This window comes from Lepidochelys olivacea, assembly GCF_965140295.1.
Source record: "Lepidochelys olivacea isolate rLepOli2 genome assembly, chromosome: 2".
Taxonomy (NCBI): Eukaryota; Metazoa; Chordata; order Testudines; family Cheloniidae; genus Lepidochelys; species Lepidochelys olivacea.
Genome location: NC_140412.1, coordinates 229,861,560 through 229,933,648, shown reverse-complemented (window position 1 = coordinate 229,933,648; position 72,089 = coordinate 229,861,560). Strand labels below are relative to the sequence as shown.

At 42.5% G+C, this 72,089-nt stretch overlaps 2 protein-coding genes across 4 annotated transcripts; one reads left to right on the top strand and one right to left on the bottom strand.

Annotated features, from left to right (window-relative positions):
• Nucleotides 1-11,951: 11,951 nt before the first annotated feature.
• On the top strand, nt 11,952-21,153 carry C1QL3 (complement C1q like 3). The gene is made up of 2 exons (XM_084621245.1): nt 11,952-13,371; nt 18,920-21,153. Exons 1-2 carry the CDS (start codon nt 12,784-12,786, stop codon nt 19,097-19,099), a joined length of 768 nt encoding a protein of 255 aa, XP_084477371.1. The 5' UTR covers nt 11,952-12,783; the 3' UTR covers nt 19,100-21,153.
• A 115-nt stretch (nt 21,154-21,268) lies between these two features.
• Nucleotides 21,269-56,549, bottom strand: PTER (phosphotriesterase related). 3 transcript variants are annotated; one of them, XM_084621242.1, is made up of 5 exons: nt 56,461-56,549; nt 39,829-40,310; nt 36,279-36,544; nt 32,253-32,393; nt 21,269-22,767 (listed from the first exon to the last, which is right to left on the bottom strand). In XM_084621242.1, the coding sequence occupies exons 1-5, from the start codon at nt 56,480-56,482 to the stop codon at nt 22,557-22,559; spliced, it is 1,122 nt and encodes a 373-aa protein (XP_084477368.1). In that variant the 5' UTR covers nt 56,483-56,549; the 3' UTR covers nt 21,269-22,556. The 3 variants fall into 3 exon arrangements, with proteins under 3 accessions (XP_084477368.1, XP_084477369.1, XP_084477367.1); XM_084621243.1 differs by having other exon boundaries at nt 56,436-56,543; XM_084621241.1 differs by lacking the exon at nt 56,461-56,549 and adding an exon at nt 55,898-56,106.
• Between the last annotated feature and the right edge of the window lie 15,540 nt (nt 56,550-72,089).

Below are 72,089 nucleotides of genomic sequence, written 5' to 3'. Positions count from 1 at the left end.
TCTTGGGCCTTTACCTGTCTGACTCTGGCAGATTGTCTCTTACACTTACTCTTTTCTGTAACTTCTCTGGGACTTATTTGGCCTGACATGTGTGTCTTCTAGCTTTACAAGGGGAAATGTATCTCTCTGGTATATTATCTAGTCTATTAATTATTATTATTATTTATTATTGTATTATATTATCCAGTGTAATATTTTTGAAAGAGCCCTACACTCTGCATGCCCTCTTAAATCCTGCAGTTAGTGGGAAGTTGTGTTGCCTAAACACAGAAGTTGCACGGAATTAACCAATTAGAAACCAGTTTAGTAAATTGGTGCATCCCCCTTGTGTAGACACTTAAATCAGAGAGGGCCTCAGCTCAATTTAGCTGAAGTTAGGAAGGAATCTAGACTGATTTAGTTAGATCAGTGCAATGTTTGTATGCAAGGTGAAGCCTTGGTGTTAAACATTTTGCTTGACATAACTGTCTCCTAGTTTTATAAAGGGAGTTTTAGCGGAGTTTCTTTGTGTCTCTAGACTAATGCACCTATAATTTCTGATCAGGGGCTATAGCCAGAAGCTGTAGGGAACAGCATGTTTTACCAGCTACAGGGTCCATTACTACACCTGTTGCACTCTCTCATGCTTTATATTTGTATTTAGGTGAACAACAGACATATCTGGCTGTTCCTTTATACATAACAATCACCTTTGCATTGACCAGTGTCCCCATATTCCATGCTAGTTTCTATTAAATTCCATTTACACATTTGCTGTTGCTGAAGCTTCTATGGTCTCTTGCTTTGGAGAAAGGCAATTTTGCTTCTGCAGTCCTGCCTATTGTTTTTTTTAAATCTTGATTTGCTCGTCTATGGTCCTGAGGTTGTTTATGTGGCATGTTCTGGTCACTTTCAGAAATGCTCTGGCTACATGTTATCTACCTCCTACCTATTTGCCTACCTACCAAGATGGTCCCATCACCATAGAATCTGAGTGTCTCACAAACAATAATGCATTTATCTTCAGAGCAAGTCTGAAAGGTAGGAGGGTATTCCAGTGGAATCCAACAAATTCACACACATTTAGAAGCAATATCTCTGAGGTTTGTAATAAACCATGATGACAAGCATGGGATTTTGTGCTCTCACTGATTGATATGTGTGTGACTCTGCATTGGCACCATTCCTGAATGTAGAGCCAGATGCTCAGCTGGTACAAATTTGGCTATCCCAGTTTGTGAATCTATGTCAGTTTATACCCAGTGAGGATCTGGCCTGTGCAATTTGCAAATCATGTGTGAACTGGACTGATGGGAAAGTTTGCACAATGCTTTACCAACTGGAAGGGTCTATTTAAAATTTGATAGGGAACGCTTTGGGTTTTCATGGCATCGCCAGAGTGTGAATACTGTTACAGATGCAGCTGGCATTTCCCCCCTTAAACCAAGCATAGCATTTCTTTAATGTGCCCAGTCTGCAAGAGCACAAGGTATGCCGCAGACCCTTCGCTGTGGGTGGTACGTTAGAGCAGTGCGGCTTCCTTGCACCCGTGGGGAGGCCCATCCTACACATGACTGTACGCTTTGAGAGCCTCCAAAAAAGCACTAGCTCTAAAGCATAGCAGTAGAGAAGAGCTATACTAATTACCGTGGGTAAAGAAGCTCTAGGTCTTTGCCAGTTTTTATCAAAGTATAAAAAAGCAATTATTAAAATTAATTCAATTTACCATGTGTTATACTTCTAGCGACGCTATTTTTGGCTAGGTTTGCCATCTGTCCCATTCAAAGAGCTCAGCCCCAGACTTTTGCTCTCTGTTCCACCTCCTACAGTGCCCATGTGTACTTCAGAAACTATATTCCTGTTTAAAAGAACACTCAAGTAATTTGGGCACAAAAGCTAACTTACCTGAAAATTGCTATAATCTGGTGAGGAATGGCTTCTGCATTCCAAATATCTATTAGAAAAAAATCCAGGACTGCCCCAAGAGACTTATAAAAACCTCAACACGAAAACACCTAACCAGAGCCTCAGTGAATTAAACTTTGCAATCCTTTTGCATTGTGCAGAGGAAGCCATCCAGCCAATGGAGGGAGCACAAGTTAACTAATACATCGTATTCAGAGAAATGTGATGACACCTTCAGGTAGGCCTGACAAAACTGCAAAGTTGAGATTTTGTGCCATGCCTCAAAGAGGAGGTGACTTTAAGGTGGCTTCCTGATCCTAGGATGCTCCCATGGGCTGGAGTGGCCCTGGTGTAACTTAAACAGCCCTGGGGGCCCAGGCTGAGTTACGGAGCCTTATAGGCCCTAAACAGCCCTATAGGCCCCAGTACTGCCCAGCATCTCACCAGTGCTGCACTGTAGGCCAAGCCCTGATACCCCCCCTTCTGCCCTTAGCCCTACTTGCTGGTGTGTGAGGAGGTCCCTGAAAGACAGCCTTACCTTGTTTTCCTCAATTTCTGTGCCAGGGAAAGCATCTCCCAGCCAGATCCAGGGCTTTTAGAAGCCCTTTATGCCACTCTGGCTCTTTTGTGCAGCGTAAAGGGGCCAGAGCCTGGATAAGAAACTCACCTGAGGTGTTTTTAAACTATCAGTCTAGAACTCCAGGTAGATCCTACACATTTTTGTGTATGAAAGAATTCAAGCAAATCTGTATTTTACACTCTCTTCCAAATCGCCTGCCTCAGAGCAGGTGGACCAAACTATTTATTTACCTTGTTGACGTGACTGGGGTCATGCCAATGGGAAAGAGCAGAATTTTCTTGCAGCATTTAGGGCCTGACACATTCAAGATAGGGTAGTGTTTGTAGACCCCTTGCAAAAAGTAAGTCTTTAGGAGGCATTCTAATGAGGAGAGGGTGGAAAGCCGGGGTGGAAGGAGATAAACAAGGTATTGATGTTGACACTGGGGGTGGGTACCCCATGTTTCTCCTCGTCCTAGTCCCATCTCAGTACTTCTCTCTATACTGAATCCTTTCCTCCGTGCTTCCATTTTAATAAGAAACTTACAGTGAGAGAGAAAAAGCCCACTAAGTTCATCCCTGATGTACCTCAGCTGAAGTCAATGGAGTTATCTGAAGGAAGAATTTGGACCAAGCTATCTTGGAAGCACCAACAATCCACCTTTGCCTGCAGTACTGCCCCATGTCCCAAAATACTAATGATCCCAGTGGCAGGCTGAATCTCTGCATGGTATTGTTCCTTGCTTGGCAACACCTCCAATAAATAAATTGCAATCATCACTGCAAGATCATCCCTAGAAAAGCTGCTTTCCAGAAGCAGCACACCTGGCAGTGACCTAAGCTCAAGACATCCCTATCACAACTAGGGAAAGTTCATGGAAATCATCATAACCTCCCTACCTGATGGTAAATGTTTAGAGGTGATACGTTTCCTTTCCCAAGTTTCACTTGTTTCTGGGCTGAGACTTACAGTTGACAAAGAAAACTGGCATTTATCAGCACTTGCATGATCAATGAAAATTCTGCCTGGTTCATGCTTCCTCTAGCACACATTAAACTTGTCAAACAATTCTTGTCTGCTAAAGTTAGTTTAAGAATCACATTAGTGATTTAAAGCTAATGAAATTGCAGCGTTCAGGCCATACTTTGTTCTTAGTTACACCAGTGTAAAGCTGTTGCACTAATTGATGGTGATAAGACAAGAGCTGGTGGGTTTCTATTAGAGCAGTAGAGTTGCTCTTCTGTAAGTGGAAACAGAAACTGGCCCACTATCTAGTAATGCAGTGAAGTGACTTCACATTCACACCAGTGTAAGCAAAGGCAATCACAATCGTGTAGTTACTATATTGTACAGCATGTTTTTGGTTATAAATAATGCTACAAGAGAAGAACAGGAGGACTTGTGGCACCTTAGAGACGAACAAATTTATTAGAGCATAAGCTCATGAAAGCTTATGCTCTAATAAATTAAGCTTTCATGAGCTTATGCTCTAATGAATTTCTTAGTCGCCAAGGTGCCACAAGTACTCCCATTCTTTTTGCTGATACAAACTAACACGGCTGCTACTCTGAAACCTGTCACTACAAGAGAAGGTGAGTAGCTATTTAAGATGACCACAAGCTACAGCCTTCTGTTATGATTCAGGCAAAAACACTATGACTTAAAGCCATTGTATGAAGGGAAAATTCCGGTTGAGTATTTCCTGCATGAAGAGTATAATATAGAACCCTCATTGGCCGATCAGATGCCTCTTTTCATCCAGCTCATTTTAACAGAGTAGGTTAGATGTACAGTATGTGCTGTAGTTTAATGGCGTATCTGCCAATCTTAGGTTCCATCAAAGCACTTATTTTGGGCTGTGTGAGATGGATTGTTTCATGTGATGTGTTCAATGTACTTTGTTATATATTTGTGTATTGGGATAAAAAGTCACAATGCCAGCCACATGGTTAGTCAACATCATTTACCATCTTATGAGGAGAACACATGTGCCATTTTTGCTAATGTAGAACTTGAAATTTCCACAGGGCACCACAGGAAAGTCCCTTTAACAATCAGAATACCGTATGTCTTGACCTTTGAATGAAATAGGACTGTTTCGAGAATAAGATGATCCAAAGCATCTTCATATATTACTTTTGCCAACTAGAAAAAAATTATGCAACTGAACAGTTGTAAATGTACAGGTAGGTTAAGAATGTATACTGATTATCATAAAATCACGATGATGTTATCCCATAGTCTAACTCCTTTTGCCCTTTTTTTCTTTTTTGCTGCTTGTCTGAATATAAATCAAAATACAGTTTAAAAAACAAAGAAAGAAGCAGAAGAAACCACCCACTCTCTGGTAGACTGTTAATGTGATTCCAGAAAAATATAATGATGAGAAACTGACACAATGATATTGTTGTGTGACTCGGTGCTCGTTGGTGAAAATTGAGGTCCTGAAAACATCTTAGTGAAATGAATATGGGATCAGTCCCTTTCAAGGGCAGAAGGAGTTTCTCAGCTGTGTTTATGTGGGTTTTGTCTGTGCATACAATATTGAATCCCCCTCCATACTTCACATTTGTCAAAATTCCATGTAAGGATTTCTGGTCCTGATTCTAATCTCATTTGCACTGATGTAACTGCACTGAGTTCAGCAGAGTTACTCCTGATTTACTATCAGTTAGTCCCTTTGAATCCATATGTAATGCACAAAGACAGGGCCTGATCCTGCAGAGCGTTGATCATGCTCGACTCTCATTGGACTCAGATGCTGAGCACCTTGAAGACTCGGGCCAAACGGCCATTGTACGGATGAGCTGCACGTCTTTATTTTCAAGGGGCTGTTTAGTTCAAATACTGCCTGCTTGAATTTTTAAAAATATTAGACAGACAAGTAGTTAGAAATAATTGCAATTTACGGAATAAATTATACCATTAGTGACTCTGAAATTAATAATCAAGGAACAAAGGGAAGAATATATTGATTAGGTGACAGAAAAATAATAAACCTCTTGGGCAACTTTCCACTCTTAGGATTTTAATTTTGAGCTTCCACTCCCAGCTATCCATTCTTATTGCCCATCCATCAAACTCCTGATGAATATAAAGGATCATAGTGTGCAGTATATCATTCCACAAGATTGCTGGGCTGGGATAACAATGGAAAGAGAGTCTTGTAGGGCTTTGAGGAGGTAGAAGGAAACAGCAGATGACAGTACAGAGACACTTCTCTCTCTTTTTGCTTTTCCTTTTCCTCTGTTTAATTGTGCTGGCCTTCTCATCACCATTTCAAAGCTACCCAAATTCTTACTCGTGATCAAATCATCTGAAAATCTCCCCCCAACTGGCTTTAACAACTGATGTAACTTTTAATAGAAGTACAGTCTGATTTATACTTCTGCTTATTCGCACGATTTTAGGGTTTTGGTTTAATTTTAGCACCACAGAAGCATTTATCTTCTACTTACTATTTACAGTGTTATAAAAAATATTGCAATTGTTACTTTCACTGCTAGCAATATGGTACCACTTGAATTAATGCTGGCTGGGGAGAACTGGGAAATATTGGTATTGTTTTTGTATGAATATTGTGCCTGTCTCTGTGTGTTTGTTTATTGGGTTATTGATATGGCGTTTGATCAAAAGGGGGCTGTTAGGGAAGGTTACACAATAGTCCAGATAAGGGGTCTCTGAAACACAATAGTCAGGTTAATAGCTGTGAAGAGGTCACCTTCTCCACCCCAAACCTGGGGACACAGCTGTATTGCCAAGGCTGAGAACCTGGAGAGCAAAAGACACTGATCAGTTAAAAGATCTGCCCTGCAGAAAGGGAGGAGGGAAGATGTCAGCAGCTGCAGGCAGACACAGACTGCTTGAGCGTCAGAGGTTGCAGCAAGAAGGCTGTACCTTGGTCACCAAGAGAATGGGGGACGGCACCAAAGCTAAGTCATGTCTATCTAGGGTCCCACCCCAAAGAGAAGTGGGGGCACAGGTCTGTCACTTGAAGGGGTGCACGTGGAGGACTAGAAAAGGGTCTCAGCAGGGGCAGCCAACCCACGAACTGTGACACTGGCCTTCAGCAAAGAATACAACCATTGCAGTTACAACGGTCTGAGTGTTGCAGGATCAATCATGCTATACAGAAAATGATTTAATAATTGGATGCATATTTGGAAGTGCGTGTTACTGTTTTTAAAAAGTATTTAATATGTGCACTGGTTTTAAAAATATTCCAGTAGCTCACTGTAATTTTCATGTGCATCACGTCAACATTTTATTGTACACATTAGAGAGTTATGGGTGGGAATTAAGAGGAGAATATAGCTTGTTGACTTCCATTTTAGAGTAAAAGCAGAGATTAAAGCAAGTAGGAAAATTATAAGTACAAATTTAAGTGGGGAGGGGAGATCTACAAAAACTGACCTTTATGTTTGCAATTAGCAATTTAATTTTTGCAGTACATGAGCACAGATGTGGTAATGAATGTTTGTATATGGTTAGTTACTGATCTTTATGTGTGCCATTATCGAGTTATATGTGATCATTTAATATCTTTAAACTTGACCAGTGAAATGTTTACTCTTTAACTTCTTATTTGATTGACTGATTTTATATCTGCAATAAGTCATCAGTCAAAATACTATATACATGACTTGAATATACATCTTTCAGTTTAAAAATTCTTCCCCTTCCTGAGCAACTAGTCATATTCTACTGATCTTTTCAGATTAAAAGCTAAAAAGGAAGAGATATGTTGAATTTATTTGCAATTTCCCCTCACTGAGTCCTGTCACTTGAGTGACAGCCCTCTTTGAACTCCCCCTGATTTTGATTTGAAAACTGGTTGTAATCCTTTCAAGATTAAACTTAATTTTTTGCAGATTATTCTGAAATATACATTCTTCTGGTACCAGGCCCACCCCGGGCAATGTGTCAAAAGACATTTTTCATTGTGGTAAGATTTAATCTGAAGGATTCTTCACCATAAAAAAGTGGCTCAAATTTTAGAAAATATCCTTCCAACACAAATGCTAAATTAAAAAGTTTGGGGAAAATGATGAGCAGAGCAGTAGGATTCCTAAACGCAGAAGCTGAGTATCTTTGGTACACAGGGAATCTACTAAGGTTAAAAAATCCAGTCCATGACTTGCATCACTACAAATACATTCTCCACTCAGATGGGCTGATTACTGAGTTTCCACCAACATTCAGCTAAACAGTTCTTTATCCACCAGATGATGCTATTGAGTGGCACTGGGCCTTCCACACTCAGCATACCACAAATCTGCCAGTGCTGAGATTTTACAGAAATGGGTGAAGCGTAAGAATGTAGCGAGAATAGAATAGCCCAGGAAGCAGAACCCAGGTGCCACATGTGATCGTTTGCAGTGGTACCTCTAGGCCAGCCATTCAGATGTTCTCCTTTCCCCTGTTCATATTGTATTTCAAAGTACATATTTTGAACCTGATTCATTGTTAGTGTAAGTGGGTATAACTCTTTAGGATACCCCAGCACTGACTTTGGCTCCTAACTTTAAGATTGAAATGTATCCCATTAAACCAGCAATTGAAAGATACAAACCAGCACAACTTTATTTTCTATATGTTTCTTTCTTACCAGCTGTAACCTAAAATGCTTTTTTATGGTTTTTGAAGCAGTAAGAGTTAAAAATAATATCTGAACAAAAGAGAAGCAGCTGTGGACAAGGAAGAAAAGCTGTGGTTTCACGGGCGATTTCAGATATAACCATGGTGCTCCGTACAACATCAAAGCAACCCCTTGTTTGGCATATGCCTCATTCTTACTATACAGTGTGCCGGGCTGCCTTATTATCAGACCTTTTTCCTAGCATGTTCTTCTGGGGCCTAAGCCTGTACATTTAGCAACAGTGAGGCACTTGTAGTCCTAAAGGAGCCATTTTGTTGCTAGCCAGATTTCTCTGTCTTCTATGTAGTGAGTACCTCATCTGTTTTTGCTGATTTTCCCTTTCTTATTACCATGGTATTGGGATATCCTCACAAAGAGATGAAGTGAGCTGTAGCTCACAAAAGCTCACGCTCAAATAAATTGGTTAGTCTCTAAGGTGCCACAAGTCCTCCTTTTCTTTCTGCGAATACAGACTAACACGGCTGCTACTCTGAAACCTGTCACAAAGAGATGTAACACGCATATTATGCTTTACACCTTTGAGACTCTACATCAACGTTAACCAACTAGTCAGTAAGGAAAAGAGCTGTAGGCAGCTTATTGCAAATGGCAGGAGCTGAGGGGGAGTCCAAGTTCAGGCACCAGCAACAGTATCCTTGTGTGAACAGTAGGCATCTTATACCGAAACAGAGAGATAGGGGGAAGTCATTAAAAACATACACAAACGGTCAGAACAAGGTCACAGGAGGTTTTAAAAAAAACCTGGACAAAGAAATGTCAGGCCAATCACTGTTGCAAGACTAGCAACATCTACTGTGGTGTGAGGGGATACATTAAAAATGGGCTGTCAACCCAGACTTTACGTCTAAACCTTGGAAGAGGGGCTAATGAAGTAAGTGCTACTCAAGCCGTAACTACAGCATATCAAGGCTCAAAAGTGCCATAACAGGAAAACAAACACCCAGTTCTTTTAGCCAAAGGATAAGTGAGCAAAACACATCTGTCTTTTCACAGGGCCTTGACTTTGTTCTCGTCTCAGATTGTTGGATCCTTCGGTGTAATGTTTGGCCCCTCTGGCTCAGTCTTACCTTCCTTACATGTGGGCATATTTCTATTAGCAAAGAAGGCTGGTCTTGTGGTTAAGGTACTGGGCGAGGGCTTGGGATCTAGAAATCTGAGTTGAATGCCCAGCTCTGCACAGTTTCTTTGTGCTCTTGGACAAGATTTCTCTGTGTTGCAGCTGAAAAATCGAGGTTAATAACACTTCTGGCTCACAGACGTTCTCAGCACAAACTCCCTTATAATAGTTTGGAAGTAGTTAGATACAGTGATGAGGTGGGCTATATGAACACATTATTTGCCATGCTCAGTGTTTTGTCTTGTTTGGGTTTTATTCATTTCCCCTCCTAATATGAAAAACTGCCATTTGTCAACAGTTGTAGTTTGAAATAGGCTTGTTGCCTGACTCTTCAGTGCCTCTTCCCACCAAGCCCAAACTCTTCTCTCTATGACTTTGATATCCCTTCTTTGGGTGAACTGTTGCTGTGCAAAGTGGACCAGGAAGAGGGCTTCAAAAACACTAGGAAAGACTACAGGAATGTGAGAGCTGAATCAGTATCAGAAAAAGAAAAGGAGTACTTATGGCACCTTAGAGACTAACCAATTTATTTGAGCATAAGCTTTCGTGAGCTACAGCTCACTTCATCGGATGAAAGTCTTGATTAGCAGGAAGGATGGGTAAACCTTTTCCATTTGTATAATCTTTCATCCCAACGGCTGGGGAGAAGCACTGATGGATGTGTGGACAATATTAAATGGGGGTGGTCAGGACAGACAAGGACAAGGAGGAGCAGCGAGGCACTAGAAGAGAAAGGGCGGCTAGTGACAAAAGAGCATCATTAAGAGCTCTGACTTTAGAACCAAAGTGGCATTCAGTACGAATTACTATTAGCTTAATTACTGCATCTGAGTGGGGCTGTGTAACCTAATAATAATAATGAAGAGATTTGAAACATTTCATTACTTGATAAACAGAGGGCTAAATTCTGTCCTCAGCTACAACTGTACAACTGTGCCTCCAGAGGCAAGTAACATATCAAACACACACAACCCTTAAACCTGTTGTGGAAGCGCTGAGCTATGAATAACTTTTCAGGATGGAACGATTGGGGCCTCTATATATCCAGGGCTGTTCTAATCCAGAGGAAGGTGATCATTGTTAGGGGCAATACTTTTTTTTACATATACCTGCCAAGATCACTGAATGGTCCCTGATGAACCACACATAGGCAGGAGGAGCATTTAAGATGAGCATTTTATTTTATCTATTTATTTTGCAGCCTGATGCACTTGAAGTGGGGCTTTACAAGCAGCCCTGATCATGATGCTACTGGGGCTGGGGACGAATGACACTGAGGATGCAGGGCCTGGAATAGTTTTGCACTGACCTATAGCCCCTGCCAGAACTTTTCCTTGCAAAGAAGAAAAAGCAGACGTGTATAGCTTGTCCTTTGGGAGGAGGAGAATGATGTGGTCTAAACAAGTGGGTTCAAGCCATCTTCCAAAGGGCTGGGGTGGAAGCTCATAGCTAAGGGGACTGACTAGCTTGTGTCTTTGCCAGATAAAGATTTTTTTTTTAAAAAAGGTAGAACAGTAACAGAAAAACAGAAAAGGGGGAAATATTTACAAGGGTGGGAAGTGAAAGCTTTATCAGCAGCCTGCTGGGGAGATAAGCAGCAGGGCTGGCCCGTCTCTGCACCGCTTGGACTCACTCCTTGCCTTCCAGTCTCCCAGGAAAGAGCAAAAGGAGCTGCTGACATTTCTGCTTAAAAGGAAGAATCGATGAATCTTTGTTTCCCACCGCCTGCCTGTTTGACCTTATTGTGTTGCGGAGTAGAAAAGAAAGAAAAGGGAAGGGGCAGGGGCAGGGGGAGGCGATTCGTGCTAACAAAATCCCAGACAAGATCGCAGCCCCTCTGATCGTGGCTGGAGATGTTATTTGGTTGTTGTCTTATTTGCTGCTGGGGCTCATTTCGGATTCTCGCCCCGCTGCAATAAGTCACACGCTTTCCAGCTATCATCCCCGTATTGACAGGCAAATGTCACCCGCCTTTGATTGACGTCCATTGCTCCTGCATGCAGAAGTATGATTTAGGAATCAATTCTGCTTATTTATTTAAAGAGCGCTTTGTGCAGCTGGTAGCTTTGGTAGCTGGGTAACTCGCTTAACATCCTCTGTGGGGAGTTGGTCCCAATGTGACATTCAGGCTGGTCTTTCACCTACCCACTCAGCCGCAGAGGTGCCCCGGTTGGGAAGAGGAGGGGAGGAAGAGACCCTGCCATCAAAGCTTACTTCCTCTGTCCCTATCTTTACCTGGGACAGCCCCTTGCCTTGAGTCCTGGGCTAGGTTGATTTGCATGAGCGGGAGCCCTTTTCATTGGCTTGGTTTCTTAAACCTGATCACAACGCCATATTCTGAACAAAACGGGAGCAGACGAAGCAGCCTTGGACAAGTCACCAGCAGATCGTTTCATTTTAATTCCAAGAGCGAGCCATTTGCCACGAGCTATTTCTAGGGGTGTCCCAAGGATCACGCCTGTGCGCTAAAATCCGGGGGAGCTGCTAATCTCCTGAGCGGAGGGAGGTGTGGTTCCAACTAACTTGCACTGGGACAAGGAGGTGAAGTGGGGAGCCTGGTCCTTAGGCGAAAAGTGCGATTTCCAGTCCCGTGCTAATGCGGCGGGGGAGAGCTCGGGGACCCATTAACCAGGAGGTGGGGGTGACCTTTCCGTCTAGCTCGGTGACCTGCCAGGTATCCAAACCCCGCTCGTCCCCTTGGGCTGCTCAGCGCCAGGGCGTGCTCACGATTTCACTCTTCATCCGTTGGCAGGGAGGGAACAATCCCCACACGGGCAGGGTGATGCCAAACTCGGGGTGAGTGGGAAGAGCGGAGCAGCTGCTGGAATGAGATGCCAACGCAGCTCCCCTTTCCCCTGCGCTTTTGGGTGCCTATAAATTGCTCCGGCGCCTTTGCCAGCCTCCTCTTCTCCTGGCAGGCGGGCAGGCTGCCGCGCTCACTCTGTCGGCGGCTCCGCGCCCGGCCGGCAGCCCCGCAGAGCGCTCGCGGGTGCGCCTGGCAGGGAAGAAGCAGGGCCCGGCGAGGAGGGGACGGGGCCGCCGCCGCCGCGAGGGGGGGATTTTTCGTGCGCTCTTGCAAGTTTCACCAGCCGGCGCTGCCTTGCGGGACTTGTTGTCGCTGCAGGAAAGAAAGGAGGGGGCAGGAAAGCGGGGCGCTCGCGAGGGGCGCGAAGAGGCCGGCGCGAGGGAAAGTTGATTCGAAGTGGCACCGTATGCAAAAAAAAAAAAAAAAAAAAAAAAAAAAGTCGATCGCCAGCAGGAGCATAAAAGTGTGAGCGGCTCCGGCGCGGGGCGGCAGCTCCCTGCGCGCCAGAGCAGCGGCAGCCACAGGTGCCCGGGGCTCCGCCTTTGCCTTGTGGACCGGCCGCGGGCACTTTCCTCGCCGCCGGAGCGGAGCCGGGGGGCTCGGGCTCGCCAGGGGCTTCGGGGTGTTTTCGGCTCTGAGGAGGTCCCCGCCCAACCAGCAAGATTTTGTCCAAAAGCAGGCAGGAGGATCGCCCTGCGCTGAGCCGGCTGGTGGGCAGCAGGCGGCGGCTGATCGCGGCCGGCGCCCTGGGGGTGGTCATGGTGTTGCTGCTGGTCGTCCTCATCCCGGTGCTGGTGAGCTCGGCCGGCACCTCGGCCCACTACGAGATGCTGGGTACCTGCCGCATGGTCTGCGACCCCTACGGCGGCACCAAGGCGCCCAGCACGGCGGCCACGCCCGACCGCGGCCTCATGCAGTCCCTGCCCACCTTCATCCAGGGGCCCAAGGGCGAGGCCGGCCGGCCGGGCAAGGCGGGGCCCCGCGGGCCGCCCGGGGAGCCGGGGCCGCCCGGGCCGGTGGGGCCCCCGGGGGAGAAGGGCGAGCCCGGGCGCCAGGGCCTGCCGGGCCCCCCCGGGGCGCCGGGGCTGAACGCGGCCGGGGCCATCAGCGCCGCCACCTACAGCACCGTGCCCAAGATCGCCTTCTACGCCGGCCTCAAGCGCCAGCACGAGGGCTACGAGGTGCTCAGGTTCGACGACGTGGTCACCAACCTGGGCAACCACTACGACCCCACCACGGGCAAGTTCACGTGCTCCATCCCCGGCATCTACTTCTTCACCTACCACGTGCTGATGCGGGGCGGCGACGGCACCAGCATGTGGGCAGATCTCTGCAAGAACAACCAGGTGAGGGGCCGGGGGGGGCACCTGGGGGGCATCAGGGGCCCGGGGTGGGACATGGAGGGGGGCGAAGGCAGAGGAGCCTGATGTGGGGGATCCCGGAGAGGGGAGCCGCGGGGAAGCACCTGCGGGAGAGGAGGAAGGAGCGGGAGCCCTGGGGAGAGGTGGGGCGCGGGAGGGGGGAGAGGGGCACACCGGGGGCCTGCAGGGGGTAGGCAAGGGCAGGTCCCCGGGGGAGGGGTGGTGTCCGGCAGCCAGGGGGGCAGGAGGGGAAGGGCCCCGAGAGGAGGCCTGGCGGGGAGGGGACAGACACGGGACTGGGGGCGTTAGGAGCCAGGCGGCCCCGGGCTGGGCCTATCCCACCCCTTTAAGGCCGATGGGGAAACTCCCCCTTGGCTTCCGGGGAGGAGGCTCCGGCCCTGCGGTGACCTCGGGGGAAGGGGACCATGTCCCTTCTCTCCCGGCGAGTCAATCCGGTTTTACGCGGGGGAGCTGGGTCCCGGGCGGGCAGGTCAGAGCGGTGGCTCCAGGGGCCCTGCAGCCTGGGCACGTTTGCACAGGAAGGGGGGAGGCTGCAGCCCGCCCAGCGATGCTCAATAACACCCCTTAGGGTGCCGAAGTGACAGCGCTTGCGGGGGGAGGGAGGCTGGAAAGCCTCGCGGCCTCACAGTCGCCGTGGGGCACCAGGAGACAGCGCCGTGCACGGCTGAGAGACTGACAAGCACATGGGGGAAAGCGATTCCCCTCTGCGCTCCCCCCGGGGCGGCTGTAGCGGGAATTGCTCCTCTCCCTGAGCAACACGGCCTCAAAATGGGGCTGGGGGGATCGAGGCGGGGAAGCGGATCTGAACTGCACTCTGGAGGGCTGCGGTCAGCCCCCACTGCCTACCCGGGATGCTCCTCTCTCAAGCGCCCAGCCACGGGAGGCACAGAAAGACGGGGCCCAATGGGGTGGCCGGGAAGCCAGACGCCCTGAGACTTTCTCTAAGAATACACAGGGCAAGGGATTGAGGGGGACGCGAAATACACAGGAATCCAACGCGCAGTAAGAGTGCAATGGGAACAGGGCCCAGCTGGGGGCTAGCGGGGCCAGAACTCCCATCAGCAGGAAGCATGGCCACTTACGCATTCTAATAAAAGCTAAGTAATCAAGAGGCAACCCGAAGCTCCGGTGTGAAACATGCAATAAATAGAAACTACAGGCCAGAATATCGGGGTGATAGGCTGGCAGCTGGGGGCTTTTAAGGCACTGTTGACAGAGCAGGAAATTTATTATTCTGGCATAATTCCCCAGTTAAAGAACTTTTATAACCAAGAACATTAATATTGCCTGCAGACCTTTCCTATTAGCAGGCTACTTAGGTACAGATAGAGCAAGAATTGTGGATTTCTTCCAAAATGTAACAGCCAAACCAAACATCAAAGAGCCCTCGTTTTTAGGGCTCAGAGTCTGAGATTCGGCATCTTTCCCCCAGGAACACCGAAATAATGAAAGATCTTGAGATGCTACAGTTTGCAAGACAGCGGCATAATCTATTTTAATTAGTCTAACTGTTGCTACTGCTGAGTTTGTGGAAATGTTCTCTGTAACTTTGTACCTCTTTCCTATACACCCCCCCTCTCTCTCTCACCCACCCACCATTTCGGTCTGCTGGTTAACGGACAATGGGTAGAAAAAAACCAGGAGTACTTGTCATGCTTTCCAAAAGGACCAGAGACGTTTGGAATGTGGCCAGAAGGACGGGTGGCTGCAGAAGCTTTCAACTGGTCACAAACGAAGATTACACTATAGTTTCTAAATACTATTTATATGAACTAACGCGCGGGGAAACTTACAAGCGTTACTAATGGTCTGCAAGTAATTCAATATAACTGCGAACGGTTTGCTACGCCGGGACTATTCTGGGACGAGAAATCCAGCCGACACGGTCCCTGAAACATTGTAAAGAATTTCCCTCTAGTAAATGTAAAATGTTGCAGGGTCGATGCTTTCAGCAAACAGGGAGGGCACACGGCAGCTTTGCTGCGCTCTGGCTAACGCATGTATGTGCTGGGCAGGTTTTCTTGGCCTGACAGGGATCGGGCTCATAAAGCTGAAATTCGGGATTCCCGGTCCCGATTCCGTGTCGCTTTTCGGATTAAAGCCCCCCGCCCCCGTGAAAGGCACAAAAATGAAGCTTAAAAATGCTTACCACTGCTGGGCAGCGCAGTGCCACCGTACGAAACCAGACGCGAGCCATTTCACTTAGGCACTGTGTTGAATGCAGGCTCACAGATGGAAGCATCAAAGGCCTGTAAATTAATCTGATATGCCACTTAACCTTTTGTTTATGGGTGCTCAGAAGTACTGGGGAAGGGAGCTCTGAGGACGTCAGCGGCAATTAATTACATGAGCAAATGTCGACCACGAATACCGCGTCTGCAGCTGAGCCCGCACTATTAAAACTCTTACATTGTAGTACAACCGCGTTGACTTCTTCCTGTCAAAGCAAGGCTGTGTATAGTAGAGAGTGAGTCTACCGCGTCTGCGATTAAATCATGAGCCTGTCTTTGGGTATTGAAACGTCGGAAGTATTTCTCCCCCTACATGCTAGAAGTCAAATAAAATACCACAGCAAAGCAAGGCACGCAGTGAAAACCCTTATTATAAATATTAAATTGAGCCAGAGCAGATCCCAACTATTAATAAACCGCTTCAACCCCCTAGCAGGACTACACAGACACATCGCCCGCTGACTGAGAGTCTTGTGTACAAGGGATGTTACTTTTTTTCCTTCTCTTTATATGTAGGAGGAGAAGTCATGGTTAAGCTTAAATATCAGGACTCAGTTTATTTGAAATTAGTTAGTAGTTTTAGTGCACGGGTGTGCACACTTAGTGCACACTTTTAAAAGTGTGATTTGTTCGTGAAACACTGGCGGGTGATGCAATGTGATAGTAGTTAACTTTCCAGAGTATTTGTGAAAAAGCCTGGATATTATAAAATGAAATCGTTAAAAAGGGGTTTGAGTCTGCCCCAGATGGTGTTATGTATTCAATAGTGTTCCCTAGTGGGGGACATTACTACGGGGAGAGGGCATGATTTATAGGAAAAAATCATCCCAAAGCAATGTATAAGGGATTAGGAAGCTTACGGTCTCCAGCGTAACACATTGCCCTCCTTAATAGTTACAGAGCTTAAACACAAGAAGTGCTGAGATCACATTGCTTAGCTGGTATGTGTCTGCAATTTCAGTGTCCCAATGTACCTTTATAAAATGATGAGGTGGGCAGTCATGCAACTTATAAAATGGGTACTACATTAATGGTTTAATTTTGAAATACATTTACAGGCTTAGGGCAGTACTTAGGAGTCTTCTGAGACTATTTTCATAGGCTTTAAAAAGAAATTACATTGGCTTTCCCAAACAAAGGAAGAAAACCCCTTAAGGGTAACACACTGGACTGTGGGACCAAGTTAATGCATTTACAGGGCTTTGTGGCTATACACAAATAATACGATCTGCGAGATTATTTTTAGGTTCTCAGTGTCTAAATCATTTTCTCAGTACAGCCAAGTACTACTACCTAGAGTCTTAGCAATGAAATGTCCATTGCTGTAGCGAATGTTCGGCACCCACATTCTTCATAATGAGTGCCTCTAATGGTAAAGCCAGTAGCACAAATAGTTTGTTACTGTACAGCAGATATACTTATTCATAACAATACAGGTATAAATGTTAGATATATCCAAGAAGTAGAATTTAATTGTGGCATGAATGGAATTTGTTTGGGTGTGTGTGGGGGTGGTAATTTAAACAATTCAATTTGCCAATGTGCAGGGCATTAATTCCCTAGGAAAATCATTTTGTTTCACATATATTAAAATACAAACTAACCGTGGCCACATATTTATTCCCTCTTCCTCCATTTATAGTAGCAATAACCACCTCTATTTTCTATGGAAGAGTGTTCATTGCCCAAAGCCATCAATTCTGCCCTGATGGTCATTAATCCCTAAGAAATGCCCCATGCCTTGATAGTTATTGCTGAAATAATGGTCAAAACAGATCATCTCAATAAACAATTACACATGTGAACCAGTGACTCATATTAATATATTTGTTTAAATTTGCACATTGTTATGCAATTATAAACCTTGTAAGCTGGTCTCACCCTTGCTAGGTGATGCACAGAGAATTTTTGCTGCTTAAGCTTCATAATGAAATACCTTGAGATCTAGAGTGCTAAAGAGCCTTCCTTTTTAACATTTCAGTATTAACGTGGGATCATGCCACATGAAAATTTAATTTGAAAACCTATCATTTAAACTTTAAAAGAAATGCATGGAAATTCTAGACTTATAGCTCATTTTTTTCAATTCTGAAAATAAAAATCCCACATATTGTAAGTCAAGTCATGCATTATTACTTACTTCTCATTTGCAAAACCACTAAATCACTTACAGCTCTGTATAACTATTCTAGAATAGGGCCAAGCAAGAAAGATGATGATAAAATAAATCACATACAAATAAGTTTAAATATTTTACAAAGCAGAACTAAATTATAGTTAAATGATTTGGAAGATTACCTTTACTTGAGGATGCGACAGAATATTCGTTGCACAAGACTGACTTACGATTTGATACTGATTATAAATTCCTTTCAGTTTGCTAATAAATTCCTTTTTCTTTGCTAATAATGTCAGACTCAGTTAGTAGCCAAACAGTAAGAAGGGGAAAATGTTTGCGTTAAAGTAGTATATTCAGTTTTTTTTAAAAAAATCAAATAGCTGAAACCTCCATAATTCATCTTAAAATACACGCTGATGTAATTTTAAAATTTATATCTTTTAGACTGTACAGAAGTTAAATGATTATGTGAAATTTGTGCCAATAACAGAATTTCCTACTTTGGCTTCGATTGTTTATCCACTAGTATTTTTTTGTTCTTCAGCATTTCATTTACATTTTGATGACTTATTTGGAGACAAATCAACTACAAGGGTTTAAAGTTCATTGGCAGCAAGAGACTATTTTATTTCTGTGTTTTTGCAACACAATCTGGTAACTATTATGATCAGAACATGTCTGAAAAACTCCACCTTAATACCTGGGGCTGATAGAGATCTCATGCCAGTGTAAATCAGTAGTTCCACTGGAGTTAGAGTTACACCAGTCTAAACCTGGAGTGAGTCCATAATCAGCTCCCTGGAGTCTAGCTATTTTTTGTATTAAAAAAAACCTAAAACAAATAGGGGCAAAATAGCTGGAGATGTGAGAGTGAGCAGTCCTGTATTACTCAGTGGCAAACAAGCCATGTGATAATGATTTGAGTTAAAATATTTAGGCTACTTCTGGGAGAACTTGCTGCTACATTGTAAACCATTTCTAGCAATGGCAGAAATAGCGATGGTATTGTTAGGGGAAAACTACAGCTGAGAGGTGTCTAGGCATATTTAAAGTGGCACTGAAAGTGTGCAATGCCTTCTCAGGACATGTTTTAATTACACCATGCAGGAAGAATGTCCAAGTTTCTTAACCAAACATTTATGTTTGTTTTTGTTTTACATAGGTTCGAGCTAGTGCAATTGCTCAGGATGCTGATCAGAACTACGACTATGCCAGTAACAGCGTGGTTCTTCATTTGGAGCCAGGAGATGAAGTTTACATAAAATTAGATGGAGGAAAAGCACATGGAGGAAACAACAACAAATACAGCACATTTTCTGGATTTATTATTTATGCTGACTAATTATGAGTCAAAAACTAAGCTTGTTCTTCTAAGAGATGGATTCATGTGGCAGAAGTCAATGAATCAAGAATCCAGCGGATACTGACCGTGGGACACCTCAGTAGTGGGGGAAAATCAAATGCTACCTGACTCACATCTGTATGACACAAAGAAACCTTACATTTAAAAAAAAAATAAAAAAAAAAAATATATATAAAAGCAAGTTAAACAGATGTGTGATCCACTACCGCCAAAGCAAATACTTCTTATTGTTAGTGTCGATGTGAATGAAGTCCTATATAGATCACAAATTTTTCTAGGAAAATCTAAAGACACTGAATTATTTCTTCGGTATATATGATACTTTGATGTATTATGATCTTGCTGCTTTATCCATATGTCAGCTTTGGTTCGTGTGACTTACCCGCTAACTATGATGCCTGGAGTCCACTCATAGTGAGGAATGAGTTTACAATAAAAGGAAGAGGTAATTGAAATGCTTCTTCTCTCCAAAGGAATTGTTTGCCTTGTACTTTTGTTATCCTTCTATCTAGAACTAGAAACTAATAAGTTTCAAGCCTTAACTCTTAATTTCCCTGCTTTGTGAGTGTAGGTCAGGCCTTTTAAATGATTTCCACCCATTCGTTTAGTTTAAATTTCCTTTCCCGCCCCTTAATTTTATTCTAAGAGAGAAAGACAGAAGAAACAATTCAATGAAAATATAAGAGATGATATAACAAACTGCCTATATTTGGACCAAATCCTGGGTCCACTGAAGCCAACTGCAAAACTCCCATTTGGCTTTTAATATGTAAACAGATTTGGCTCTTAATATGTAAACATTTGTAAATACATATGTTTAGACAATTTAACAAACCGGTTCTTGATGGTTTGTTGTGTAAATACTGTTTTAGCAAATCTAACATCCACGCTCCCAGGCCAGGCCAGAATAATTTCTTTGCTGCAATTAGTCTTCAGTGTAAATCTGTAGTTACTACTTTTGTTTAGCAAAAGATTATTTATGACTTGACATACTACAAAGAGTCAACTGGAGTCCTTACATAGAACATTGTGAGAAAACCACTGGCCAAAATCCTGCTCAGCTTATTTATGCAACCAGTCTTGCTGAAGTCAGTGTGGATACTTGCATGAGAGTGGGATTTGGGCCCTATGTGATGATCCCATCACACAGTACCTGTTACAAGGTATTGCATTCGTTTGTAGTATGGTGTGACGGAAATTAACAGATAAGCATATTACCAAATATGAAAACCAGTTATGCAAAGAGAGAAACAGATTTTTAAATGCAAAAAACTGTGTATTAAAACCTATTTTTCTTGTATCTATATATCTATAACTCAAAAAGGCTTACTCAGTATAATAGACTAATGGCCTGGAGAATTACATTGTAAAAACATGCTTTTCAGTTATAGTTCTACAAAAATCTTTTACAATCAGTAATAGCAGCAATATCAGTAATACCTCTATAAAAAGGATTTTTATTTAGAAATTATGTTTTTATTTTTTAATTGCTCCCATGTTGATACTTGCAAGTTTAAGTCTAAAGCAAAATTATAGCAGGAATACATAACAGAACCTTTACAGTAAGGTCAAAATAATTACGTAACTACCTGCTGTAATGTTTATGCAGTATAGATCTTAGATTACAGTCATGGCAGAATAAAAATACTATTTGTATAAATTGCTATGCAGTAGTGAGAGGCCAGACCTAGTTTTTCTGTTTTACATAATCTGCCCCATGCAACTTACTCTAATCTACCAAGGGAAGGGGACAAACTGAGATTTGTCATATACTAAAGTGTCAAATATTCGCCATAATTAAAGAAAAATATCTTCCCCTTTGATTTTTTGATAACTTTAAGATAGAGATTTTAAAGATAGAAAAATCCTCCTAGAAAGCATTTATTTACATGATTAAGGCATTTCTTACACAGACCATATCATTCTTCTGGTCTGTTCCTCCTTTGGACAGCTGTTCAATTCAAAAGACATGATGTGCCATCAGTTAGTCTATGCTCAATACGAGAATCTCATATGTAACGTATCTTGGCTCTCAAAAGGGAGAGTTGTGCTACATAACAGCCTTTTTTTTTTTTCTGTTTCCTCATTATATCACATCAGTTTGGTTAAACATTTCTACTCTCCTAGTAAAAAAGACACCAACCCATATTTATGGACTGTACTGATTATATGCAATATATTTTATAATGGACACATAGTTGACTTCACATCTGCTCATATCACAATAGCTTTTATTGCAGAGGACCACCGCTACAGAGTGGTTAGCAGCAAAGCTTTGGAGATTTCTTATGTAGGTATCAAACAACAAGGTTTCAAGCAAAACATCATTTATAACTAGCAATGCACATTCACCAAGAAGTGAACAGGAATACTTCATTACCACTGGACATCAAAAGCTGGACTCGTGAAAGAATAAGCTATTGAAATGAGATTGCCATTGCTAACACACAATCTTTTCTTTGGATAAATAAATATTTACCCCTGCTTGGTCTAGAGGAAAGAACAAATATTTAAATGAAAAACATATATAAGGCAAACATTTCTTTTTTGAATCATATCTTGACAAACTGATTTGTAAACTGATTAAATCATGGCCTTTGTTATAACTGTAACAACTCATTAAATTGTATTATGTAATATATTTGGACTTGTGGATTTTCATCTTTTCAACATCAAGCTGATTTGCATGACACTTCACATTTTCACTTGCAAGTTTCCAAAAGTTCAACTCAAAATGTTAACATAATTAAAAAAAAAAGACTTCTAAAACATAAAGTTGTTAGTCGTCTACAAATTGCTTTATTAAAAATAGCTTTTCCATGTATTCTTTTACATTTTCATTTAAAAATAATCTCTACAAGTTGCTAATCATGAGAGATACAGTACCTTTTTTGAAATCACGTTGTCTTCCTTCTGTTATTCTGTTTTCTGCAGTAGCTATTTAAAAGTGCCATATTCTTTTTTAAGCATTAATTAAAGAACAGCAGGATAATTAACAGGATCATCAATATTACAAGGAACATCATATCGCTCCAGAGGAGGGCCATTTAACTGGAAACATTTTAAATTTCCTCAAGTAGCTAAGCTGATGCATCTTTAAAAAAATAATAATCCTGAATAATAATTAACTATAGTATTAAATCTGCTCTTTGGAAACAGTTATTTCAATATTTACTTGGGAAAATTCTGTAGTTGTGCTCAAAACAAATAACTCATTCAGGACCAGATTATTAGAGGTAATCAGATGGAGAGATAATACACAAAATTTTTTGTTCTAATTATAAAGGGAAGTGATTATCTGCTCTTTAGGGGTCTTATGAACATCACACAAGTTTTCCTCAAAAGAACCTAGCTTTAAAATGACCACTCTATTGAAACAAATCTGACTTTTCTCAGCAAGCTTTACATACAAGACGTGAATAGCTAATCATGAGCTCTATTTAAAAGTCAGCCACTGTTTTGGGTTCTCAATCAATATCTTATCAATTATATTTTGGGATATGCCTCTTATTAGCATTTTAGGAACAATGTTTTTGAGGATATGTGAATACCCATGACCTCCATATTTCATCAATCGATTCTTAGTGTGCACATCATGAGCAATTACAATTCTGTCTTCATAGCCTTCGTCAATCAACATCCGAATCCTGCATAAAAGTAAATACAAAGTATGTCTGTCAGTTAAGAGTTCATACAATTCTGGAAGTAATACAGAAATAATTAGTATTTAAATACTTTACAGGGACATACCTCTAGTATGTATTATAAATTAAATGAACTATTTTAGGATCTTAAAAAGAAACAAGCAGGCATGTTTCTTAAATATACACAAAAGATTAAACGATCCTAGATCCGTTTTAGAGAGAAGAAATCCCTTTGGAAGCAAGACAATGTCACACATCTGGAGTGATGGGTGGGAAAATCCACTTTTCCAGGATTTATTACACTGTTTTGCAGTCCTGCTCCTTCAGTGTCAATGGTAAAATTCATGGATTTCAATATGAGTAGGCCTGGCCCACAAGACTAAACAATCGCTTCCTACATACACTGTTCTTCAAATGATCATTTAACAGGGTTAATTCTTGCCTTTAACCTAATACAAACCATTTCCACACCTGTACTGCTAAGTAGTTCAGCTGCATTTACACACTTTTTTTGAGGGATTTCCACAAACAAAGAACATGGTAATGCACAGGGATTAGATAACTTCCAACTGTGGCTCTTTCTGCTGAAGAATCAAATCTCCTGGAGGATTTTTGCTCACTGTAAACAGTCTTTCTTAACAATACTGGTTTCTTATTCTGCAATCACACAGGGAAAAGCAAAACCATAGGTGTAAATGGCTGTAGCCCTGCGGAAGCAAATCAAGCTTAAATCAGCGGAGTCTCCGACCCAGACTGTTGAAGTTTATTCACAGAATAAAGTATGAGTGGACTATGCAAATAGTAACATTTCTTTAGTGAATTTCCATCTGGAATAACTGGGCTATAGACATTTCAAGTCTTTGAGAGTCACCAATTTCCACAAAGACAAAATCACACAGATAATATCCCACCCTCAGCAGCATATCTATGGAAAAAGTCAATTAAATGGCTAGTCTAGCAGCAGCTGTCTTTGCTAGTTCTGTACAAATAAAAATGTCGGCAATATAATAGGTGTAAAGGGCTAATAAACAGATTTTGCACAAGCAGAGAGTGGGCCAAGTTGGGACAGATGATAAGATGGTGGCTAATGTCTTTCCCTCTGAGGCCTGGTCTACACTATGAGTTTATGTTGGATTTAGCAGCATTAAATCCAAATTAACCCTGCACCCAGCATGGAGTGAATGGGAGGTACTGGATCTGATCGCTGTATGGGGAGAGGACTCTGTGCTATCAGAACTACGTTCTAAAAGATGAAATGCCAAAACATTTCAAAAAATCTCAGAGGCCATGAGGGACAGAGGCTACAGGAGGGACACAACACAGTGCCGCGTTAAACTTAAGGAGCTCAGACAAGCGTACCAGAAAACCAAAGAAGCAAACAGACGTTCCGGGACAGAGCCCCAGACATGCAGCTTCTACGCTGAGCTGAATGCAATTCTAGGGGGGTCCGCCACCACTACCTCACCGCTGTCCGTGGACTCCGATGATTGGGTACTCTCTGCCATGCCTGAGGATTTTGCGGACGGGGAAGATGAGGAGGAGGAGGAGCAGCTTGGGGAGAGCAAACAGTACACCATTCTCCCTGACAGCGAGGATCTTTTTATCACCCTGACTGAAATACCTTCCCAACCCAATGAAGCCGGAGAAGGGACCTCTGGTGAGTGTACCTTTTAAAATATAATACATGTTATAAAAGCAAGCATTTTTTAATGATTAAGTAGCCCTGAGGACTTGGGATGCATTTGTGGCCAGTACTGCTACTGGAAAAGTCTGTTAACGTGCCGTGGATGGAGCGGGAATCCTCCAGGGTCATCTCCATGAAGCTCTCCTGGAGGGACTCTAAAAGCCTTTGCAGAAGATTTCTGGGGAGAGCAGCCTTATTCCGTCCACTATGGTAGGACACTTTACCACGCCATGCTAGTAGCAAGTAATCTGGTATCATTGCATGACAAAGCCTCGCAGCGTATGGTCCCGGTGTTTGCTGGCATTTAAGCAACATCCATTCTTTCTCTGTGTTATCCTCAGGAGAGTGATATAGTTCATGGCAACCTGGCTGAAATAGGAGAATTTACTTAAGGGGACATTCAGAGGCGCCCGTTCCCACTGGGCTGTTTGCCTGTGGCTGAAAAGAAATCCTCCCCACAGTTAGCCATGTGGGGCGGTGAAGGGGGGGTGGGGGCATTGGTGCTGAGCTGTTTGCATTTGGCTAGCAGGGATCTTCCCTGATACCAGCCATGCAGTGGCGGGAGGGGAAAAGCGATCATCCTAGAGAACTGGATGCGGGGAAGGAGGTTAGTTTGGTTTCTGCTGCTGCACGTTAACAGGAAAACTGCAGCACTAAATGGCCAACTCAACGGGCTTTGCTTGGTATGGGAAAGGAGGGAGCTGCTGTTATGAAGGTTGCAGAAGCTGAAAGACTATGGCTTACCATGGCCGCCTGCAAGCCGAATTCTGTTGCCCAGCCCTGTGTGTGTGCTCTCTAGCACCAAAGCTGCAGGCACTCAATATAAGATGCAAAATACGACCTTGTACCAAAATCTCATGTGCTCTGTAATGTGAATAGTATTATTCACCGTGAAAGAGTATAGCCATTGTTCTGTAAAATGTATCTTTTTAAATACTTCACTCCCTTTTTTTCCTCCAGCAGCTGCAAATGTTTCAAGCCTTTCTCCTCTGTCCCATAGGCGATCTCAGATAAGGCCGCGAAAAAAACGCACGCGTGATGACATGTTCTCTGAGCTCATGCAGTCGTCCGGCACTGACAGAGCTGTGTGGAGGGACACAATAGCAGAGTACAGGACGGTGGCCGATGAACGTGAGGAGAGGTGGCGGCAGGAAGATCAGAGGAGGCATGAGGAAACGCTGGGGCTACTGCGGGATCAAACAGACATGCTCCGGCATTTGGTGGAGGTTCATGAACGGCAGCAGGATCACAGACTCCCGTTGCAGCCTCTGCTTAACCACCCTCCCCAAGTTCCATAGCCTCCTCACCTAGATGCCCAAGAACGCGGGGTGGGAGGCTCCGGGCACCCAACCACTCCACCCCAGTGGACAGCCCAAGCAACAGAAGGCTGGCATTCAACAAGTGGCCTTTTCCTTCCCTCCTACCCACCTCCCACACCCCACCCAGGTTACCTTGTGAGTTATCTCCCTAGTTTTATAATCAATTAATAAAGAATACATGTTTTTTAAACGATAGTGACTTTATTTCCTTTGTAAGCAAGCTGTGATTGAAGGGGGGAGGGCGGGTGGCTTACAGGGAATTTAGAGGCAACCAAGGGGGTGGCTTTTCATCAAGAAGAAACAAACAGAAGTGTCACACAGTACCCTGGCCAGTCATGAAATTGGTTTTTAAAGCTTCTCTGATGCGCACCGCGCCCTCCTGTGCTCTTCTAACTGCCCTGGTGTCTGGCTGCGCGTATTCAGTGGCCAGGCAATTTGCATCAACCTCCCACCCCGCCATAAACGTCTCCCCCTTACTCTCACAGAGATTGTGGAGCACACAGCAAACAGCAATAACAATGGGAACATTGGTTTTGCTGAGGTCTGAGCGAGTCAGTAAACTGCGCCAGTGACCCTTTAAACATCCAAATGCACATTCTACCACCATTCTGCACTTGCTCAGCCTATAGTTGAACAGATCCTTACTACCGTCCAGGGTGCCTGTGTACGGCTTCATGAGCCAGGGCATTAAGGGGTTGGCTGGGTCCCCAAGGATAACTATAGGCATTTCAACATCCCCAATAGTTATTTTCTCGTCTGGGAAGTAAATCCCTTCCTGCAGCTGTTTAAAGAGACCAGGGTTCCTGAAGACGCGAGTGTCATGAACCTTTCCCGGCCATCCCACGTTGATGTTGATGTGAAACGTCCCTTGTGATCCACTAGTGCTTGCAGCACCATTGAAAAGTACCCCTTGCGGTTTATGTACTGGCTGCCCTGGTGGTCCGGTCCCAAGATAGGGATATGGGTTCCGTCTATAGCCCCACCACAGTTAGGGAATCCCTTTGCAGCAAAGCCATCCACTATGACCTGCACATTTCCCAGGGTCACTACCTTTGATAGCAGCAGCTCAATGATTGCGTTGGCTACTTGCATCACAGCAACCCCCACAGTAGATTTGCCCACTCCAAATTGATTACCGACTGACCGGTAGCTGTCTGGCATTGCAAGCTTCCACAGGGCTATTGCCACTTGCTTGTGAACTGTGAGGGCTGCTCTCAACTTGGTATTCTTGCGCTTCAGGGCAGGGGAAAGTAAGTCACAAAGTTCCATGAAAGTGTCCTTATTCATGCGAAAGTTTTGCAGCCAGGGCGAATCATCCCAGACCTGCAACACTATGCGGTCCCACCAGTCTGTGCTTGTTTCCCGGGCCCAGAATTGGTGTTCCAAGGCATGAGCCTGCCCCATTAACACCATGATCTCCAAATTGAGGAGGAACGTGGTTTTAGAGAAAAGTGTGTTCATGTCCTCATCACCGCGCTGCCGTCGCCTCCTCGCCTGGTTTTTCAGGTGCTGGTTCTGCATACACTGCACGATAATGCACAAGGTGTTTACAATGGTCATAATTGCTGCGGTGAGCTGAACAGGCTCCATGCTTGCTGTGCTATGGCATCTGCTCCTGATCGGACAATCCATGGAAAAGGGCGTGAAACGATTGTTTGCTGTTGCTCTGGTGGAGGGAGGGGCGACTGACAACATGACTTACAGGGAATTAAAATCAACAAAGGGGGTGGCTTTGCGAGAAACAGAATGGCCTCCTCAAGGATAGAACTCAAAACCTCAAGGATAGAACTCAAAACTGGGTTTAGCAGGCCGTTGATTTCTCGGAGGGAGGGAGGGAGGGAGGAGAAAATGAATACAAAACAAATGTGGTCTATTTCTTGTTTTGATCCACTTAATCTACCTTTATACATCTTGCTGGCAGCAGATTGTGCAGTACGACTGCTAGCCATCGTCATCTCCTGGGTGCTCGGCAGAAGACGGTGCCGTATGACTGCTGGCCATCGTCTTCTCCTGGCTGCTGATTAAAAGACAGTGCACTGCTGGTAGGACTGAATCGCCATGAGACAAAACTTAAAAGGGGAATGACCTGGCTGAGTCACTCCCATGTTTGCCCAGGTGCCCCTGACCTCATCGAGGTCGGTTAAAAGAGCACCCAGGACTACGTCGACGATGGCTACCAGTCATACTGCACTGTCTGCTGCCAAAAGGCAATAAGCTGCTGCTGTAGCAATGCACTAGCGCATCTGCCAGCACCCAGGAGACATACGGTGAAGGTGAGCTGAGCGGGCTCCATGCTTGCCATGGTTTGGTGTCTGCATGGGTAACCCAGGAAAAAAGGCGCAAAACGATTGCCTGCCTTTCCTTTCACAGAGGGAGGGAGGGAAGAGGGGCCTGACGATATGTGCCCAGAACCACCCGCGACAATGTTTTAGCCCCATCAGGCATTGGGATTTCTACCCAGAATTCAAATGGGCGGCGGAGACTGAGGGAACTGTGGGATAGCTACCCACAGTGCAACGCTCTGGAAGTCGACAGTTGCCTCGGTACTGTGGACACACTCCGCCGACTACATGCACTTAGAGCATTTGTGTGGGAACACACACAATCGACTGTATAAAAACGCTTTCTACAAAACCGACTTCTATAAATTCGACCTAATTTCATAGTGTAGACAAGGCCTGAGAGTGAAGTTTGGCTGAGGGATCTGCAAAAATAACCTCCTCTATGGCAGTGCAGAAGCAGCTTCATTAACCTTCCTGCATCCTGCCACCCTCTTCCAGTCAGCAGAACCACTTTGGTTCCACTCCTATCAGCGTGTTCCTTCCACTCTTGCAAAATGTGGAACCCTAAGTGAACAAAGGTAGAATTCTGCTGCCTGATCTACCCTCATGATAAGAGCCTACTATAGCTGAAGGTGCTTTAATACTCAACATGCTTCTCTGACAGCATCTACTGGCACAGAAGGGACTGTCAATGTGTTTTGGCCAGGTGTAGGTCTTGCTGCATTAAGAATGTTACCAAGAGTCCTGAGATCCCACTGGCTTGCAACATTAAAATGGAAGAGATGAACATTAACAAAACTGGTGTTTGTTCATTGCTTATCACTCACATAAACCTTTTGATTCCACCATTTTTACTAGCACTCTGCAATTTTGATTTTTCATTATTTGAGTGTGCTTTGATCCAGTACAAGGAACATTATATTATTTTGTCATCAGCAATATGAAAGTTCTTACTGTTAGCTTGGGGTGGGGGAGGGCAGGATTTATACAGAAGATTGGTTATAAGGAGATATGTGCATGTAGGTGGGCAAAAATCATAGTCACCCTAAATCTGGTAAATAAGGTATGGTTTGGGACTTAGTGTCAAACTGGAGGTTTTTCATAAAATACACATGCTAACATTGTAAGTACTGTAGGTCTGCCACAGTGCAAGTACGTCCTCCATCCCAAAACTACATGCCAGTGCCAGATTGTGTACTTGGTACAGGATAAGATGGCAGTGGCTGGGTCCGCAAATCAAAATTTAATACTAAGCAAATCACCAGATCTGAGCAAGGAAAACCAGATAAAAGAAAAAGTAGGTGTCATAAATATAAAGGGAAGGGTAAACCCCTTTAAAATCCTTCCCGGCCAGAGGAAAAATCCTCTCACCTGTAAAGGGTTAAGAAGCTAAAGGTAACCTCACTGGCACCTGACCAAAATGACCAATGAGGAGACAAGATACTTTCAAAAGCTGGGAGGAGGGAGAGAAACAAAGGGTCTATGTCTGTCTATATGCTGCTTTTGCCGGGGATAGAACAGGAAAGGAGTCTTAGAACTTTAGTAAGTAATCTAGCTAGGTATGTGTTAGATTATGATTTCTTTAAATGGCTGAAAAAAGAACTGTGCTGAATAGAATGACTATTTCTGTCTGTGTGTCTTTTTTGTAACTTAAGGTTTTGCCTAGAGGGATTCTCTATGTTTTGAATCTAATTACCCTGTAAGGTATCTACCATCCTGATTTTACAGAGGTGTTTCCTTTACTTCTATTAAAAGTCTTCTTGTAAGAAAACTGGATGTTTTTTCATTGTTCTAAGATCCAAGGGTTTGGGTCTGTGGTCACCTATGCAAATTGGTGAGGATTTTTACCAAACCTTCCCCAGGAAGTGGGGTACAAGGTTTGGGAGGATTTTGGGGGGAAAGACGTGTCCAAACTACGTTTCCCAGTAAACCCAGTTAAAGTTCGGTGGTGGCAGTGGATCCAGGCGCAAAGGATAAAATTAATTTGTACCTTGGGGAAGTTTTAACCTAAGCTGGTGAAAGTAAGCTTAGGAGGTTTTCATGCAGGTCCCCACATCTGTACCCTAGAGTTCAGAGTGGGGAAGGAACCTTGACCATAGGTAAGAGGTACCATAAAAAAAACCAACCCAAACCAATCAATAAACATAAATTTTGAAGGAGATTATGTCAGAGATGATGACTGGGTCAGCCTAAGATCCAGGCAGTGCCAGAAATACAACTTCCCTCATCCCATAACTTTCCTAAAAATTTACAATAAATCTACATGCCTGCTCATTAAAAAAAGAATTTTCAACATACCCTTTGCATATACCTATATTATATGTACATACACATATATATTTATAGCTGTATTTGTGTGACTAGACATACACATTTATGTAAGTTAATTCATACGTAAGTATTGGATCTGAACATGAATATGCTTGAAAATGTTCTTCTCTTTAAATACTTGTACAAATAAATGTCAGGGTCATGTTGATACATATTACACTGTGTGAAATACAAATCAAGTGTCAGGCTATTAGGAATCTGCAGAAAAACAGGAGGCTGCCACTGTCATGGTGTTTCCAGCGTGAACACACTGAAAGTACAAGAAACAGTTTAATCGCGTTTCCAACCCAAACACACACACACACACACACTCTCTCTCTCTCTAAAAAGCCTGCTGCTACACTCATTCAATGCCAGGGAGCTAAGGAGGAACAGCTGTGGCTGGGAGAGAGGGGGGGAATATTATGGATGAGACAAAAAAATATTACCATGATTAAGGAGAGACACATTACCCCAGGCCTAGTAGAGCAATCTTTTTGGATGTATAGCTCCCAGTGTTTTCAATAAGAGTTCTACATGCAAAACAACTGCACTGGGTGAATATTTTGCAAGCTCATGTTAGAAAGGCCAAGTGTGAAAAACTGTTGTTATAACAGAACAGGATTTGAGATTGTGAGTGCAAGACTGAAAAGCAATATAAAGAGAGAGAAGATTTCCTATTGTGTAAAACCAGAGATCTTTCAGGCACAGAGAAAGTCAAGTGCAGAATCAGACAAATACCTGGCAGAAAGAAAAGAGATAACAGTCTGCAACCAGACAAGAGAGATTGTGTGGCCAATGTAACAGAGGCAGCCCAGGCAGAAAAGTAATGTTCACAAATAGGAGTTAAAACTAGAAAGATATTTCCTATATTTCCTCAAACGATTAGGAATTGTAAAAACCTTCTCATCAAAAAGTGAGGAGAAAAAAGTATTTCTGTCCCTGGGAGAAAGAAGGGATGGCATCTTGCGATGTAGCAATCTGCCACTCGATTAGGAATGACATTGCTGACAAGCAGACACAGGGGATCCCACTCCAAACACAGCAGGAAGCCCCAGCCTGGGCAGATCGTACCTACCTCAGACACATACCTCAGGGGTCTGTCTCTTTTGTAACCTCTAGCAACATTTGTAGAGTGTGCTATGCTAATAAAATCTCACTGAATTGAACTGGTATTGGAGACGCTGATTAGAAGCAGGGAAGAGGACTAGAAGAAGTGAACAAGAAGATCATTAAAGAGTTTGAAGAGAAAAGAGTGTTATTCCTTGGATAGGGAGTGTGGTGGTGGTGGGAGAAGTGATAGAGGGCCTAGCAAATAAACAGATCATGCTGAACAGTGGAAGCAAAGGGGCAAATGCACCTTTCATGTAAGTGGCTGCACCTCCATTAAAGCCATTGGTGAATTTGGGCCAAAGTCTTTTGCCCATTTATCAGACATTGCAATTAGACTGGACAATAGATAGTAATAACTCTAATTCAGGGACGACTACAAACAAAGACCAGACCGTTATCTAATCACATTTAATCCCTCACTTTGGAGATCAGGATGCTAAAAAAAAAGAGAAACCATTGTCTGTGGTGACATTCAACTAAATGAACAAATAATTATGAATGAACATCTTTAAAATATTCTACTTGCTTAGGTTTTCATAGTTGCGTTTTCTGTAGGAAGAAATATGTGTATTATATTTACCTAGCTAGGTAAGAGACAGAGTTATATTTATTGTACTAGATAGAAGTACCAGCAACAGTAAACTACCATAATTTAGCATATTGGTATGAGCAGTGAGCAGGACCATTCTGTGATGCATTCGAAAACCTGCATACCAATAATTTTCATTTTCAGTAGCTAGCAGTGTTATTGTTTATACTTCATTGCATTGCAGTAGGTACCTTGCAATTCTTTCGTTGTCACTTGGCATATCAATATCGGGATGGAAGTGGTAATGAAGCAATTCTGTACCAAAGAGGTCATACTCTAAGTAGCATCCAAGTTCAGCAAACTCCAGCAGTTTCTTCTCATCAAATATAGTCCTGCAGAAAATACAGAGCACAGCATAAATGTGCATAAACAAGTCATCATCATAACACATGCTGGAAATTGTTCCAGGGCTCCATGTTATATGGACTAGAGCATTTAAGTATGTCACTGGGGGAAATCTTACCTCCAAGGAACTAAAACTATTTGATCAGGTTTACTGAGAAATTGAGCTACTGTTTGAGAAATTTAAGTTAATAAATAATAATAAACCAACATATTATTCAGTCTTTTCACACGTCATTTGGAGATTCCATGCCTTTTAAAATATGTTAACATGTAGCATCACAAGTGCAATTATAATGAACTTCAATGAGAAGAAAGAACCAAGACACACACACTTGATAACTGTCCTGTTACACTCATGAGGAAGGAAGGTTTTGCTGTTTGTTTTTTTAAATTCAGAGGGTGACAATTGGTGAACTAACAACTTCTGGCAGCAAGCAAGTCCTCCTTGGAAATGTCCTCTCTGAAGACCTCAGAGTAGGTTCTTCCATCTGTGATAAATTCCTCCGAATGATGCACTGTACATCTACTGATACAGCTGTAATGTGAACTTTCTCACATGCAGGAAGATTTTTTCGGAGGGATGGGGAGAAGTGCGGGGAAGGATGAAGAGAAAATACTTAACAAAAAGCAAAAACAAAAAGTAAAACAACAATTTACTTTGCAAACAATGTGCTCTGGTCCTTTACTATAAGCACAGATATTTGCATTTAAATAAGAATGTTCACCCACAGCTTCTCCTTCTTTTTGATGCCACAAAGTCATTTTTCTCTGTTTAATTACATCATAGTCTGTTGCTATGGAAATGACTGATGTCACAAATTCAATATTATGACTTAACAGCAGAATCAAGTAGGAGGAACAGATGGGCTGAGAGAGAGAAAACCCTTGTTCAGACAAGCCTGTCACCAGCAGGAGTCTAAGCATTGTCAACTGTAATTAATAAAAACAAATGGTTTTCAAATACATTTCACAGTTTACACAAGATAAGAGCTTGTGACCAAATGGGCTTTCAAAGTGCAGTGCAGAAGAAGGAGTGGCTTTCAGTGCCAGCCCTGCATAGTCCAAGGGGCTGCAGTAGCCAAGAGAATGAAGCTAGTTCCAGTGCAAAATGCAATCTTATTTTTTTTTAAACGGCAGATTTCATAGGAGTAATGTCACAGCCATGAAAAATTATTTAAAAACAATTGTTAGTGGTGGGCTCACAGGGGACTATATATACACGTTTTGATTATTAACATATAAAGCATTATCCGTTACATACCTTCATAACATATATGCTGTGGATACTGTAACAGTAGCCATGGGTACCAATGAATGCTCACCCCTGTCATGACAGGGCAGCTTTGAAAGCTTAATCCCTGTTAGGTGACATGGGCCAGGAAATAAAAAGTTGTATCACTCTTTTATTACAGACCCCTAACATAGAATGTAATAAAAAGCTGTATTGGAGAACAGGATGTAGCTAGCAGTATAGAGTTATCCATGATAGTCTGTTCCTGACATCTAAATAGTACTGTTATGTGGTGAATAAAGACAGGCATGAAGTTTAAATCTACATGCAAACTTCTAAATTTAGGGTACTCCAGTATAGATATGGGCCTAAGATGCTAAATTCATTTCTAGATCCTGAGCTGTACTTCAAAGTTCAAGGTCATTCAGATCCTGTGTTCCAGTGAGAGCCCATCTCCAAGTGTGAAATGTAATGACACAATAAATATCAGAACATGTCATGAGTTGTATCAATGGCTATTCAGCTGATGCTGCACTTAGAACTTTGCAGCCCTGATTCTCCTCTTGCTTATACTGTCGTTTTTTTCACCAGTGTAACTCTGTTCAATTCAATGGAATCACGTCTGATTCACACCAATATAAGTGAGAGGAGACACAAGCACTATGTTTAAAAACAATTTGCTATGTTTTATCAAAGTGGTTACAAAAGTCCCTGGCACTGCCAATGCAAGGTGCTGAGCACTCTTGTGTCTACGGATTAGAGGGTTAATATCTTTTTTAGGAAGTCCAAGAAATAAATCTACAGAAGATTAACCACATATTAATACATGAAGAGAGATTGTGTGATGTATATAATTGATTTTTTTATTTATTTGTATAGCATTAAAATATTATTTTAAACATTAATAAAATGTACTCAAACTGTAGATGAATAATTTGGGCCTCTGGTATATATACTGTGACAGACCCAGACCAGTGGGGTACAGGAGTCTGGTCGAAGGCAAATATACTGGCCACTGGATGAACGGTTTTCTGTCCCCGAGTGACCAGAGCAAGGGCTGTGCTAGAGCAATCAGGAACCTGCTAGAACCAATTAAGACAGGCAAGCTAATTAAGACACCTGGAGCCAATTAAGAACATACTAGAATCAATTATGGTAGGCAGACTAATCAGGACACCTGGTTTTAAAAAGGACCTCCTGTCAGTTAATGGAGAGTGTGTAAGGAGTAAGAAGGTGTGGTGCTGGAGGACTGAGGAGTACAAGCATGATCAGGCTTCAGGAGGAAGATCCGGCGATGAGGATAAAGAAGGTGCTGGGGGGAGGCCATGGGGAAGTAGCCCAGGGAGTTGTAGCTGTCACGCAGCTGATACAGGAGACTTAGCTGCTATCCACAGGGCCCTGGGCTGGAACCCAGTGTAGAGGGCAGGCCCGGGTTCCCCCTGTCCCCTGATCCAACACAGGAGGAGTTGACCTGGTTTGTGAGCAATGCCAGAAGGGAAGGTCTAATTTGGAAAGGGATCTGGCCTGTCCCCGACCCACTAGGTGGGACAACAGAGACTGTGGAGATTGTTCTCCATTTCCCCCATGCTGGCCAGTGATAAGGTTAGCTGAGTGAATGGCAGGTTTGAGCCTCTAGCAGAAGTGGCCAAACTGAGGGCTGCTGTGAACCTCTGAGGTGAGCAAATCTGCCAAAAAGCGCAAGACGCACCAAGGCAGAGGAGGAACTTTGTCACAATACAAACAACCTGTACTTGAATTGCAACATTGTGGAACATTTAGTTGACAGGAATCTTCAATATATGTAACAGAATTGGGTATAATTTATGTTTATATTACACCCTTGATGGGGACAAACAACTGAATTGCTGAGAGTCATATGACTACAAATTGTTTCCATTTTTCAGCAGCTAGCCACATTAATCAATACTTGGACACTTGCCAAATGATTGCCAGCTACACAAGGTCACATAAACCTACTGTGCGCCAAATGGACTGTGCTTCTCAATTCAAGGAGCAGGATACTATCTCTTCCCCGCCCTGTCTGTGTTGTGCTTCTGTTTTTGTTTTAAAGGGGGCTAACATCTCTCTCTCTTCAATAAGACAGGACCTATCTAAAATCTAACTGGGATTTTTTCAGCTGCATTGCTTTAAATTGGTTGCAGAGTCTAAAGAACCTGGTTTGGGGTCTGATCCAGAGTCCAATGGAGTCAATGAAAGTCTTTCCATTGGCATCAATGAGCTCTGGATTGGGTCCTTGGAGGGCAACCTGATTTTTAAAAGGGATGAACACCCAGGAGCTCCCACTGAAATCAGTGGGACTTGCTGAATGTCCAGCACTTTTGAAAACCAGGCCACTTATTCAGGTGTCTTTGTATTGACACAGGATCTGACTTCTTAAAATCTTGGTCAAGATTGCTTGTAGACTAGAAGCCTGATCCACAACCTCTTGGATTTCGCAAGCATACGCATTGTATTCTTGAAATCACTAACCACAAAGCAATGCTGCTTGTAGCGATATCTGATCACTGGATAAACCCAACTGTCTGAAGCTGCCATGTAATTCCCAGAAATTCCACTATCTCCAGACAGCACATCCAGAAAAACCATAGACATATGATACCATGGTAGCCTATTAGGTTACCTGTCAAGGTGAGACATGACTGTTTTTGAGATATCAGCCCCAGCCTCCTGCAGAATGCGAATACTCTGGAAAGGGGCATCGCTATTCCTGCCAGGATGGATTATAATGGGGCAGCCCAGCTGTGACTGAGCATGCGCTGTTGCCTGCAGTACTTTGTTTTCACTCTCAGTCAGAGGCCACGAGCAGCCAATTTCTCCTACAACACCACACTTGATGTCTGTTCCATCAGCTCCTCTGAGGATCTCGTTGACGATAATGTCTGTAAGCTAACAAAATATAAAAAGGAAATCCTTTCGTTAATGATACTTTATTTTGCAAAGTATCATCTCTGGTCTACATACGAAGTTGCACGGAGTATAACTAATGGTGTGATTTTTAAATCTGTTTAGACAAATATATCCAGCTTTGTGTGTACACACTCTTACACTGGTTTAAGCTTGGCTTACAAGGGTGTACCTTCTGCCAAGTGCAAGCTAAACCAATATAAGCCAGGTTTAAACTAATACCAGAGCGTCCACACAAAAGCTTGCATTGGCTTAATTAAGGGCTGGTCTACACCCAATATTTGTAACAATTTAACTATATCTATCCAAGAAGCTAATGCTTTTAAACTGATATAGTTAAATAGGAACAACTGCATAGAAAAGCCCTAAATCAGCTTTTACATCGATTAAAGTTAAACCTATTCAACTCCTGTGTTTAAACACAGCCTCAAGGTGAAAGTGAATAATTATCATCGGTAGAGAAGAGACAAAACTGTAAATTTTTTAAAGTTTAGGGAAGATTCTAGTTGTCAAGACTTGAGGCAGAACCATCAGGCCAAATCCTGCTCTCAGATATGCCAGAGTAAATCTGAAGTAATTTCACTGACTTCTGAATTGTAACCAAGAATAAAATTTGGCCAACAATCTTTCAGGGTGCATTTTTTTTAACGCAGCCTTTAATTCTACAGAGACAGATGATGGCATGTAGACACCTGCAAATATGGTCAGGTAGTTAAATTTCTTGATGCCATTATTTGCCCCCACAAAAACAGGCACACATTTGTGTGTGCAAAACCGAGGTTGAGGACCTTTTAAATATCTGGCCCTAAATGTTTAAAATGGAATCATGATTTCAGGGCACACTAACAATAAAGTAAACAAGGAGAGAAAAAGGTCTGGCAAGGCTGTATTAACCTAGAAGCTAGTACAGTAACTCCTCACTTAAAGTCGTCCCAGTTATTGCTGATCAATTAGGGAACATGCTCGTTTAAAGTTGTGCAATGCTCCCTTCTAACGTCTGTCATTTGGCAGCCGCCTGCTTTGTCCACTGCTTGCAGAAAGAGCAGCCCCTTGCAGCCAGCTGGTGGGGGCCTGGAACCAAAGTTGACCGGCAGCCCCCCATCAGCTCCCCTAAGTTCCCTGTGCGGCAGCCACCCAGCAGGCTATCAATTGCTGGCCATCCAGCTGTTCCTCCCCCCCACTGCCATGTGCTGTTCCTGCCCTCTGCCTTGGAGCTGCTCCCAGGAGCCTCTTGCTTCCTGGGAGGCATGGGAGGGGGGCAGAGAGGAAGCTAATATCAGGGTGTCCCCCTCCCCCGTGCCACCCGCTTACCCTATCTCCATAGAGTGTGTGTGTGTGGGGGGGTAACTCATGACAGGGCTCAGGACAGAGGGAGCTTGCAGGCAGCAGCTGCTGTCTCAACTTCCTGATCTAAAAAGGCAATGTACTTAGAGTGCGGTCAGCGTACTTAAAGGGGCAATGCCCCCCCCCTTTACATTAATACTTATGGGGAAATTGGATTTGCTTACCATCATTTCACTTAAAGTAGCATTTTTCAGGAACGTAACTACAAGCGAGGAGTTACTGTACCTTAAAACTAGAACATCAGCAAACAAACTCCATGTCAAGTGAATCTGTCATTCATTCTTACTCATTCTCTCTCCCGGACATGGACACACAACACAATGGGGTCGATCCTCAGCTGGTATAAACTGAAGTTAATAAAGCTATGACAACTGAGACTAGCTGAGCATCTGCCCCAATACTTCTGCACTGTAATTTTAAACCTTCCAATTCATGCATTCAACTGAGCAGTTAACAAGAATGGGTAACGTGCAACAGAATACAGTTCTTAGAATTCCTTATGGCAGTCTGAAGAATACCATTTGTGTTGCAATGTTCCCAACATGGGGCTTACCTAAATCTTGTCCAGTTTAAGCAATCACGGCGTGGATTGCTGGAGACACTAAATCCCTCCCTTGTTTAACTAATACTAATGTCAAAACTTTCCATTTATTTAGCTGAATCCTAACAAAGATAGACCACAATGTCCATATCAACATATCTATGGAATCATTGATCACTTTTCATTGGTCAATTGCTGCAGACATCTACATTCAACCAGGTACCTGTCAACAGCCTGGACTGGATTAAGCACTGATGGAATGGACTGCAGACTACACTGCATTCTTAAGAACAGCTTGAAAGCTTGTCTCTCTCACTAACACAAGTTGGTTCAGTACAAGATATTACCTCACCCACCTTGTCTCTAATATCCTGGGACCAACATAGCTTCACCAACGCTGCACACACTGTGCTCTGTAAGTCACCAGTGGTCCATGGACCACAGTTAGAGGACTTTTACCCTGTGGATCCATTCAAATTGGCCCACCTATTCTGGATGGCTAACTAAGAAACTCATGTATAGTTTTGAGAAATAGCTCCAGTGAGAACAATTTTGGGCTGCTCCTCAGTTGACCTAAATCATTAAGGTCAATGATGCTAACCTCAATGTAAGTATGTCAGTTAACACTTACTGAGTATCTATCTCTGTGCTTTTAAGATTAATTTTACTCTTTTGTAAATATAGCAGATGTTTTTAGTTTCAGCTCAGATCAGTACATTCACACTCTTTGGGCTGCTCAGTTCTCTTCTGCCTTGAAAAGTTCCCCTTTTCCCTTCATCATATCAGCTTAAGAACAGCTGAGTGGATATTTATTATGGTGGTATAGGGATCCCAGCCATGCTCAGGACCCCGTGTCCTAGGGATGTACAAACAGAGGTGGTCCCCGCTCCAAATACCTTAGTCAGACAAAGGGTAGGGGAAAATGATATAACCTACAGGCAGAGTGAACAGAGGGATGGTTTGCAAATAGCTTGTTAGTGCCACAATTGTTTATTTACTTTTTAAAAACCTTTTGGGTGTTTAGTAGGGATGGATTAGCTGAAAAGAGGGACAAGGAAAGTAGAGGGAACATTAGTCTATTTCCATCCCAATATTTTGTAAAAAGAAAATTTTCACAGCTTTGCCAGGATGCTGTACACATGTAATCATTTTTCACTGTTAGGTCATAATAAACCCCTAAAAGAAAACAGAAATGCTGACAGATCAGAGTGGCAATACTGGGTGCAGATACAATTTACACAAACACAATTATTGTTTGCACAGGTTTTCAAGAAGAGTATATTTAGGTTTTTGTCAAGTTGTGCTTGACCTGTCACTGATCTCCTGTCATCTGTACATTATCAGTAGGGCACTATTTTACTATTTACTTGTTAGTACTTACTTGCTCCACTGACATAGCTTGTGTCTCGGAAGAATGAGTGGCATGCACATAAAACCCAGCACCGGCAATAATGTGGACCCCGGTTTCCTCAGCAAGCTTCTTTAAAGTCTTTACATCTCGGCTGATACCCATGGTTGTGTTTTCCACTATAGTCCCACCACCTGCTGCCTTATAATGTAATAGCTCTTCCTTTACAGCATCTGTTTCTTGATACAGAAGAAGGTTCTCTTTATGGCTGTAGGGATTCTGTTTAATCCAAAACAAGTTCTTCATCTCAACGGGCCCATCAGACAAAGCTTCTTGGCCTGAAGAAGGCGGGACATAACAGCAGCTGTAGTTCATTGACAAGTGTTCATGGGTCATGGTGCAGCCAAGCTGACTTGGCTCCACAAGGCCCAACACGGTCTGCACTTTCCCACCCAGGGAAGGCATTTTTCTTCTTATTTTATAAGGAAAGAATCCAGATTCTAAACAAGCATTTGCTAGAAAAGAGGAAGGGAAATAAAACATGAAAAAAGTTGTATAAAAAGCAACAAAGCTCCTATTAAAATATAGGATTTTCATTCCCAGTGCCAATGTAGATTGTTCCTTATGATATATTTTCAAACACTTTGTCTAGTCTAGTTTTAAGATGGAGTTTCCTTTACTCCCTTGTGGGAAACTGTCCCACAGTTTAGCAGACTTCACTAGCAGGGAATTTTCCCTGATATTCAGCCTACATTTTCCTTTTGAACCATTACTCCCAGTTATCCTCTCCATGGTCACTCTTACTGGGATCACTCCCAGAGCAGTTACTGTAGCTCCATTTGGCCCAGTTCTTTCACTGTTTCTTCATTAGTCCATCCCCTCCAGACCCTTTTGTGGCTGTGAATTTCACCGAATATTTGCCAAAACCTTTCTGGTGTTCTGAGCCACTTTAGGCAAGGGCCTGTGTAACTGGCAGAAAGTTGGACCTGAATTCTACCGGAAGGCCCCCTGGATTCTACAGTAGGCTGGAAATTGAATGGCAGATCCAAATACATTCCAGAATGGAAATTTTTATCAGATTATGTAGGGAAATGAATAATGCAATTGGCACAACTATGTTTGTTTTCTCGTTAACATCAATTATTTAAAACTGTTCACACACTTTCAGTTTTCAGTGTGGTACAGATTTTCACATTGACAAAAAGCAGCAGCATTATAGAAGTTGTCAGGGGAAAAGCTGGAGGTTCTGTCAATTAGGCAGGAGGCAGTTGGGGTTTTGGCACCCGACGTGTGGAAGGAGTTTTGGAGTTGTGATGGAATCCACTAGTTGCACTAGAGGAGAAAGGTGACATTTCCATTATTCATCCCCCTGAGCCATCCAGTATCCCAGCAGCATTTCTACTGTATTTAGCACCCTGTCATGTCACTGTCTGACACTATTTGTTAGTTCCAACCCTTGTGTCCTAGTCCTCTTGCTCTTTGATTGTCATTTCTAGTATGGTGGTTGGCATTAGAAATAAAGCTAAATTCAAAGTTACATTTATATCAAGACATTTACAATGTAAAAAATTCTCATTACAATTAAAAAAAATCACAATTTATTGTGATAACACAATATCCCATTAAGGCAAATGTTTCCTTTTTAATAGCAACCACTGTATGTTCATTTAGGATTCTCTGCTCCCCAGCATCTGTCACATTTTGTCAGCTTGAGCCACCAGCTGAACATACTTGGCATCAAGGCTGAATATTACTTGCCTGATACTTTCCATTTAAAAAAAAATCATTATCCTCCAAGATTGAATATACTCTTTCCATGCCCAGGAATTTGCCTATGTTTGGACACCTTGTTTGCCCTACTGTGTGTGGATTTTGGGGGGGGGGGCAAATCTCCACCTATTTTAGTAACCTGAGGTCAAATTCTGATCTCAGTTACACTGGTGTAAATGTGGAATAACTCCATTGCAGTTCCTCTGGATTTACATTAGTGTAACTGAGAGTGGAATTTGGCTCCTGAACAGCAGGAATTCCTACAGCAGAAATTCAGATCCAATTCTACTTCTCCCAAGCCTCATTGGGAAAATATTTTTATCTGAGGTGATTAGACTAGCATTTCTTTTATATGGCTTAACCTACAATATTTTTTTTCCTTCAGCTAATTTGGATTAAACAATGTTATGTTATACCTTTTTAGCCATTAAATGGGCAGTTACTATGATATTCTTTAACACTACTACCTACAACTGGACCATGTCAAAGGTTTCCAATCTGTAAAAATGTAGCCTGAATCTCTACAGGTTAGAATTAGCAGCAACTCTCTCTCTCTCTCCCTCTCTTCTTACGTTTACTTCCCATATTAACACTAAACAAGGCTGACTACCCAGTTCAAGTTAGATCTGCCTTATGCTAGCTGCAAAGGCTTGAGGATATGTAGTTATAATTCCTAGTCAAACAAAATCATGAGTTATGAAACAAAATACATGTTTAATTATGTCCAAAGGATAGGACTAACTGGAGCACACATTATTGATTAAAGAGAGAGGTCTTTTCCTTTCAGTGAATTATATCATAAACACGGGTCTGTTACTGGTAAAGCCCTAAGAGCATATTTTTTTATGTTTAACTTTCTATCTATTAATGAGACAGAAGAACAAAGTCAAAAGGGCACTGAGCCCTAGATATGAACGGGGTTAATAATGTCTAGATCTCTGATCTTTAGAGCTAAACAAAGTACGACAGTACTATGAGTAGCACCATTTCATAGTGACAAAGAGCTACCCACTCTAAACATAAAATGTTCCATTCTAAACATAAAATACCAGCTTCTACAGATTAGAAACGGACACTGTGTAGTAAAGAGTTTTCAGTGACTGTGGTTAACCTAGTTATGAAACTTGGCCAGCCTTAAGAGACAGATATGGTTGCTTTACTATATTTGTGTGTCCTGTGTGTAAGAAGACACTGTATGAAAATCCCAATTAGAAAGGACTGTTCTGCTATGGATTTAAAGAGTAAATGCCAGCAGAAGTGGTTGTGCTGTATATGGTAGACTTAATATAAAACATTACTTGGGGACATTTCCATAACACGGGATTACAATAATAGTACTCCTGGTGGGTCATTGTGTTGACTTGTTTGCAACTGAACAGGAAGAGTCGCTTTCCTAAAACAGACTCCTAATTTATTAATATAATGAGCTGGTATTTGTCAAATAAAGTCACCCAGGGTAAGACTTTGAAGGGGACTGCACTTGTGTGAATCATTAAAAGCAAAACACCTTTCTCTTTCAGTAACTGTGGTTGGTTGTGATTAAAATCAAGTTGTCTGACCTCATCATTAATCGAATGTTCTTGATTAGAGTTGGTGTTCTGTAGACCAGCCCACTATTTTGGAAAAGATTCAATGATCTGAGTCATTCTTGTCATTCCTACAATCCAGGCAAAGAGAGTGAGATGATTCTTAAATATTTAGTCCTCTTCTGGCACCATAACCAGTAGTATTTACACTCCATATAAAATCATACTTTCAAATAATTTTTTCTGCATAGCCTCTTTTCAAAAGGCACTTTTTAGCCTGATGAAACTATCTTTTATAAATGTTTGAATAAGTAATTATAATGTAATCAGGGCTGGCCTTAGGGAAAATAGTGCCCTGGGCGAACTTGTATTTTGGCATCCCTGGTCCCCGCTGCCTCCCCAGGCTCTCCCCCACCCACACTGCCCCTGGCTCCTGCTGCCTCCCCTGGTCCCGCCCCCCCATCCCCAGGCTCCTGCAGGCTCCCACATCGTCCCTGGCCCCCACCCTATCGCCTCTGGTGCCTGCTGCCTCCCTGAACCCCTCCTCCCATCTCCCCTGCTGCCTCCCTGGGCTTTCCACTCTTGGTATCCTGCTGTTAATTGAATTGTCTCGTTAGACTGACCTCACACTTGGTAAGGCAACTCCCATCTTTTCATGTATTTATATATGCCCCTGTATTTTCCACTTCCTGCATCTGATGAAGTGGGTTCTAGCCCATGAAAGCTTATGCCCAAATAAATTTGTTAGTCTCTAAGGTGCCACAAGGACTCCTTGTTGTTTTTGCTGATACAGACTAACACGACTATCACTCTGAAATCAATTTATTGTAGGTTTTCCCAATCTAGATAATAAGACTAGAGGACACTCCCTGGGCTCCCCATCCCCTACTATGGATGGAGTCCTCAAAGACAAACAGAGACACTTCCATTCCCTGAGCCCTCGTTCAAAGAGGAGTTGAGGAAGGAAATAGATCTAAAAATTCAAATAACTCCTAAGTGCCTCTTTGAGGCTGCGCTAACAGCCACGGAACAACTTAAATGCTGATCTGAAGTAAAGGATTCCTTCCCCATCCCAGCTTTCATGGATCTGCCGAGTACAGAGCTAGAAATCGCATTTGTGCTTCAGTGTAGAGACCACTGAATTTTTGAAGGAAAACTATTGCATAATATCATTCTAATCACTACCACTAATTAGAGTAAATCACTAAAGAAACAAGTTGTGTTAAATAGAATGAAAAAGAAGAATTTAAAATCAAATTTTGCAGGAAGCTGCCAACTCATCAAACTGAGAGAGCAGGCACAAGAAATGAATGAATCAGAGCTTTGCCAAAATTATTAGGTTAGTGCTAGTCTTTTCTAAAAATACAACTAGTTACTAGTATAGCCGCTAAAATAATAGGACTTGAATGTGCACTTCCTACATGTGCCAACGGCAGGCTGCATTTCCTGAATCCTAACTTGCTTCCAGAAAGCACCAGTAAAATGTCCACTCCCACTGAGAGAAAGAGAAAAGAGGCAAGCTCTGGTCTGGAGATATTGAAACAACCATTGGAATTTCTAAAAACTGTTTTGAAATTATTCTTTGTACTACGGTAGCACCTGAGAGCCCTAGTCATGGGCCAGAACCCTATTGTGCTTCTGTATAAACACAGAAATGATGGTCTCTGAAATTAAATGAGTGTGTACACATTTTGATAGAGCAACTATTATTTCTCTAAAAAACCAATGAGTCCATGCAACTAAGGACTGCAGTTTTTCATTATCGTCTTGAAATAGCTACTAGAGTTTATTATAGTAACTCTAGGTGAACCTTTACAACGATCAACTGTAAAGTGCACAAAATATCATCCTCACATTTAGCCTGCTACTAAACACTAGCGCAGTTGTTATTGTTCCTAGAGGTATGACTGAGTGCTATGGGACCCACTGGTAAAAAGACCAGGAATAAGTCCTGCAGTCCTTACCCAGGCAAAGCCTCCATTGAGTTCAACAAACATTTTGACTGAATGCCAATGGCAAGATTTGGCCCTTTGTTGTTTTCCCATCTGGAACGTGCACTTCTGTCATTGTGTCATTATAATAATCTTGTAATGAGCAGTCTCCCTAAACTGGAATTGCTTGTTTCCTGTGATAATCTCATATTGCTAAAACATAATAATTACATAAACATAGTCTCCACATGCTTGCAATCGTTTTGACTTAGTAAGCACATTTTAACAATACTAGCACGGAAATCATTTTATTGTCATTGCATTACAATGTGAGATTATAACACTAAATCCAGATTGCTGTGACAGAAAATGCATGAAATCTAATAGGCATGGCTCAGTAGCTATTTGTTACATTTTAAAAAAGATTAATTCACTTTCTGTTTTGGAAATAAGGGTTGCCTTGTTCCACCATGGGCATTATAATAGAATCTTTCCTTACATAATCATACAAACACAAGAAACGTGACGTAACACAGGTTACGTATCTATTTACAAATAGAGGCAAATGCTTTAAAGATCCGATCCTGCACCTAATGATTTCAGTGGAACAGGGAGAAGCCTAAACATATAGAAACATTTAATATATGAATCATAAATTAACCTAATAGATTTCAGGAATTTAAGAGAGATGCATACTAGTTAGCGCTAACACCAAGCAGCAGTTTTGTAATACCATTTGTTCTCACTGTGTTACTGGCACTTTTAAAAATATTGTGTGTGTGTAAACAAATTATGCAGCCCACCCTTGCTGTAGGAAACTATACAAGTAAAATTTAACAGCACAGAGAAGCATGCTATTGGATTCTTTTGGAGAAAAGGAGCAGTTATCCACCACCACTCCCTGAGTTCTGCTGGAGAGGAATATTGTGTTGGGCCATCTACAACTGCTATGTCATTTAGGCATGTTAATAACACCGTAGGGTACACTTTGTCAAAGGCTGCAGATAAGTTCAGCAGCCCGTGTTTACAGCCAGAAGAAGGTTGTCTTTTAGCACCACTATGTTGTACCTTGATCTGAACCCTTGGTAGCAGGCATCTGGAATGTTGGCTGACAGTGGAGCTTGATGGTGTCATAAATACAAAGGGAAGGGTAAACACCTTTAAAATCCCTCCTGGCCAGAGGAAAAGCCCTTTCACCTGTAAAGGGTTAAGAAGCTAGGATAACCTCGCTGGCACCTGACCAAAATGACCAATAAGGAGACAAGATACTTTCAAAGCTGGAGGGGGGAGAAACAAAGGCTCGCTCTGTCTGTGTGATGCTTTTGCCGGGAACAGAAAAGGAATGGAGTCTTAGAACTTAGTAAGTAATCTAGCTAGATATGAGTCAGATTCTGTTTTGTTTAAATGGCTGATAAAATAAGCTGTGCTGAATGGAATGTATATTCCTGTTTTTGTGTCTTTTTGTAACTTAAGGTTTTGCCTAGAGGGATTCTCTATGTTTTGAATCTGATTATCCTGTAAGGTATTTACCATCTTGATTTTATAGAGGTGATTCTTTTACTTTTTTCTTCAAATAAAATTCTTCTTTTAAGAACCTGATTGCTTTTTCATTGTTTTTAAGATCCAAGGGTTTGGGTCTGTGTTCACCTTTGCAAATTGGTGAGGATTTTTATCAAGCCTTCCCCAGGAAAAGGGGTGTAGGGTTTGGGTGGGGGGGCGGGGGGAAGACGTTTCCAAGCAGGCTCTTTCCCGGTTATATATTTGTTAGATGCTTGGTGGTGGCAGCAATAAAGTCCAAGGGCAAAAGGTAAAATAGTTTGTACCTTGGGGAAGTTTTAACCTAAGCTGGTAAAAATAAGCTAAGGGGGTTTTCATGCAGGCCCCCACATCTGTACCCTAGAGTTCAGAGTGGGGAAGGAACCTTGACAGATGGTTACTATTTTCTCAGTTACTTTGTCCATGAATTGAGAGGTTGGAGATGGGACAGTTACTGGAGAAGTCTTCAGGGACAAGGTTTGGCTTCTTGAGGCCGGGGTGAACTGCATTTTTTCAAGGAGTTTGGCAGATGTACTTCTCTGAAGGAGACATTGAGTATTTCTGTTAATGGTTGGTGTACTTGATCTTCACAGCTTTTTATCAGCCAGAAGGGGCACAGATCCATTTAACAGGTCATGGCTCTAATATTTTCAGGGTTTCTTGATCTTCAGAACATGTAATGGGGCCAAAATCAATAAAGGTGATGGGGTGGATAAAGTGATCTGATCTAGGATGGAATTTTTATTTCCCAGTTATCAAAGAAATACTTATGGAGCTCTTACCACAAAGTATGTGGACAGGTATGCAATAGTGGTCCCACTGCCTAGTGCAGCAGTGTCACAGCTCTACATGTTTCTCTCTCGCTACAGAGAAATTCCTACTCTTCATAGAATCATAGAATATCAGGGTTGGAAGGGACCTCAGGAGGTCATCTAGTCCAACCCCCTGCTCAAAGCAGGACCAATCCCCAATTAAATCATCTCAGCCAGGGCTCTGTCAAGCCTGACCTTAAAAACTTCTAAGGAAGGAGATTCTACCACCTCCCTAGGTAACACATTCCAGTGTTTCACCACCCTCCTAGTGAAAAAGTTTTTCCTAATATCCAACCTAAACCTCCCCCACTGCAACTTGAGACCATTACTCCTTGTCCTGTCCTCTTCTACCACTGAGAATAGTCTAGAACCATCCTCTCTGAAACCACCTCTCAGGTAGTTGAAAGCAGCTATCAAATCCCCCCTCATTCTTCTCTTCTGCAGACTAAACAATCCCAGTTCCCTCAGCCTCTCCTCATAAGTCATGTGTTCCAGACCCCTAATCATTTTTGTTGCCCTTCGCTGGACTCTCTCCAATTTCTCCACATGCTTCTTGTAGTGTGGGGCCCAAAACTGGACACAGTACTCCAGATGAGGCCTCACCAATGTCGAATAGAGGGGGATGATCACGTCCCTCGATCTGCTCGCTATGCCCCTACTTATACATCCCAAAATGCCATTGGTCTTCTTGGCAAAAAGGGCACATTGCTGACTCATATCCAGCTTATCGTCCACTGTCACCCCTAGGTCCTTTTCCGCAGAACTGCTGCCTAACCATTCGGTCCCTAGTCTGTAGCGGTGCATTGGGTTCTTCCATCCTAAGTGCAGGACCCTGCACTTATCCTTATTGAACCTCATCAGATTTCTTTTGGCCCAATCCTCCAATTTGTCTAGGTCCCTCTGTATCCTATCCCTGCCCTCCAGCATATCTACCACTCCTCCCAGTTTAGTATCATCCGCAAATTTGCTGAGAGTGCAATCCACACCATCCTCCAGATCATTTATGAAGATATTGAACAAAACCAGCCCCAGGACCGACCCCTGGGGCACTCCACTTGACACCAGCTGCCAACTAGACATGGAGCCATTGATCACTACCCGTTGAGCCCAACAATCTAGCCAACTTTCTACCCACCTTATAGTGCATTCATCCAGCCCATACTTCTTTAACTTGCTGACAAGAATACTGTGGGAGACCGTGTCAAAAGCTTTGCTAAAGTCAAGAAACAATACATCCACTGCTTTCCCTTCATCCACAGAACCAGTAATCTCATCATAGAAGGCGATTAGATTAGTCAGGCATTACTTTACCTTGGTGAATCCATGCTGACTGTTCCTGTTCACTTTCCTCTCATGTACATGATTTCCACTGGAAAGGTTCACCATCCATTTAAAAAAAAAAAGACTTCATGGCCATGTGGACAGAGCTAGTGGATTGTTTCTGACCTGATTCGCCATGGTCACATTAGGCATGTGGCTTCCATTTCCCTTCTCAAGACCCCGTTCTGCTTCAACAAGAAATCAGCCAACAGATAAGTTGAGAGGGTAGATGGGGATAGAAGACATTTACTAATGTAATTACAAAGCTACCTTTTAAAAAAACTGTCTACATTATTATTATTATAGACCAGGGGAATTACAGACCAGTCAGCTTAACTTCAATACCCGGAAAGATAATGGCGCAAATAATTAAGCAAATCAATTTGCAAACACCTAGAAGATAATACGGTGATAACTAACAGTCAGCATGGATTTGTCAAGAACAAATTGTGCCAAAACAACCTAATCACTTTCTTTGAAAGGGTAACAAACTTGTGGATGGGGGAAAACGGTAGATTGCTATATCTTAACCTTAGTAAGGCTTTTGATACTGTCTTGCATAACCTTCTCATAAAGAAACTAGGGATATACTACCTAGATAGAGCTATTATAGGGTGGGTACATAATTGGATGGAAAACCCTTTCCAGAGAGTTCTTAACATTGGTTCAGTCAAGCTGGAAAGGCATATCAAGTGGGGTCCCACAAGGATCAGTTCTGGGTCCAGTTCTGGTCAATATCTTCATCAGTGATGTAGATAATAGCACAGAAAGTACACTTATAAAGTTTGTGGATGATACCAAGCTGGGAGGGGTTGCAAGTGCATGGAGGATAGGATTAAAATTCAAAATGATCTGGACAAACTGGAGAAATGGTCTGAAGCAAATAGGAAGAAATTCACTAATGACAAATGCAAACTCCACTTAGGAAGGAACAATCAGTTGGATGCATATAAAATAGGAAATGACTGCCTAAGAGTGAGTACTGCAGAAAGCAATCTGGAGGTCATAGTGGATCACAAGCGAAATGAGAGTCAACAATGTAACACTGTTGCAAAAAAAGCAAACATCATTTGGGGATGTATTAACAGGAGTGATGTAAGCAAGACACAACAAGTAATTTTTCTGCTCTACTCTGTACTGATTAGGCCCCAACTGGAGTACTATGTCCAGTTCTGGGTGCCACATTTCACAGGAAAGATGTGGACAAACTAGAGAGAGTCCAGAGAAGAGCAACAAAAATTATTAAAGGTCTAGAAAACATGACCTATGAGGGAAGATTGAAAAAACTGGGTTTGTTTAGTCTGGAGAAGAGAAGACTAAGAGGGGACATGATAACAGTTTTCAAGTACATCAAAGGTTGTTAAAAGGAGGAGGGAGAAAAATTGTTCTCCTCAACGTCTGAGGCTAGGACAAGAAGCAATGGGCTTAAATTGCAACAACGGCAGTTTAGGTTGGACACTAGGAAAAAACGTCCTAACTGTCTGGGTGATTAAGCACTGGAATAAATTGCCTAGGGAGGATGTGGAATCTCCATCATTGGAGATTTTAAAGAGCAGATTAGACAAACACCCTGTCAGGGATGGTCTAGCTAATCCTTAGTCCTGCCATGAGTGCAGAGGACTGGACTAGATGACTTCTCCAGATCCCTTCCAGTCCTACCATTCTATGATTATTCACTTTCTTATACCCTAATCCTGTAAGCTGTTTCACATGAGGATGCCTCTGTGTCTGTGCATAGCTCTATTACTGTCAATAGGGATCCACACAGGTGCAGAGTTTCACCAACATGGAACAGCTTGCCAAATCTGGGCCTTAGGTTTTAATCTCTGTCTGGGAAAGGATCACATCTACCTTCCCACGCTTGTACAATGCCCTGGTACTGGTTCCGTAACCTTGATTTGTGCACCAGGAATATAAATAGTAATAATAATAATAAACAATTAATACCACTGCTTCTAAACAACAAGAGGCTGGCCTGATCAGGCTGCCAGCTGCTTTGCCATGTCTTTAGGCCTCTTTCCAGTTATTGTTGAATCCGTGATCCATCAGGACTCATGCAAGAACTGGCCAAGGAAACTTACTATTATTCCTTAGTTTCATATCACTGGAGGTTACTGCACTTTGCTAGGACACTCAAGCTCCAAGATGGAAAAGGAAAGCAATACAGAAGAACATGGTGGCCAAAACTTTGAGACAGGAAGAAAATGAGGGGGGGAAAAAAGGTAAGTTAAGAATTGAGCATCTCATGACACAGGCAAGTATTTTTCCAAGAGTACAGTAGCACAACCTCTGTGTCCTAGGCAGTATTAACTTTCTGTGACAGACTAAGGTTCTTTAGAATCTCTTGCTCTCCAGGCCTACCTGAATAACATTTAGCCACCTCTTTCAGTAAGGGAAGATTACAGCTGTCAAGATCTACAGCAGAGTTTGAATTGATGGTGGAGAGTTTTTAGCTTCCCATCTGTCATAGGGTGTACAGACCATGGCAAGAAAACAGTTAACTGCCTTTCATTTTAGAATACAGTCTCAGCTGTCTCTAGTCCAGCGTTTCTCAAAAGCAGCCACCGCTTGCGGCCACAGCCTCTTGGGCTGTTATGGGAGGGGAGGGGAGTACAAAGTAGCAGCCCCTCCCTGTTGCTCCTGGATACACTGCCTTGGTGTTGACTGCAGAGGCCACCAGCAGTGGTTGGGCCCTGCTCCCCCTGTGGAGACACCTGGGACACAATGCTGGAGAACCAGGCAACCGGTGAGTTTCCCAAGTTCACAGAGGCGGTGGGGTTCAGGCTTGGGGCTTCAACCCTGGGTGGCGGGGCAGCAGGGCAGCAGACTCTGGCCACAGGGCTTCGGGCTCCAGCCCCCAACTATCTCCCCCACCCCCACTGCCCTTGGGCCCCACTGCCACCTCCCATCCAGGGCTTAATTTGTCCCCAGGCTTGATGGGCCTGAGTAAATCTGCTGTGAAAAGCGTTACTTGTATGCTTGTTAATATTACTTTTCACAACAGACTTACTAGCAATAAATCAATTACAATGATTTGGACATGTATATGTGCATATTTATTTGTTTTTCCTAAAGCTAATTAAGTATTTTAGGAAGAAGTGTGAGAGCGGCCACCAGCAAGAGTTGGTGGCTGCACTCTGAGGCCACCAAAAAATTTGTCCTGAGAACCTCTGAGTCACTGCAGAGATGCTCGGGAGAGAACAGAAACAGCTGGGGAAATTGAAAGGACCCTCTCCTTATACTTCCATATAAGGGATCAAATGCTGAAAAAGCAGAAGTGTGAAGTCACAGTCCTTATAAGTCCTCAGCAGGGCTGAGACCAGGAAACAGCTTGGTTCTTTGGTCCACTTTCTCCAGAGAAGTTGGTTGAGAAATGCCACCCTATGGGCTAGTCTACACTACAGGAGGGATTGATCTAAGTTACGCAACTTCAGCTACGTGAATAACGTAGCTGAAGTCTACGTACTTAGATCTACTTACAGCGGAGTCTTCACTGCGATGTGTCGACGGGAGACATTCTCCCGTCGATTTCCCCTTGGCTTTTTGTTGAGGTGGTGTACCGGAGTTGCTGCTAGAGCGATCAGTGGACGATTTATCGCATCTATACTAGACACGATAAATCTACCCCAGATAGATTGATCGCTGCCCATGTAGACAAGCCCTATGTCTTAAACTCCCAATGGGACTGAAATGTGGGAGTAGCATTAGGAGGAGTGATTTTTCACATGCTTATCTCTTGAGATTTGGCTGAGCTTTAAACTATGAGCAAGGAAAAGTGGGGAATTTTTTTCCCTCTCTTTAACTCTGAAGAGGTGGGACTCTGTTAGACCCCCCCTTCCCTCCCACATCTGGAGTCAACTGATAATAAAACCTGCCCCTCTTAGACTACAAAATACCTACTTGTGTTCTGACTGGTATTTGATCTTGCCCTATTGTATGGACACCATCTTAGTCCTAAATCAAAGGAGAAAAAAATACTCATGCGGTCTACAGACACCAATCCCCTAATAGTACACTACGCACTCAGTATTCTGTACTTCCAGCGTACTCTGGTTTTAGCTACCTTATGAGCAAGTGCCTCAACAGGTCTGGAAATTGATTGTTAACAACGCAGGAAGCAGTAATGCTAATTTCTGTTTCATGATGCACTAAATTTTGTTATAAATTAGCACTGGTCACCTTTATGAAATGTAATTAAGCATCTGAATGCCATTATTGCCATCTCTTATTATAACAACAAAAGTGAATATGACAATGGTGACACTAGGGAGAACATTATGCCTTTTTAAATCCCCAAATGCAAGAAAGGCGTTAATAATAATAACAACAGACATTTATGTAGTGTCTTTAATTCAATGATCCCAAAGTACCTGACAGAATAATACAAAAATGCATATTACAGGGATCACTTCACCCATCACTCCAATACAGCCACCCCCAAAGGCAGAAGCCTGCAACTTTTCAACACCAGAGAACAGCCAAGGAGAGAAAGTGAAGTATGCCATATGTAACAAACTACTGGGGTAAGTTTGGATAGGCAGAATACAATTGTCCAACAGAAATTCAGCCAAGGCTAAGATCCCTCCTCTTGCAAGAGGTACCATGAGAATCTTTAATGACCACAAATGGTCAGAACCTTGCTTCTATCCAAAAGATATCTTCAACAGCAGACTGCCCTAAAACCATGCTGGGATATTCACTTAGTTAGCCCTAATAAAAGAGGAAGAACACTACTTCCCAAAACACCTAAGGTTTCCTTTAAGAGCTTGCATTCATGTACCAACTAGGCCCAGCCCTCCTTAGCAGAGCTCCCCACTGAGATGGCTTACTTACCTATGTTGATAGCCATGCATGTCAATAAGGGTTGCACATTATAACGTAGCCATTACTGATCACCTCCACTGCAGAGTCCTTGGGACTCTGAAGAACTGTCTTCTGTTTCCAAAGTAACCTTCTACAGGAAAAAGAAAAGGAGGACTTGTGGCACCTTAGAGACTAACCAATTTATTAGAGCATGAGCTTTCGTGAGCTACAGCTCACTTCCTCAGATGCATATCGTGGAAACTGCAGCAGGCTTTATATATACACAGAGAATATGAAACAATACCTATTCCCACCCCACTGTCCTGCTGGTAATAGCTTATCTAAAGTGATTTCCAGCACAAATCCAGGTTTTCTCACCCTCCACCCCCCCACACAAATTCACTCTCCTGCTGGTGATAGCCCATCCAAAGTGACAACTCTTTACACAATGTGCATGACAATCAAGCTGGGCTATTTCCTGCATAAATCCAGGTTCTCACATCCCCCCCACCCCCATACACACACAAACTCACTCTCCTGCTGGTAATAGCTCATCCAAACTGACCACTCTTCAAGTTAAAATCCAAGTTAAACCAGAACATCTGGGGGAGGGGGGGGGGTAGGAAAAAACAAGAGGAAACAGGCTACCTTGCATAATGACTTAGCCACTCCAAGTCTCTATTTAAGCCTAAATTAATAGTATCCAATTTGCAAATGAATTCCAATTCAGCAGTTTCTAAAGTTGGGAGATGCCCTCACCACTGTGGGAAGCTGGGAGCTACCAGATGCTACACTATCCATTTAATGGTCTAGACACACACACTTGTAATATTGTGATTTTTTTTTTTAAAGTTCCAGGCTATTTAATGGGACCCACCTCTGCTCCCTGTCTTGTCATCTCCACATGGGAGCCACAGCAGGAATGACGACTGTAATTTAACTGCTCTGGGGTTCTAGACTTAAACCCCTCATAAAATAATGGCCGTGCAAACCTTATGACACCATTGACCATTAGCAGTGATGCCTTGCCCAGGTCGTCAACCAGGAAGTCTAGGTTGTAAAAACTATCTACTTCTCTGTGCCAAAGTTGAATACGTACTAGAGAGGGGATATTCCTTCCTGATGCTTAGCTGGCCAGTGCTGCACGAGTACCAAAGTGTCAAAACACTAAGAATGAATCCAGTGAAGTGAGCTGTAGCTCACGAAAGCTTATGCTTAAATAAATTTGTTAGTCTCTAAGATGCCACAAGTCCTCCTTTTCTTTTTTAAGGACAGTGAGTCACTTTGATCACATAGTGCAGCAATTACCTCTTATTGGTTTGACAATAATTCAACCACCATTTCTTATTCTGCCACAACACTGCTACCACCCCACTGTCATTGATTTCCTGGGCAGAGGAATGCCAGCTCACATATGCCAACTCCCAGGTTGCAGTTAGTACTCTTTTCATTTCCTCTAACACCCATGTACTCCACTCCCAACAGAGCTGTGTCTCTCCTTTGAGTCTCTCCTGGCCAAATAGTTTTGGTATGCGTGTTTGGCTTCTACTGCTCCAGACATTTCCAATCCTTCTGTGTGCTCCCAGCATGGTTCACTACTTCCTCTAAATGGCCTGTCTCCTGGGGAAAGTCCAACTGGCAGGCACCTTCTTACGCCAGAACGAGAGGTATTTCCTGTTAGCCTATCTGACATACCCAGTCCTTCTTTGTCCTCCTTAGCTTCCTCCCCACAGCTAGAGGGATGGGTGCTACTACTACAGTGTTTCAAAGCATGATACTGAACCCCATGCATATTAATCAACTTCACGCAGGGAACCATTACTCTGCAGGCTGTGGTCCAAGCACAGGAGTGGGAATCAAACTCCCGATTGCTAATCTCCGTTTGGCTACTGACTCACTGTGTGGGGCGGGACAAGAGGGCTAATTTACTGCCTCGCTCACACCATTGGGGGGAGGAGGGGGACTTTTTAAACAGCAAGCGAGCTCAGGCGTGTGCCGAGCCGGATTTACACGCCGCCCCAGCGAAGGCGAACGACAGAGCGTGGCCCGGCTCCTGCCAGCGGCTCTGCTCGGAGCAGGGCAGCGGAACCTGCAGGAGGGGACCGCAGCCAGGCTGGGGCGGCAGCGAGAGGCGCCAGGAAACGCCCCGCCCGACAGGGTGGCTCTGGCCGCCGCAAGGCCCCCGACACCGGAACCCCCCGGGTGCGGGCCGCAGCACCGGCTCCCGCCCCCACGGCGGGCGAAGCTGTCCCGGGCCGACCCCCTCGCTGCCCGGAGGGGCTGTGGCGGGCTGCGGGCGGCCACAGCGCCGGGGCTGGGACTTTGTGCGGGCCGGGCCCGCGGACACCGGGGCCGCCCGTGGACCCCGCTCCCTGGGGTGCGCGCACCCTCCGCCGCCGCTTACCCCCGCGGGGCCTCCGACGCGACCCCGCCCGCCGACCTTCTGCTCCGCCTTCCCGGCCCGGGGCTTGGCTTCCCCAGCCCGCGCGCCCGCCCCCCAGCTGGGGCCCCCAGGCCGGGGCTGCGGAGGAGCCGGGCCGGTGACGTGCTTGGGCAGCCGCCAAGGCCGGGCGTCCCCAGCCGCAGCCAGCCACTGGCTCCCTGTCCCCTGCAGCGGTCTCGCACTCCATGTGGCCCCCTGGCGTAGCAGTAGCGCAGGGAGAGCCCACTGCACTGGGTGCCCTGCGCCCTGTAATGGCGCTGCGCCCCCTGGGGCCGCTTTCCTCTGCCCCTTTCTCATGGGTCTTCAAGGTGCCTGCTGGCTGGGCCCTGTGGGGGATGACACTGGGTCTCTGCCTCCTCAATGCATCTGCTGAAGTGAGCTGAGGCTCACGAAAGCTCATGCTCAAATAAATTTGTTTAGTCTCTCAGGTGCCACAAGTCCTCCTTTTCTTTTGCCTCATCCTGGTGTGTCAGGGACAGTCGGGTATGGGGCTACCAACCTTGTGACCCAATGGACTGCAGTACCTTGCACCGCTCCGGGAATCATAGACTTGTAGGTCTGGAAGGGACCATGAGAGGTCGTCTAGTCCGATCCTCTGCACTCAGAGCCGGACTATGTAATAACTACACCCTCCCTGGCAGGTGTTTGTCTTAAAAACTTTCAGTGACGTAGATTCCACTACCTTCCTCTGTAATTTGTTCCAATGCTTAACTGCCCTGACAGGAAGTTTTTCCAATTATGCAACTTAAACCACCCTTGCAATTTAAGCCCATTGCTTCTTGTCCTAGCCTCAGAGGTTAATGAAAACAATTTTTCTCCCTCCTCCTTGTAACAACCTTTTACGTACTTGAAAACTGTTATCATGTTTCTCCCCTGCCTCCCCTCGCCCAGTCTTCTCTTTTCCAGACTAAACAGACCCAGTTTTTTCAATCTTTCCTAATAGGTCTTGTTTTCTAGACCTTTAATGGTTTTTGTTGCTCTCCTTTAGAAGGCGGGAGGGAGCTTCCGGACAGATGACCTATTGAAGTCCCTTCCAGTCCTACATCTCTGTGATTCTATGATATGGCACTTGCTTCATAGATAATTTTCCTCAATTTTCACCTTTTCTGGAAGGTAATGAAGAAGCAAGTATATGGGAGAGGGAATGACCAGAAGGGTTTTAAGGACATGGCTGGGAACAAGAGCGAGGCAGAGTTAGTAGACGAAAAGGAGTACTTTCGTGAGCTACAGCTCACTTCATCGGATGCATCCGATGAAGTGAGCTGTAGCTCACGAAAGCTTATGCTCAAATAAATTGGTTAGTCTCTAAGATGCCACAAGTACTCCTTTTCTTTTTGCGAATGCAGACTAACATGGCTGTTACTCTGAAACCTGTCATTAGAGGAAAAAGAGAGGCTAAAATGATTTTTGAGGAAAAAATACAGAGAATAGGGCTGGTGCATAGTAATGTCTGTAGTGAATACAGACTGTTGCAGGTGAGGAAAATCAGGAGGGCTTCCTTTTCACTGGCCACCAACCCCACATAGATAACATAGTTATGGTAAAATGGTCCAAAATACAAATAGATTGGTAAAGGTGGGCTTCTTGAATGGTTTCTGCTCTCAGTGTCACTTGTTTTTATTTGCTGCAAGTATGAAATCCAGAGAGTAAGAGTTCTTCAAAGATTAAGTAAAAACCTGAAAGCCTAGCATTTATAGTGCTTTGTATTTTAACATGTTCATATTGCTAGGCAATCAGTGTGGGAGAAATTATGTATGAGAACCATGTTAAAAATAGTCATGCAGTGCTTTATGAGACTCTTTTCATTTATCACTGGCCATATTAAACCCGTTTTGAAGATTTGTGATGAATTTCACATAAGACCTGCACATCCACACACCTTTGGCATTTTACAATTATAAAGGCAGTATTAACACTTCTGTAGATTCAAAGTAAAACTTCGTAAGAGCTGTATTTTTGTGCATACAAAAAATCAGCCTCTCTTAAAAGCAGTCTTCACTATGTCCACATCAAACTATTATGCTGTAGTATTATTTTTATTTCCTTGTCTGCTGCAAAACAGGACTTGTAATCCTAATGCCATAGGGCTACTTCATCCAAACCAATGTTTAATAAATAAATGGGGAAAACAAGTCGATATCCAGCACTGTCTACACATGTAATTTGGTATTCACAATTTAGGTGATATACAGCTTTTTGTAATGCTGTTGACTTTTGTTTCCTCTCCCCAGTCTGAGAATCAGGCTATTAAAAATATTTGATTAGTTGCCAGATGTTATGCCACTTGAAACCAAATTCCAAAGAATTTTGAAGCAAAAAAAATCAGGTATAGTATAGAATCCTAGAATATCAGGGTTGGAAGGGACCTCCGGAGGTCATCTAGTCCAACCCCCTGCTCAAAGCAGGACCAATCCCCAACTAAATCATCCCAACCAGGGCTTTGTCAAAGGAAGGAGATTCCACCACCTCCCTAGGTAACGCATTCCAGTGCTTCACCACCCTCCTAGTGAAAAAGATTTTCCTAATATCCAACCTAAACCTCCCCCACTGCAACTTGAGACCATTACTCCTTGTTCTGTCATCTGCTACCACTGAGAACAGTCTAGATCCATCCTCTTTGGAACCCCCTTTCAAGTAGTTGAAAGCAGCTATCAAATCCCCCCTCATTCTTCTCTTCTGCAGACTAAACAATCCCAGTTCCCTCAGCCTCTCCTCATAAGTCATGTGTTCCAGTCCCCTAATCATTTTTGTTGCCCTCTGCTGGATTCTTTCCAATTTTTCCACATCCTTCTTGTAGTGTGGGGGCCCAAAACTGGACACAGTACTCCAGATGAGGCCTCACCAATGCCAAATAGATGGGAATGATCACATCCCTCGATCTGCTGGCAATGCCCCTACTTATACATCCCAAAATGACATTGGCCTTCTTGGCAACAACGGCACACTGTTGACTTATATTCAGCTTCTCGTCCACTGTAACCCCTAGGTCCTTTTCTGCAGAACTGCTGCCTAGCCACTCAGTCCCTAGTCTGTAGCAGTGAATGGGATTCTTCCTGCACTTGTCCTTATTGAACCTCATCAGATTTCTTTTGGTCCAATTCTCTAATTTGTCTAGGTCTCTCTGTATCCTATCCCTACCCTCCAGCATATCTACCATTCCTCTCAGATTACTGTCATCTACAAACTTGCTGAGGGTGCAGTCCACGCTATCCTCCAGATCATTAATGAAGATATTGAACAAAACCAGCCTCAGGACCGACCCTTGGGGCACTCCGCTTGATACCGGCTGCCAATTAGATATAGAGCCGTTGATCGCTACCCTTTGAGCCCGATGATCTAGCCAGCTTTCTATCCACCTTATAGTCCATTCATCCAGCCCATACTTCTTTAACTTGCTGGCAAGAATACTTTGGGAGACCGTATCAAAAGCTTTGCTAAAGTCAAGGAATAACATGTCCACTGCTTTCCCCTCATCCACAGAGCCAGTTATCTCATCATAGAAGGTAAGTAGGTTAGTCAGGAATGACTTGCCCTTGGTGAATCCCTGCGGACTGTTTCTGGTCACGTTCCTCTCCTCAAAGTGCTTCAAAATTGTTGGTGTATATGGTACACCAACAGCCTGTGATAGCATGCTATGTGAGTTAAAGTTGTAACCTGCACAAAAAGTTTTGCATGAGCTCCGTTTTAAAAAAAGACAACCTCTTTTTTTGTTTTGGCATAACTTTCAGAAACTCTGAGCTAAAGAAAATCCGGTATGGCTAAAACCCTCAAAGGGCGAAATGAGGCTCCCCTCTCCCACTCCTTATCAATCCCCTATTGGTGCAGAAGGCATCCTCCTGTTGAAGTCAATGTGCAGGATGTGGTCCTCGTATTCAGGGCAGTGTTGTACCAGGTACATTATATAATAGCAAGTGCAAACCAATGACATCTGAGTTGTAGGTATATTAGGAATCTTAGATTCACCATGGTTCTGCAGCACAAGGGGGCAGGCCAGTAAAATGCAATGCAAAGGGACTTCACTTTTTTTTTTTTTCATACTACAGAACAGACACAGTTCTCTCCATCATGATCTGGAGAGTAATGGTGCGGTCATGGCCAGTTGGTCTACAGCTATGCAGATTTTATACAATGGCTGTGACTGCTACTACAAGACATGTAGCTATAGTAACAGTTGAGTGCCAGTGCTCCATGCTCGGAGAGCAAGCTCCATTCTCCTGCAGTCTACATGGACAGCTTCTGCTCAAGGTTCAATTACCCACTCCAGGCTATACAAACGGGTGCAAAATTCTCCCCTGAAGGCTGATCTGGGTTCCTGGACAGTGTTAGTCAATAATCTACAGGAGAGTTGAAATCTAAAATTCACATGACTGTAGAGATTCTTCTATCCAGTCTATAGCCTGAATATATCACCCAGTTCCGATCACTTCAAGGAAATCAGATTTTGATATTAGGATCTTTCTGGCAGTCAGAATTAGTAAAATGACTGAAGACTCAAATCTGCAACCAGGAGTGTCCATCACAATGGAATTATAGATCACTTGGGTTTTTGCTATTTCATCCTTGCTCTTTATCCCTCAGGGACAGGAACAATAACAACCAAAGGTCTTCAGTTATTATTCTATGTCAAAGCAAAGTGTAATTACAAATGCTATGTGTGCAAGTGCAACCGCACACAGAAACATTTGCACACATTGCTGAGCACTGTCACCTCAGTACAAAGCTATTCATTAACAGCACACAGATATTCATTAACTGCAAGCATAAATAGAGATCTCTGTGAAGAATGCTGAGCTACAATTTTCTGGGCGTAAGAAGCAGAACAACGTGGACTTGAGACACACAAAAAAGCAAAGACTTACTTGAATTTATAATCTGAATAATTTTATTATTTTTGAGGTAGTGGAGCAGAGAGAGTAACAGTATTTCAAAGCAGCAGAGATTTTCTATTTTGCTCATTAAGGAAGCTTAAACAGTTCAACTCTAATACTGTCTTCTGATCTAAATGTTATTTCTCTTCTCTCATTTCATTTACATTTGGAATGTATAAACTGCATAAACTACATGAAAAATAATATAGAGAAAAATAAATGACCACTTTCATACTTTTGAATCAATACAGATCATAGGATCAAGAGTCTATAGAATATATTTCCAGTTGTTGAACCTGATTCTCTGGCAAGTCCCCTTCTGCTTTTTGTTCTGTCTGGCTGGGCAGGAAGCTATAAACCAGTAACTGCAGTGGTATCTCTCTTGCAGTTTTTTTGATGATGATTAATAGTTTTGGGAAAAGGGATTTGCAAGCCTTTGTGTGTTATGAAGAATTTGTCTTTATCATTTTCTGCTTTTTTGAGAAGACTGTAAATGAGTATTCTCAGAGGTCCTTACACTTCTTGGATGCTAGCAACAAATTAGTATTAGTGCAAATTCTCTTAGCTGACTTGGGAGTTATTTTTTCAAGATGTGGATGTAAATCTGCTCCATCCTGGTGATGACTTACTGCCACAGCCTCCCTTTAGGAACTACTGTAGGTTCACTACTGCCATATGATCTTCAAGTGAAAGTGCCTTAGCACTGCCCATTCATACTCCTGCTAAGATGAAGGAGTGAAAGAGAGGCATAAAGAACTTGAGGTAAGATTACAGTATTTGAAAATGGGATGACAGTGCAGCTTGCTTCAATTATAATGGGCCTCTACTACCGGATGACAACAGCTTTCTTAAATGAGAAATTCAGTATATTTTCAGTAAATCAAGATACACCATTCTACACAAAACAAAAATTATTGTTGTACCCACTAAAATATATACAGTTTCACTCACTATTGTCTCTTATATTGTTTTATAGTACTAGGTGGAAGAATTTTTGAAAGTAAACTTTTTTCATTTCTATTAGTGATCAGAGAACACACAGTGAGAGCAAATAAATAGCAGTCTCTTCAGCCTGCTCTTTTGGACATAATTCTTTAGATATACTCCAAGAACTGCACATAAATGAAATAAATTTGCTACCATCTGTGCTTATAATTAGCAGCAAAGTTACAAATATCTTAACAGGTCTTTGCATGGATGTAACTGGGAGCATCACTTGGACCCATTGTGTTTGAATTAACTGTAAAAGGAAATAAATCTTTTACAGTTACTTGCCACCTTTTAAACTTTGTATCTTTTAAATGAGAGAAACTGAGAACAAGAAAGCTCCTTAATGAGAGAAACTGAAATTGAGAAAGCTGCCCCAAGAGCAGAACTAAATCATAAAGGGAAGATAAACTGGCCTTTTGGTGACTAAATCTCTGGGCCAAATCATCTCTCCTTTCAAGTCAATTACAAAACTCCTGCTACTTCCGTAGGAATAAGATATGTCCCTTGGAGCCTCAAACTACAATCTTTATTAAGGCAAAAACCCTTTGAAGACCATGGGATTGCATAGTTTAATAAAGGGCAGAATTTGGCTCAGTGTATTTTTTGTTTGTTTGCTTTAATTTTAAGCATGTTAAATCTCATTCATTTAAGATGGTGCTTTACTAAATCCTAACACCATTTTAGTCTAGAAAAGATACTGCAAGTAGTGTGCTTCTATATTTAAAACAAAAAGTTTCTTAGCAACATGGGGCTAGATCTTCATGCATCATCCTGCAAACTAGGCCTGTTGAAGTCTGTGATTCAAAACACTGTTTTGTCAGGAACATTATTTAGTAGAACACACAACCTAATGGCACCTGAATACTGGAGGTATTTTAGACACATCTGAAGTTAATATTAAACATACACTATATTGCCCAAAATGGAACAGATGGTTCTGAAATTGGTTAATGCTAAATCAAATGAAGCTCAAGCTTCAAACAGAAGGCATTTGTACTTACTAAGAGTATCCTAGGTTGTATTTTCATTATCACAGATACATTCATGTGGGTCTTTGCTATACTGCACTTTGCACTAAGGGCTTGTGCACATGGCGAATTAGCACAGCAAGCCAGGGTGTGAGTGTATAGCACACTAGCTTGCTGCATGCTAACTCAATAACTCACCGTGTGGAGCCTGCTACCATGCACTAAAATTTCCATAATGCACTTTGATGCAGATAGTGTGTTTGAAACAGCAGTATGTCAAAGTGTATTATGGAAGCTTTAGTGACTGTAACAAGGTCCGCATGGTGATCTAGCACATGGCAGGCTCGTGCATTGTTCATTCACATGCCTGGCTTGCCATGCACTAACTTGTCATGTAGATGATCCCTAAGCTAACCCGATCCAGAAAGATACATAGAAAACAAATTTAGGAATTTATCATCACATGATAACTTTAGACAATTCCCTGTGGGATAAAGTCTTGAACACCAGGTCTTCAATCATCTCTGTCTTGAGCATTTTATCTGTGGTGGCCTGAGTCCTATCTACTGTGCATTGGTCTCCTTTTTCTTTTTTTCACAGGTGTAGTACTGTTTTTTCTAGTATGGTTCTTGATCTCTCTTACTTTCACTTACCCATTATTTTACTTGTTTCTCTAAATAATTGTTATTGCTTCCCCATCCATACCAATACACTTTTTTTCTTCCTCCTTTACTGAAAGAATAACTTGGATTATGCTCTTGGTAAACTGATTCAGCTTTAGGTTTATGTACATTAATAAAGAGTCGGGGTGTCAAGCGATTAAAAAAATTAATCACGATTAATCGCGTGATTAATCGCACTGTTGAACAATAATAGACTACCATTTATTTAAATAATTTTGGATGTTTTCTACATTTTCAAATATATTTATTTCAATTACAGCACAGAATACAAAATGTACAGTACTCACTTTATATTTATTTTTATTACAAGTATTTGCACTGTAAAAACAACAAAAGAAATAGTATTTTTCAATTCACCTAATACAAGTACTGTAGTGCAATCTCTTTATCATGAAAGCTGAACTTACAAATGTTGAATTATGTAAAAAAACTGCATTCAAAAATAAAACAATGTAAAACGTTAGAGCCTGCAAGTCCACTCAGTCCTACTTCTCGTTCAGCCAATCACTCAGACAAGCAAGTTTGTTTTTCATTTGCAGGAGATATTGCTGCACTCTTCTTGTTTATCGTGTCACCTGAAAGTGAGAACAGGCATTCTTATGGCACTGTTGGAGCTGGCATTGCAAGATATTTATGTGCCAGATGTGCTAAAGATTCATATGTCTCTTCATGCTTCAACCACCATTCGAGGGGACATGCGTCCATGCTGATGACAGGTTCTGCTCAATAATAATCCAAAGCAGTGCAGACCAACGCATGTTCATTTTCATTATCTGAGTCAGATGCCAACAGCAGAAGGTTGATTTTCTTTTTTGGTAGTTCGGGTTCTGTACTTTCCGCATCAGAATGTTGTTCTTTCAAAAGACTTCTGAAAGCGTACTCCACACCTCTTCCCTCTCAGACTTTGGAAAGCACTTCAGATTCTTAAACCTTGGGTCAAGTGCTATAGCTATCTTTAGAAATCTTACATTGGTACCTTCTTTGCGTTTTATCAAATCTCCAGTGAAAGTGTTCTTAAAACGAACAACATGCTGGGTCATCATCCAAGACTACTATAACATGAAATATATGGCAGAATGTGGGTAAAACAGAGCAGGGGACATACAATTCTCCCCCAAGGAGTTCAGTTACAAATTTAATTAACACATTATTTTTTTAACGAGAGTCATCAGCATGGAAGTGTGTCCTCCAGAATGGTGGCCGAAGCAGAAAGGGGCATATGAATGTTTAGCATATCTGGCACGTAAATGCCATGCAAATGCCTGGTCTCACTTTCTGGTGACACTGTAAATAAGAAGAGGGCAGCATTATCTCCTATAAATGTAAACAAACTTGTTTGTGTTAGCGATTGGCAGAACAAGAAGTAGGACTGAGTGGACTTGTAGGCTCTGAAGTTTTACGTTGTTTTGTTTTTAAGTGCAGTTATGTAAAAACAACAAAAATCTACATTTTCAAGTTGCACTTTCAATACAAAGAGATTGTGCTACAGTACTTGTATGAGGTGAATTGAAAAATACTATTTCTTTTAACATTTTTACAGTGCAAATATTTGTAATAAAATAATATATACTTTGGTTTCAGTTACAACACAGAATACAATATATATGAAAATGTAGAAAAAAATCCAAAAATATTTAATAAATTTCAATTGGTCATCTATTGTTTAACAGTGCGATTAAAACTGCGATTTATCAAGATTAATTTTTTAAATTGCAATGAAATGTTTTGAGTTAATCACTTTGAGTTAACTGTGATTAATCGACAGCCTTATCAGAGCGTGTTGCAGAAATTGCACAACACATGTCTAGATCTGTGAAACAAGCCTTCCATGAACAGTAATATGTAGCACATTTACCACAGCATTTGAAAACCTGTGTTGAACAGAAAGATTTTACATTTAAAAATGTACCATTGATTTGAGAAAGCAGTGTCAGAAAGTTGTGATATGGCACCTAATTTCTTTAATTCCCTCTCCCCAAGCCCATGTCTTCAAAACAAAGATTTGTCCAGGGGATCTCTCATTTGATACCTTTCTTTTCAGACAGCATAAGAATTCTTTTCTGGGACCTTCTGGGACCCCCACCTTCCCACAAATCACATTTTTGGTTAAGAAAGATGCCAGGCTGGTGGCTCTGGAACTGGAAATGAATCTAACTATGAATCAGATTTCTGTTTAAGAAATAAACCCTGCAAGTTTGCCTGTGTTGTGAGGAACCTGCCTTTATCTACAATAATTGCTTTTTCTTAGTTGGGGATAGGAAAGAGACTCTTCTCCGTGTTTCCCATGCCTCATCCCAGCTTGTGGCAGATTAGTTTTACAACTGCCCCAACTCATTTAGGAGTCATTTTTCTTCCACCTAAAGGATATAATTCTGCTGTATTCTGCCTGCAGTTGACTCTTGCTGCCTCACTTTTGGCACTGTCCATTCAGCACTACTTAATGATCCTGATCCTGAACTCCCTTGGCACTGACCATATGTTGCGTGGAGAAGGGGCAGAGTTTGAGATTGATTAATAGAAACAAAAGTGACTGCCCTTTAAAATCAGACTAGAGTGAACAATTTCTGCTGGCTTGCTCAATCTGGGATGCAGGTAAAGTGTGCGCCATTTGTAAAACAAATGTTTACAACTGCTTATAGGAGACAGAAACCGTTTTCACAAGCCAAACAAGACATCTCTCATTGGCTATAACACATTTTCTGGCTATTAATCAGCACAACTCCTGCTCTGAAAGGGAAGGAGAGAACTAGTGGGGAGAACAAGCAAAGTATCAGAAAATATATGCTGAAGATGTTCATAGCAATGCTGCAGAGAATAGCTATAGTGATCAGAGGAATATGAAGACTGCCTACAATGGCTCCAAAGGGGCTATTGTGGCAGCTGGAGATTGCTAAATTCATGTGCTCTGGACATGCTCCTTCCCTGCCGCACCATAGCACAATCCCCAGCTGTAAAGCTTCGTATGAGGACCAAGAGTCTAGCCTTGAAAGAAAAGATGTGCACTTACTGTATTGGGACTGTTTTAGCTGCGAGAAAAAAGGGCTAACACGGATGGTTCATCAAAATAATCAGCTTGAGCCCATGCTAACAAACAAAAGTGAGTTTCTTCTATTGAATGCTAAATTTAAAAGGACACGATAAACATAAAGCCATGTCTAAAAATTGTACCTACTACGGTTACAACTAAATCCTGAAATTATTATGGAGAAAAGAGTATTTTCCTCTCTTTTTCAGTTGATTGTATGTATTACAAAGCACTTTGCATCATTAGTTAGCCCATGATCCTGCCAATGTCCCGTGTGGGCAGCCACCTGTTCACATGCGGAGCCCTGCTAATGCTAATCGTACTCTGTAGGGCAAAGGGGCCTCTCCATCTAGAGTGATTTGCCGTATTAGTGGTGTTAGCCAGTCTTCCTTAGTTGTTTGTGTGGATCTTTCACACAGCAAAGGGGAAATAAAGACCTAAAAATATTGTAAAAGGAGACTGTAAAACCACAGAAAAGCCAGGGGGACTTAAATTGGAGGTGTAGTAACAAACTATCTTAACTGTTTTTTTAAGTGAGTAGATTACAAAATGAGAAAGATGAGATGGGTGAGGTAATATCTTTTATTGGACCAGCTTTCTATTGCTGTGAGAGACAAGCTTTCAAGCTACACAGAGCTCTTCTTCAGGGGAAGGTGCTCGAGTGTCACAGCTAACTGTAAGGTGGAGCAGATTATTTAGATGGTTACGCTTGGAGTACTTTCCCAGACCTGAAGAAGAGCTCTGTGTAAGCTTGAAAGCTTGTCTCTCTCACCAACAGAAGTTGGTCCAATAAAATATATTACCTCACTCTCATCTTTCACTATTGCTTCTTAGTTGTACATCCAGATGAGGGAAAGCCAGGACAGCTCTCTTTTGGAAACAGTCTCCCTTTAAAGGGTTTGGCTGTTGTGTTATTTTGATTTATTGCCTTTGCTTACCTTGGGCAACATACCAACTCCAATGCTGCAATGTTTCTGTTACTAACAGGTGCTTTAACCTTATCTCTTGATAATAGATAAATCAAATAGGTTACATTTTAAGAGTTAGGTAATGTGCTGGTCTGCCTATTAGATAAACTAGTTCAGTCATCGTTAAGGGAAGATAAGTATTCAATTGCCCAAAGAAATTCTGGATCTCTCACCTGCCATGTGGCTTGTGTAGTCAATTACACCTGTGCAAATTGGGTGTAAAAAGTCTGCCTAATGAGAATTCTCCACTCACTTGCACCAGTAGTGACAAAAGAAGTGAAGAATCTGGCCCTATATCTCTAAGTGACACTTTCCTGAGCAAGACACGGTGGGGGAAATTCATCAGAGATAATATACAGATTTTTTACGTTTGGTTTTATTTTTGTTTCCTGTGTGAAAAATTATATTATTAACTTAATATAAATAAGTCCATTACTTGGGTGTCAGCTCGCTAGACATATAGGACTCCAGAGCCAGATTCTGCTATCTTTACTCCTGCTGAGTAGTGCCTCCCCAATAAATCAATGGGACCACTTATGGAGTAAAGTCCAATGCAATAGGCTAGATTCTTGGGTCTAACCAGAGTGTGCTCTCTTTAGGACCCTTGGTGGTAGCTTGCAAGGCTGTTCTAACAGTGGCTCTTGGGGGAATCTCCAGGAGGGCTCTGGAAATGCCTCCCTTTCATCAGCCTCTCCACCAACCCCAGGGGCTGGGAAAGCACATCATACATTAGAAAGAACAACTTTATATTAAACTTTAAATATGGCAATAAGAAAATAAATAATTTTGTCAAATTGCAGAAATTTTGTCAGCAACTTTTAAAGATGATTTGTAGTTCATCTAGACTGCTTGTTGTGTGACTAACAAATAAAGTAACCTGGATGTCATGAGCCTAACAGAGATAATATACGTCATGACACCTACAAATAGATATGAACACTAAAGGAATATATAAATATTAAGGAGCAAGAAGCCACAATACAGCTTGAGAAACCCCATAATGAATTGGATCATAGTCAAAGGAACATTTAAAAAAGAAAATCTTCCAGCATATAAATAGGATGAGAACCAAGATAAAAAAGAGCACAGGGGAGACTTACCAGATGTTCCAGGCAAGTTAAAAGTCTCTATGATCAATATTATGAAAAGCATCTGAGACATCTAACCAAATGAAGATGTGAAAATATCTGTAGTACTGTTTATACTCCTATCCATTCTCCCACAGAAAGAGCCTATTAAGTCAAGGTAAATTGTACGAAGTGCCTTAAAGTAGTGCCTGTCTGTTCTAATTTTATTGATATAGCAAGCTGAGGCTTAGTGTAATAGTGATTGTAGCACCCTATTAGGGATGAAACTGATAGGAAAATGCAATTGTCGCACACAACTTTATTATTTTGGTGCCAAAGAAATATTTTTCTTACACTATTGTTACTGGAAAGGGAGTCAGTGGCCCACTACCTTTGTTTTCCAGATAGACAACACTTGTTAGCCTAAGCTATAAATGTCGCGGTTTAAATGGAGTTCCTCTTTAAAATGCATTCGTCTGTCTGCAGACAGTAGGAGAATAAATTAGTTATGTTGAGTGCAGCGTTCTGACAATACCTTTTCAACAGCTCTGAAAATAGAGTCACTTCCACACTTTTATTAGTTTGTTACAGTTCAGTACAACTTGTCATTTTGCTAAACTAGGTTTGGTGGCTTTTTCCTTCATACAATTTTGTGGGAATTTAGTGTTCATGAAAGATGCCTGATTAACAGCCCTAGAGACTTTACTCTATCCACAGAATAGCTATGCTACGAGCAGTGACAGTTCAGTCTCTGTAAATGCTGCCCCAGCAGGGAGACATAATGCTGACCTAAAGGGACCACCCCCGGAGCATGAAGGTAGTCCAGAGTCAGACTCATGCCTATGCAGTCCTTTCTGCAGAGCCTACCAAAAAGGCAACCAGTCAAATGCTAGTTTTAGTGATTAGAGCTGTAAATCCTGGACTCTGCTTCCTGTCTGCCACTATCTCACTTCATGATCTTGGGCAAGTCACTGAGTTTCTGTGCCTCAGTTTCTCTAGCTATAAAAATGCTTGAGTGAAAGGAGCAATATAATGCAAGGTATTATTATTATATGGTGACATTTAGCCATCAATCCAGGAAAGCACAAACACATGATTTGTCTCACTGAAATCAATGGGCTACTTATGTGCTTAAAATTTAACCACTAGCTTAAGTGCTCTGCTGGACTGGGGCATTGTTCACTGAGATCATTACATTTATTTTACATAGGTCACTGAACGCTATCGGATTGTAACAGCTCTTATTTACACCTGCGTTGGGTATGACAGACTGAATATCCCTTCAGTAATGCTCAGTCATTAAATCCCCATAATATAAGTTAGTAAAAAAGGATGCTGTCAAATTATTTAGGCCTCAGATATAGCCTTATCTTACAACTGTTTAGGCCAAAATTTGCAAAAATGGGAGCCTACAGTTAGGTTTCTGAGGTGGGATTTTCAAACATGCCTGAGCGATTTAGGAGCACAAATCTCAGTAACAACAGAATGTTGGCCCTAGTGTAAAAAGTACTTCAGATTCTAAGGAACACTTTTTCAAAATCATGAAATTGCAGTTGGCAGGTTTAGCTTTCTTTGTTTGCACTCACACTTCAAGTGCACCCACAAATCTGAGCGCTTGTACCTCCAGCAACTGGTTTCCAGGTCCAAATCAGTCAGAGGTACGAGCACTCACAACTGTACACGCAATTCATTTTGTAGTTGCAAAAAGACAGATTTTTCAAGCGTAAACTAAACCTGGTAAAAGGGATATTGGTTTCTATCCTTGCTGAAAACTTACTTATTTTCTTTCTTAATTTAAAAAAAAATGTTTTTAACAACAAAAGCTACAGTTTTGGTGGGATACCCAGAAAGGAAGAATGTAGATGTCATGATGCCTCTAAAAGGGTATTTCAAAGAATGAAGTGGTACAAAACTAGCTAACAGTAACACATACCACAATGCTGTGCGGCCACAACAATCATAATACTTAATATGTAAAGCAAAATATAAGTGCTAACTAATTCATCCTTTTAACACCCCATCAAGTAGGCCCTGTAAGTGTTGCTATCCCCATTTTAGAAACGGGGAAAGAAAGACAGAGAAGTTGTCACATCCCTAAGGCTACAGAGGAACTAAGGGTCAGAAATAAGATTGGAGTGGAAGAGTTCATGGCTCCCAGGCCTATCCTTAGGCCATCCTTATCTTCTGCCTCATATTTAGGATTAAGTGGATTAGCTTGAATGGAAAGAAAGCAAGTAAAATATAAAGAAAATAATCATTCCCCCATTAGGAATCTAGGTATTTCTGACACTTTGAAAAACACATTTTTAGTATATTTTTTCATAAGACTGCTGAATTGGAATTAATTTGCAAACTGGATACAATTAACTTAGGCTTGAATAAAGACTGGGAGTGGATGGGTCATTACACAAATTAAAACTATTTCCCCATGTTTATTCCCCCCCCCCGCCTTCCCTGCACTGTTCCTCAGACATTCTTGTCAACTGCTGGAAATGGCCCACCTTGATTATCACTACAAAAGGTCCCCTCCTCCGTCCCCCCCCCGGGCTCTCCTGCTGGTAATAGCTCACCTTACCTGATCACTCTCATTACAGTATGTATGGTAACACCCATTGTTTCATGTTCTCTATGTAAATAATCTCCCCACTGTATTTTCCACTGAATGTGTCCGATGAAGTGAGCTGTAGCTCACGAAAGCTTACGCTCAAATAAATTTGTTAGTCTCTAAGGTGCCAAAAGTACTCCTTTTCTTTTTTTGAGATATTTTTTGAGAGCAGCAAAGCTCCCCAAGAGGCAGTAGCTATGTCGATGGAAGAATTCTTCCATCAACCTAGCACTGTCTAGACAAGCGGTTAGGTCGGGGTTAACTACGTCACTCAGGGGTGTGGATTTTTCACACCCCTGAGCAACGTAGCTATAAGCGATGTAAGTTCCAAGTGTAGACTAGCCCTTACACAAGGGATGATTTGGGCCATTTCTGTTCTGTAGCAATTTGATCTCAATTTGATGAGACTGAATTTACTTACTGGCATTTCTATTGTGCTCATCACTGGTGCACATCGGTCCCTCTTATTCTCTGTGAGGGGTCTGGCAGGGCAGAGCTAAGCCAAATCTGATATTCCACTGTTGAAAGGGCTGCTTGACCCTGAATCAGGAGAGCCATCACTGACTGCCTTCAGCCACCACATTCTGCTATGTTAGAGCTGTGCGTGGATGCAGTGGAGGATCAGGGCCTGGGTGTTTAGCCACTGGTGAAGCTGCACTTGTGTAAATCCCTAGTGTAGGCACAACATACACCAGTGCAGTATGATTTATATAGTTTTTACTGCCATAAATTGTACTACACCACTAGCTATGCTAGGAGCTTGCCCTGGTGCAGTTCCACTGAGGGCTTACAAACTCATTGTAAGGCCTAACATCCTGACTGCTTGTAAAGATAAAGATCTCAAGGAATCAAGCAAGTGTGCTAAACTTGCCGGTCAAATTATAGTTTATATAGATTCATAGATTCGAGGGCCAGCAGGGACCATTGTGATCAGCTGGTCTGACCTTCTGTGTAACACAGGCCAGAGAGCTTCCCCCAA

Excerpts from the sequence above, each read along its gene's own strand:
- C1QL3 (XM_084621245.1), top strand. The coding sequence starts at position 12,784 with ATGGTGTTGCTGCTGGTCGTCCTCATCCCGGTGCTGGTGAGCTCGGCC. Across the intron at positions 13,372-18,919 it reads ATCTCTGCAAGAACAACCAG|GTTCGAGCTAGTGCAATTGC; the intron begins GTGAGGGGCCGG and ends TGTTTTACATAG.
- PTER (XM_084621242.1), bottom strand. The coding sequence starts at position 56,482 with ATGATTCCCGGAGCGGTGCAAG. Across the intron at positions 40,311-56,460 it reads GATTCCCGGAGCGGTGCAAG|CAAATGCTTGTTTAGAATCT; the intron begins GTACTGCAGTCC and ends CCTCTTTTCTAG. Across the intron at positions 22,768-32,252 it reads GACAACGAAAGAATTGCAAG|GATTCGGATGTTGATTGACG; the intron begins GTACCTACTGCA and ends ACTTTTATGCAG.